This window comes from Schistocerca cancellata, chromosome 5 (assembly GCF_023864275.1).
Source record: "Schistocerca cancellata isolate TAMUIC-IGC-003103 chromosome 5, iqSchCanc2.1, whole genome shotgun sequence".
Lineage (NCBI taxonomy): Eukaryota > Metazoa > Arthropoda > Insecta > Orthoptera > Acrididae > Schistocerca > Schistocerca cancellata.
The window spans coordinates 189,690,824-189,762,912 of NC_064630.1; the positions used below are offsets into that span (position 1 = coordinate 189,690,824).

General features: G+C 42.8%; 1 protein-coding gene and 1 pseudogene across 2 annotated transcripts; one reads left to right on the forward strand and one right to left on the reverse strand.

Moving 5' to 3' along the window:
• Positions 1–22,441: 22,441 nt before the first annotated feature.
• On the reverse strand, positions 22,442–22,541 carry LOC126189835 (U6 spliceosomal RNA; annotated as a pseudogene).
• Positions 22,542–26,423: 3,882 nt separating this feature from the next.
• On the forward strand, positions 26,424–48,915 carry LOC126187763 (uncharacterized). Of its 2 annotated transcripts, none has more exons than XM_049929024.1 (2): positions 26,424–26,936; positions 48,674–48,915. In XM_049929024.1, the coding sequence occupies exons 1-2, from the start codon at positions 26,465–26,467 to the stop codon at positions 48,787–48,789; spliced, it is 588 nt and encodes a 195-aa protein (XP_049784981.1). In that variant the 5' UTR covers positions 26,424–26,464; the 3' UTR covers positions 48,790–48,915. The 2 variants fall into 2 exon arrangements, with proteins under 2 accessions (XP_049784981.1, XP_049784982.1); XM_049929025.1 differs by having other exon boundaries at positions 26,424–26,858; positions 48,620–48,915.
• Positions 48,916–72,089: the final 23,174 nt, after the last annotated feature.

A 72,089-nucleotide genomic window follows, 5' to 3' on the forward strand; every position in this document is an offset into this window, starting at 1 on the left:
CGCAAGCTGATGATCACTATCAATCACATCTAAACATTAAAAAATGGGGAAAAAATTTGAAAATTTCGGAGGTTTGAAACCACTTATTACAAGACTCTAAGTAGCATCCTGGCAGGGTAAGCCATATCCAAGATGCTACTCCTGGTGGGTGTAAAGTCATTGTACACAACAGAAAATACTGCATGCGAAAATAAAGATTTGGCCCTGTCTGACTAGCCCCCTGAAGCAGATCTTAGGATGTCTTAATGGCGAACCGGCCGCTGTGGCAGAGCGGTTCTAGGCGCTTCAGTCTGGAACCGCGCTACCGCTTCCGTCGCAAGTTCGAATCCTGCCTCGGGCATGGATGTGGGTGATGTCCCGAGGGGTTGAGATTGGGTTGTTTGGGGAAGGAGACCAGACAGCGAGGTCATCGGTCTCATCGGATTAGGAAAGGATGGGGAAGGAGGTCGGCTGTGCCCTTTCAAAGGAACCATCCCGGCATTTGCCTGGAGTGATTTAGGGAAATCACGGAAAACCTAAATCGGGATGGCCGGACGCGGGGTTGAACCGTCGTCCTCCCGAATGCGAGTCCAGTGTCTAACCACTGCGTCTCCTCGCTCGGTGGTGATGTCCTGAGGTTACTTAGGTTTAAGTAGTTCTAAGTTCTAGGGGTGCTCACAGCCATTTGAACCATTTTTTCTTATTGGCAAAATTATCTCCTCCTTCTTGACCTTCAACATATAAATCACAACATAAACATAAATGAATGATTGAGGGGACTAGTAACTACATAATAATAAATGCTATTTCTGCTTATACATTTATTGTAGATTGAAAGTCCTTTATATATCACAAATGATTATATATCGATGTCCAATGGAGATAAAGAGAAACAAATTAATTTCCTAGCTTATATTACTGATCAACTGCCCAAATCTGCCCCTTTTTATGACTGCACGATCTCAAACAAATAACGCGAGGTGACGGACATCATCTGCATACCAAACACTAGCAGACACTACTTTCAAAGATGATCTACAGTGGTGTGCAACCTTAGTGGAAATAAAAGTTACATGATCACAGCTGTTTAGCTTTCTAGTTCTGATAAGCCGAAGCAATTAGCAATATCACGGTATGTACTGCGTCCGGTGCGTCGGAGTGATGGTTCTCGTACACGTCTGCGACGACGGAAGAACTCCAGCTTTGCTTCTTTGCTTCTGAAATAATCATAGAGTTGCCTATTGAGTCAGTATCAGTTTATGGGTCCCCACCATATTCTTTTCATATTAGAAAGATATTTGGAATATAATCATTACTAAAGACATGGGAGTATAAAAGGTGTATATGTAGTATTATTTAATTTTATTTGTGGTATTTATATGTTAGTTAATTCAGAAATCTTTTCATACCCAACTTTGTTTCAGTGTTTCCCTTAGTAACGTCTCATTACTGAATGATGTAACGATAGTGATTGTAACTGTTATTATAAGAGTTGGGCAGTATCTAGCTTTCAATGATTACTAGTTGGTGCATTAATGGTAACTGCTGCTACCCACAACAAAGATCGCCCTGTTTTCATATGTGTCCAATGTGCTATTCAAAGGAAATCTTAATGAAAGTTACTTCAAGAACTCATATTCAATTTTCTTAAACATAATGTTTCAAATTAATATGCCTAATTAGCCTGGCTACCGTTTATTTCTTCGTTTGTATGAAGTTTCTACTTTCATTAACCCCAAAGTAAAGCCTGTTTAGTTTTCTTTTAATTGCAGTATATACAAAGTTACTGTCCGATACCCTTTATCCATTAGACAAACACGCGTTCAAAACTCAAAATCCTCCGTGAGGGTAACACTGTAGTGTGTGATAGTGTTATAAACAGTCAAACATCCGCTGTATCGAGGCAGGTCAGGACAACAGGGGAAAAGTGCGATCTTGCGTTCTGTTGTCGAAAACTAACGTCACAGGGACATCGAGGATAGGGAATAGCCACTGGTGCTAATGTCTCAGAAATTAACGACTGCTGTCCGTATCACCAGCTATGCAAGCCACAGGTGATCGTATTGCGTACTCTACACCATGATAATAACGAATGTAATCTGCCAACGTTCGTTCTCCTTAGTGTAGTCACGCAAAGGTACTTTCATCGCAGAAGTGGAACTCGTGTTCAAAGATGAACTGACAGCACTTGAAACAAATCCTCTCGAAGTTTCTTCCGAAAAGAACCAGACATTTCAACTGGACATGTACATTTCAGGCACACTTTAGGCACACTTCCAACCTACCTACCATTTTCTACACTTGTATCCTCTACGCAGAAGATATCACATGTTCGTTAGTCTGTTGACAGCACTGCAATGAAGGCGGTTACAAATGATTAACAAACTGATTGGCTATTGGTGATGAATATTCAAACATTTTAAGGACATTGAACACGAGAAATGACCTTATGGAATGTGCATCAGACATATTCACAGTCACTCTGAGAAACTTTCACTCATTTGAAGTCAAACACGATTTTGAAATAAGTACTATTCACAGCACATACCTACACCCTTCAAATATATTTCCACGATCGCTAATCGTCATTGTACTGATTATCTTGCCTAACTGAAACTACGAGCTCGTGTTATACACTTCTTTCACTAGACGCGACCACTATCAGACTGCTCTCGCAACGTCTGCCGTCAGACCGTCCTCGAGTCTATGTTTTCGAAAACTAGCCACTCAGAGGCATAGAACAGGAACACTTCCGTATGTGAGCATGCCCTGGACAGCAAATGAGCGACGGGAAACGTATTGTTAGTCGTTTCAAGTGTTAGTCTACGCACCCACTGCGTGTTCACGATGCGGCAGATGTCGCCCAGTTCAGTTTATCCCGTATTGCACAACATTACAGTTTTCATGTACTGTATTTTTCGCTGGAATGACTGTCTCCCAATAGAACAACACCATGTTTAAGGTTTGGCAGGTCTCAGCTCAGAGCCAGTTAACCGTAAATGTTACACACTCGTGTCCTCACTGTTCGCATTTGGCACACCACCATGTCATCCCCTTTCTACTACCGCGCCAAGAGAAGTTGTAAGGTCGATCGCAATATTGACAGTTTGTGCTGCTCCAAGCGTCGTTGTTCTGTCCGTGTGGATACTTGTCTTACTGTAACAATCCCATTTCGTGGCTTATTGTATGTGATGGGGCTTTACGGTACTGCACGGCAAGCGAACAATTTGGTTGTCTTCTCGGGCGCTCGTCACTTGTGGCAGTTGAGATCATGCATGGCGTTGTGTATGGCTGTCCTGAACCCATCGATACCATATTCACAGGACAATCGTAGTATCTCTACCAAAACGAGCAGCAATGTCGGGGAACAACATGCTGCAGCAGACAACTGTTTTGGGGCTCTAATGAAATGCTCTTCATCCGCATATTCAACAAGCATTTACGACATTTCAAACTAGTTTGTGATTTGTTTTATCCTGTCTTTATGGTGTTTCATATTTGATGGCCAGCAGTGCACTTACGTGTTTCCTTCAAAAAATTTGGAGAAGTAATGTTTTCAGATATGATTACTGCAATAACCATACACATATAATTACGTAAGGTCAAAGAACTTGACTAATACACTTCCACACCCTCCACTTTCTTTCTCAAAGAAACTTAAATAACCGTCCCTTAGCTGACCATGAAATCCATGCTGATATACTCCTACCTTACCAGATCTACGAGATTCCTACCACCTCCTCTTGTCAGAGCTTCCTTCCCCACCAATCCTCTCCGCCCGTTTCCTAAGTCTCGGTTTGGAAGCATATCCCCCTCCACCCTTCCCCCAACCTTCCTCCAAACTTCCTCCTGCGCAACCCCCCCCCCCCCCTCCATGCACTATCTTTAAATGCCACGTCCTATGACACATTTATCCCTGGCAGTCTACATCCACTCATCTCTTCACACATTCATGTATCTATTGTAATCAGTCAACACATCGGCCTTTCCATTTAACCTTCTGCAACTGTCTATCTATTTTTATATATTCGTGAATGACGCATGTTTCCATTCATCTGCGTCTGTATTTTAATTGATTACTAAAACAACCTTTTATGCTGTAACTTGTGCAACTGACGCTCTACCCTTTTATTGTACAAAACGTTTATTTCTGTCAGCACCATGTCCAGCTTTTATATTTTATTATTGAAACTTTACCCTCATATGGCTGAAGAGCGGCAAATTGTATCCGCTGATAGCCCACCCACTGCCCATACGAGGGAGGGAGAATAAAATAAGAACAAAAAAAACTTAACTAACTGGAGATATACAAGATAGACTATATGAAGTGATTGCTAATAAAATAATTGCTCAAACTGCGGAATGTTTACCAGTAATCACTAGCCAAGAAATTAGAATTTTTTCTACATGTGGTTTCTAAGTGTATAGATTTTCCTAGTTTCGGAGCACAGAATTCAGATGTGAAATCAGATTTCTCTTGCCTGTCAAATTTGTGTGAGACCAAATATTAATGAAATCTTATTCGTTTTATTTCCAGTATGTGTTGAACATAAATAAAACCAAAATATGATACACATAATCTGAAAATTATTTGAACACCTGCATGAAACATCAAAATACTCATCACGTTATATGCAAAGTCACATATACCATCCAAACAGTCATGGTAATTAGAAATATATTACAAAATCTAATGTCAATTTATTTCCAGAAATGGAATGAGGATGCTTTTCTTTTGGAAAGTGTCTCATCGGTCTCACTGGACAAAAGCTAATGTCCGTCACTGAGCGGCTTCTTGTTAGCAATGTCCCATTGTAAGAACACCTTGGTGCAAGACTTCACCCTATTCATTGCTAACAGCGGCGAAAATCTAAGTGCGAAAGTAAAAAGGGTATTTTTTTAACATTCTACGTCTCAGTTTTTGTAGTTTTCTTACAGCTGGATCACTAATAATTCTCTTCTACATGTTTCCCAAAATGTCATGAACAGTTAATTTGAAGGAAGTCCAAGCACGTAGCTCCACATTCGTGCATTTAGCAACGAAGTTTTCATCTTACATTAATTTTCTTAATTGTGATGCGATAAAAACTATTTCTTTTGATTTGACCTCACCGATCTTGGGAAAAACTCCTTTCAAATGTGTGAAAGCTTCATCTTGTTTATGAAGAGCCACTGCAAGATTCTTCATCGGGCCTAACGTAATACGAAGCAGAGGTAACATGAATTTACTTGTAACAATTAAAAGTTTGTTCTTAACATTTTCCTTTCCAGCAATATACATTTTTCTCATATACCACTCCCTCACATTACAGTGGTTTTTCATGTCTTGGATGTTCCACAGACACAGAAATCAACACTAGAAAAATTTTGAAAAATATATGTAACTGCATTGCGTCTGGCATTGCAAACAGCACAACAAAACTAAATATTACAGATAAAGCAAAATCCAATGTTACAGGAACTGTACCGCACAAAAAAACAAAATATACTTTAATTGCTTAACGAAGACATCCGGGGACGTAAGATCATCTTAATATAAAGCACCTTCATACAGACTAATATTACTAACTCAAAAGATTCTGGCAAATGATACTTACCTGCCTCTTTTTAAAACTGACACTGTATAACGCATTATGTTTCTTCGTAATGATACTTTTTATAATATGAACAAACAAAGAAATAAACTAGCAAAACTGATTGAAAATTGCGGTGTATTGATAATATTTACTTATGGACCGTCTGACAGCAACAGAATAAACACAATTTTAGTGCCATACGCGTTACGCCTTTATTTTCTGCAAGGCATCATTAGTGGCCTGGTATATGTACACATGTATGCTATTTAATTTACATTTTTGTCACTGCGTTTATAAACAACCTATAGGCACAGTGACAAAAATGTAAATTAAATAGCAAACATATGTACATACTCCAGGCCACTGATGATGCCTTGCAGAAAATAAAGGCGAAACGCGTATGGCACTAAAATTGTGTTTTATTCAGTTGCTGTCAGACGGTACATAAGTAAAAATTATCAATATACCGTAATATTACACGCAACTGAGGAATACAGGACTACAAAAGTTGCTGATTGAAAATGTCAAACAAAGTACATAATTATAAATATCTCGAAAACCGTATGTTGCACCACGTTTCTCAGGGTATATTGTGGTTTTACAACGAAAAATGCATGGGGATTGATACATCAAACACCAGATGCAAAATGGTTGTTCAACAGTGTAACTGGTAGTATTCAAGTCTTTTATGTACCACACACAACGTGTTTCGAGAGACAGTGCTACAATCATCAGAGTGTCAAACTCAGCTCATGAGGTTAAAAATCTAAAAACTCTACCAACACGTTTCCAGTATTGATAAAATAAACTAGAATAAAAACGCATTGGACTGTAGGTCTTTGTCTTGCATTAAAATCGTCGTCTTCTGCCCGTAGTCGCACCATCTCACACAGCACCCGCACACCAGGCCGCGTCCTCTTGATCAATTCTAGGCTCTAGTTTGGCAAGCTGACGCTTCTAAAGGTGTCCGGGAATTGTGATCTGAGACGTCCAAGACGGTACTGTGTGACAACAGCTACTGGGTCACCATATTGTTATTCTTTGGTCATCTGCTGCTCCTCGCTTCAAAGCTGCTACTTCCATGATCCCTTCTAAGATCCTGAGAGTAAGACTATTTCGGCAGTATTATAATTGTACATCTGCTTTAAAATAATTGGAAAAATCCGTTAAGAAATCTCGTTCCGTTGTTTTCACTTTCATCTTAAGAATATTGTTAAACTTCGTTTCATGGAGGGTAATCTCCAGTTCTTCTAGCACATTGAGGTTTTTCCTTTGTTTTCCATGTATCGGATTTCTAAGTCATCTTCTAGTCATCTACGGAGGTGTTCTGTTTCGTATATATGGTTCGCAACAGCTGAATCGTCGTAGTTACGATGTTCTTCCCGCCTGTCCAGTAAACGCTATAAGACAATAAAAACGACGCACCACGAAGAAATTATCTGAATGGAAGGGAAATCGGTAGATGTGATGTACATGATCAGTCAAGCAAGCGATTACAATTTCAGGAAAATTGGACAATTTTTTGGAAAGAGATTCGCAAAGCGAGCTAGTCAGTAAAGCGTTGGTCCACCTCTGGCCTTCATACAAGAAGTTTTTCGGCTTGGCATTGATTGTTAGACTTGTTGGATCTCCTCCCGAGGGATATCATGCTAAGTTCCGTCCAATTGACGCGTTAGGTAACCAAAATCTCGAGCTGGATCGAGGGACCTGCCCATAATGCTTCAAACATTATCAATTGCTGAGAGAACAGACGATCTTTCTGGCCAAGGCAGGGTTTGTCAATCATGAAGACAAGTGGTAGAAACTCTCGCTGTGCGCGGGCAGGCATTATCTTGCTGAAACGTAAGCCCAGGGCGACAAAACTGGGCACATAACATCGTCGACGTACCGCTATGTTTTAAGGTGCCTGCTACGAAATTAAATAGCTCCCCATACCGTCCCTACTGGTTGTCTTTCGCTGGTATCAGGGCTCATTTTGAAGCGGGACTCGTCACTGAAGACAATTCTACTGCAGTCAATATTCCAGGCCGAATGTTTCTGACACCTCTGCAGACTGGCCTGTTGGTGTACAGAGGTCAATGGTAGTCGGCCCAAGGGAACCTGTGAACTCGGCCCCGTCTCTGTGAGCCGCATATTAACGGTACTTTTGGTCACTGAAGCGCCAGTCGCACATGGGATCCATGATAATGATGAATCCGTGGCTCTGAGTGCTTCTCTGCCGATTACTCGGTCCTCACTTTTTGTCGTCTCTCTAGGTCGACCGCTTTCTTCTTCACGCTGTGTTCGGCCGCGGTTCGCCGACTACTCCATCCAACTTCTTTGCGCTCAACTACACGCCCTCTGGCAAATGCTTCACGCACCTATCTGCGAGGCATATTTACCGCACAACTGAGAATTCGAAAAGACTTTATGCGCTCGTATCGACATGTTCCCTGTTTACTATCCGTGCCAAGTTCACGGTGAAATGCGCTGCACCGTCACATACTCATCCATCGGCCGCCAAAGTTTCAGATTTTGTATTTCGTGTCGATGCCTTTATTTATATCACTTCGTGAGGAATTTGTGTGAATCCTTCCTCGTTGTACGTCCTTTTTTCTTTTTCTTGGAGTGTGCTTTGCATCACAGGACGCGCAGTGAATTTTATAGACTCCCAGTCAAATAAACAGGTTCATAAGATTCGTGTCTGACGAGCCATTGTGGCTCACAATTTTATTCACTTTATTAATTCTGACTGTTGCTGTGTTCAGCATCTGCAACCACTTTCAAATGACCTAGGTCGAAACTACAGTAGTGAATGCTGTTATAAACAGTACAGTCAATGAGGAATATGAAGCCATATTAAAAATTTTACAGAACTGTGATCCCACAGCAAATAAAGTTGTGTAGAGTACTGTCTCATTTAATTATGTTTCACACAAATTCATCTTTTATTTACTTTTTCATGCTAAAATGTTTCCTATCAGTAGATTTTATACCACTTTTGCAATTTCTATTCCTATTTTATGCCTCGATTTTTTTGCTGCATGTTGTACTTTATTTTACACTTTATTATTAGATACACACTTCAGTCGAGTGAAATCATTTTAATTAATGACTGTGAAAAGCCTATGTTAATCTGTTGAATTTGTGATGGTGGATACTATCTTACCACATGACTACCGCCACCTGACGGCTTAGCCCATGTTGACATGAGTATACGACGCCCTCGAGCCCTCGTTCGCACTTGTTCACGTGTCTGCGTGTGCAAATAATACACTCCTGGAAATTGAAATAAGAACACCGTGAATTCATCGTCCCAGGAAGGGGAAACTTTATTGACACATTCCTGGGGTCAGATACATCACATGATAACACTGACAGAACCACAGGCAAATAGACACAGGCAACAGAGCATGCACAATGTCGGCACTAGTACAGTGTATATCCACCTTTCGCAGCAATTCAGGCTGCTATTCTCCCATGGAGACGATCGTAGAGATGCTGGATGTAGTCCTGTGGAACGGCTTGCCATGCCATTTCCACCTGGCGCCTCAGTTGGACCAGCGTTCGTGCTGGACGTGCAGACAGCGTGAGACGACGCTTCATCCAGTCCCAAACATGCTCAATGGGGGACAGATCCGGAGATCTTGCTGGCCAGGGTAGTTGACTTACACCTTCTAGAGCACGTTGGGTGGCACGGGATACATGCGGACGTGCATTGTCCTGTTGGAACAGCAAGTTCCCTTGCCGGTCTAGGAATGGTAGAACGATGGGTTCGATGACGGTTTGGATGTACCGTGCACTATTCAGTGTCCCCTCGACGATCACCAGTGGTGTACGGCCAGTGTAGGAGATCGCTCCCCACACCATGATGCCGGGTGTTGGCCCAGTGTGCCTCGGTCGTATGCAGTCCTGATTGTGGCGCTCACCTGCACGGCGCCAAACACGCATACGACCATCATTGGCACCAAGGCAGAAGCGACTCTCATCGCTGAAGACGACACGTCTCCATTCGTCCCTCCATTCACGCCTGTCGCGACACCACTGGAGGCGGGCTGCACGATGTTGGGGCGTGAGCGGAAGACGGCCTAACGGTGTGCGGGACCGTAGCCCAGCTTCATGGAGACGGTTGCGAATGGTCCTCGCCGATACCCCAGGAGCAACAGTGTCCCTAATTTGCTGGGAAGTGGCGGTGCGGTCCCCTACGGCACTGCGTAGGATCCTACGGTCTTGGCGTGCATCCGTGCGTCGCTGCGGTCCGGTCCCAGGTCGACGGGCACGTGCACCTTCCGCCGACCACTGGCGACAACATCGATGTACTGTGGAGACCTCACGCCCCACGTGTTGAGCAATTCGGCGGTACGTCCACCCGGCCTCCCGCATGCCCACTATACGCCCTCGCTCAAAGTCCGTCAACTGCACATACGGTTCACGTCCACGCTGTCGCGGCATGCTACCAGTGTTAAAGACTGCGATGGAGCTCCGTATGCCACGGCAAACTGGCTGACACTGACGGCGGCGGTGCACAAATGCTGCGCAGCTAGCGCCATTCGACGGCCAACACCGCGGTTCCTGGTGTGTCCGCTGTGCCGTGCGTGTGATCATTGCTTGTACAGCCCTCTCGCAGTGTTCGGAGCAAGTATGGTGGGTCTGACACACCGGTGTCAATGTGTTCTTTTTTCCATTTCCAGGAGTGTATGACGTCGCCACTTGGATCAGAATACTCCTAATGGCTGTTAGCCACGTTGGCCTTTTTATTAATTCTTAGATTTTTTCTATAGACTTGGCCTTCAGCCAACTGAATCAATTTTGCTCTGGCAGAGTACTTTATTTTGTAACAGACCTGATGACGGCATTAAGATGAAACCGTTCATTATAAATTGTGCAGTAATGTGCCTTTAAGAAGGACATTTATGAATAAAGTATCAGCTAAGAAGTTAAACACTGATGATTACCGAAAATGTGTATTAATTAATGTTGACAAATAGATTATTCAGTACGTTATTTGACTCAAGTTACTTACAGTTTCCATTGCAAAGCAATGTAAGTCGATGTTATCGGTAACAGATTGTAACGCCGGAAATGCATAGCCTCCTATTTCCATCTATTGTACTATTTTTTTTTTCCTTGCTTTGTTACCTCAAGATATGACATTTCTGTCTCTTTGTATATTGTAATTGTTTTACTGTTTGTATATATATATTTATACATTTATGTCGATTTATAATTGGTTTGTTTCGTAAATATTATTTGTATTTTTACGCTGGGTCTTGCCTAGGGAAGACTGCTATCGAACGATTACGTCGATAGGTCGTGTGAAGAATCAAAATGTGTAGGATCTTTGGTAGTGTTAACTCTGCCGCGTGGAGCGCGGGCTGAGCAGAAGGAGTCTGGCTGGAGTGGCGAGTGGAGCAGGTGTGTTGTGTGACGCTCCCGCGAGTTGCCGCGCTTTCAGGGTTTGGCAGCATGTAATTGCGATCGACTTGCGATGATAGTTTCTGACATGGTGTCGCGGACGGGAAACATTAACTAGCGCACATCAAGAGCCCGTTTCGTCTGGTGACCGTGTCGAGAAGAAGGCGCGCCAACATCCAGCTTCTGCAACAGCGACGGCCGACAATGAGTGACTGTCGCCACCTCCTCGACCGACGGCTTCAAACCTTCAATCAACCGACGAGGAAGACTGGACGCACGTAAAGTTTTAGAACTGTATGGCAGACCTCAGCTTTTCAAACTGTTCCATTTTCGTCACTATAATTACAGCAACTTAGCTTGAACTTTTGTTGCTCATTGTCCCAATTGCATTACCAAGCAGAGTCCCTTCCTTTTCCGAAATGAACCCGAGTGTCGTTGAAATTCAAACGCCAGCATTAAAGTAATGTAGCTAACTCGTTTTCACTGCTTTAATTTCAAAGTTCAATTATGGCATTAATAGCTGGCTACAATATTCAGATTACACAAGCACAAATTAAGAGTGCGAGCTTTGTTACCGTATTTTAGCTTACCTGTGACTGCAGCTCAGCTTGGTACGTACTAAATTTTACTATTGTTAATTGTTCAGAATCATTTAATTCAAGTTCAAAGTTAAATCTCTTCTTTCTAAATTGCGTAGATTCAAGTAGCTTTTGAAATGATTGTTGAGGTAGTCCAAGACTAACCGTATTTTACTGAATTTCCATGTGCTTCAGAAAGAAAGCTCACTATTAACTTCAGTCACTAAATTAACTTTCGATTTTCCGGTTTTATTAATTCTTTTGCTAAATTAAGTCAGGGTGTAGCGAAATTTATTACTTCTGACAAACTTTCAGTTTTCACACTACGCGTGTCAACCTTCAGTTGCCACGCTTCTAGTGCTAAGTATATGTGTAATAACCTTTCTTTTTCAGTTGCTATAGTAATTGTCCTTAGGACTGGCGACCGTGATTTCCCCCAAATCTCAAATACCTAATTACCGCTAGTTAATTGTTAACGTAACGGCTGCACATTTACTTTCTTTATTAACTTTACCCCTTTTCAAAATTAATTTCCACCAGTTTCATTAGCACTTTTCCTTTCATTTAGATGTAACTCTTTCCTCCCTCTTTACCGACAGATTAACTTCGGTGACGATTGCTTTTCCAAAATTCCCATTAGGTACAAGCGGTTTCATTTTTTACGGTCATTAAGGTCGGTAAGTGAGGGGGAGGTTACACGTGGCGACCTGGTGACAGGACAATCTTCGGATTTGAGGTTGTTCTGGACACGAATTTTGCTGTGCAAATCTCGTAACAAAGTACTGGGTACGTACAGGCCGTTACGTCAGCGAGAATAAGTAGTGGGAGTAATCCTAATTATATTTGAGATTTGTCATTTATATTGAAAATTATTAAAATGAGTGAAGGCAACAATTACCAAAATTTGGTAGACTTGGATACGGAACAATCGGTCGAACAGTGGGAAACGCGCACGGCGGTTCCCATTGTTCAGGGGCAGGCGGCTAGCATGAAAGACGCGACCGCCGAAACGCAACAAAGAGCAGAAATGGAATTCCAAACTTTAGAAAATGTTTCGGAATCGGAAGCGAAAATCAAATCTGTACCCCTTGATGATGAATACAGGGGAACATATATAGAGGAACCAGCTACGGAAGTAAAACCGGTAGTCTCCGGGAATTTAACTGATTTATTGAATGTTTTGATTAATGAAATCAAGAGTCAATCGGCAGAAATTATAGCTCTGTCTGCCAAGCAAGAAGCTCAGTCTGCCAAGCAAGAAGCTCAGTCTGAATAAATTGAACGAAAGCTAGACAATCAGAACAAAGCTATTAATGTTGTTAACAACAATGTTGGAGTTGTTAATACAAAAGTTGATAAAATCAAAGAAGATATTGTTGTAATTAATACCGAAATCGGTAATCTTAAACAGGAAATGACAGGCGTTCAGGCGGAAATTGCGAGCATAAATACTCGTTTTGATTCCGAAATTAGCAGAATCGAGAAAAGTGTAGGAGAAGCAGTTGCTCCGATCATCGAGAATAAGGTGACGGAACAAATTCAATTAGTGAAAAAAGAGGATCAACAGAAGGTGGAAACTTTAAAGGCTTTAGTGTCCGAAGTAGACACTAAAGTGAGGGAGCAGGCTAATACCTGCGAAGAGAAAAAGAGGGAAGTGGAAACGCTTGCGACAACCACTTGCCAAGTAATTACGAGAGTGTCGGAATTAGAAAAGAAACTTGACGAAAAACAGAGCTATGTGCCAATCTGTGCACATAGTTCGGAATTGTTGACGAATGAGGAGCGGTTCGACCCCTTGAAAAAAGGCGGTATACACGCGACGGATTTCATTAAAAATTGTGAAAGAGTTTTACCCAGATCATGGACTAATGAGAGAAAAATTAATGCGGTTATTGATGTGCTGGCTGGTGATGCCAAGCGTTGGGGCTTAAACCTCAACATTACGAACCTGACTTTTGACGAGTTTAAAAATTTGTTTCTGGCTGAATACTGGTCAGAGCAAAAACAGCAAAGTGTCTGGCGCGAATTTGTCGTATCGAGGCCTTTCGATACGAATTCGTGCGGTTCGATGAGGGAGTTTTGTGAGGGCTGGATCCGCAAGTTGGAATATTTGCGTGATCGCCGCACGGAATCCGAAATAGTCTGGGAACTCTACAAGAAGCTTCCAGATGATACAAAATGCTACGTAGGAAGCAATTACAGGACAATCAATGATTTCCTGGAAAGAGTTGAGGACGAGGACAATTGGCGCAATAATCGCGACAGTGGTAGAGGCCGTGGTAACAACAACGGGTACCACCCCAACCATAACAACGATAACCATGGGAATAATGCATACCGCAGCAATAACAATAATGGTTCGGACCGTAATAACAATCGGTACAATGCAAATAATAACAGGAATGACAGAAACCAGTATCATACTAACGTGATACGGGCTTCACAGAATAGTAATAACGCCAGAGGGTGTGATCAGCCGCCTCAGCAGCATCCGGGGAGCGTATCTGCTGGGACGAGACAGGGAAACCATTAGCCGCGCCGGTGAGGGGCCGAGCGGGCGTGGAGAAATTTTGGCGGCCCAATAACAAGAGAAAACCGAGGTGTCGTTGTTATGAAAATTCCGTATGGAATAATCAACGGCGGGAGAGTGTGCCAGTGTTAAGAGAAAAGAGTGCGCCCACAAGTAGTAGATCAGCTGTATACACGGCAGTAGAAAATACATTCGCTGTCAGTGAGAACAATTTAAGTAGTGTTCCGGAAATCGATCATAAAGTGGCAGCTGTAATACCCACAGCGGAACTGGAGATTGAGTTTAAGAATGATTCGCAATTGTTGACAGAAGATCAGATGTCGGATAACACGTCCGTCATCGAGCGAGGGATGCAGGGAGGGATGAGGTCTGGTTAAGGCAGTTCGGTCGCTTATACGACGAACTAAGAGATTATAGGGGTCTGTATGGGAGAAGTGTTTATGGGGAGCGCGTGCAGGATTTGCCGCGTCTATTCCCGCAGGAAGATAGTGTTTGTGAAGTGATAGAAAGTTCTGGCCCTAACCGGCAGACTTTACCAGAAATAGTTGATGTTAATGGGGAGCACGAGCAAGATTCGTCGTGTTTCGTCCCGCAAGGGTTGGATGTTGAAGTAGTAACGGAAAGTTCTGGCCCTAACCGGCAGACCTTACCGAAAGTTGTAGTGGTAGAAGTAGCCAACCCATCCGACGCAAACCTCCAGTTTAAACATTGCGAAAGTATTAAGGAGAAAGATTACGAAAATTTTAGTGATAGCCGGACACGATTGGTAGAAAAGCACATAGATTACAGCGTGTATGAGGTTAGAGCTGACATTATACGGTCAGACGATAACAGTGTGGGTTGCGCAGATCTGGAGGAAGTAATTGCAGATACTACTGGGCACATTCCTCCAGGTAGATTGGCAGATGAGATCAATCTGACCAAAGAGGATGCAATGAAGGTGACAATTAATGAATTGATAGCAAAGCAACACTCACTAATTGACGAGTTGCAGGGAAAGGTTTCGGTATTGGAGGCGAAGCTACAGACTAAGCCTCAGGAAATTAAAACTGTATGTGAACAGAGGCTGAAAAGGCCGCCAGATAAGCCGGCTTTAGGATCAAAGCCGGATGGTTTTTTCTGGAATGACCTGGATATAGACGAGGATTTACTGTGGGAAAATAAAGAAACAGTCGAGGACAAGTGTAGACAGATAGTAGTGTCTGTTAATATGCACGACCTACAACTAAACGTGTTGATTGACACCGGTGCAGAACTGAGTGCTGTATCTGGGAAAATATTTGAGTTACTGAAAGACAGACCTGGCATCGTAGTTATGCCAGTAACAGGAGTGAAAATTATCGGTGCTACTGGGCAGGCCAGTAAACCGGTCACAAAACAGATTTTTGTCAACTTCGAGATACGTGGGGCACAATTTGAACAAGAGTTTGTCGTCGTGCCAGACTTGACTACGGAAGTAATTATCGGGTTAGATTGGCTATTAAAGTACCGTGCAGTGGTTAATTGCGAAAGCAAAATTTTGACATGTATGTCACTAGATAAAACGATAGTAGTTAGTTTTGACGAGGCAGGAGACGGTGTGCATAGGCAATACCAGCCTATACACATTGTTAACTGGCCGGATGACATTGATGTAGGAATGAATTTGAACTGCCGTAACGTGAGGAATCTCGGCATTGACAAAAGTGTAGAAAGTGAATTGGAAGAGATAATCAAATTCCCTCCACGAATTGACATTAGTATTGGTGTGAAAAAAGATCGTTTGCGAGAAGTAATGAAGCTAAAAGCCGATGCCCGCATACGTCGTCATGACGCTAAAGCGCGTTTTGCTAAGTTTGCAATCGGAGACTTAGTACTTGTAAAAGCTCATGAGAAATCGAGCGAGATAGACAAGGAAATCTCTAAATTTAAGTTTGTTTATAATGGACCATATAAAGTCATTGGTATACCTCACACAAATGCTTATTGCTTAGAGTATCCAAGCTCTGGAAAACGATTAGGTATACGGAATATTGAAGACTTGAAATTGTACCAACCTAGGATCGATTAATACCACACAATGGGTAATTTGTACAGTAAGTAAATATAGAGTGTAAGATTTAAGGATGTGCCATGTTACGATGCTTTTGCCTGACCTAGAGGTCATTAAAGAAGTTGTAAATAATAAGTAATTAATTTTGCTAAATGATTTAAGAGTAACTGATTAGTAATCATCTGAAAAATCCAAGCTGCTAGTTTAAGTTTTCAGCTGAGTCACAGTAGATTAAGGAATGTAAATATGATTTTGTAACTTGCTGTAATATTTCATGAATGTGTGTTTTTATTAGTCATTGCCGATGTACTTAGACGCTGTTTTAAGTTTCAGGCTAGTACATGCGTGTGATGATGGACAGTGTTGAGTTATCCACTGTGATAGTGTTTATGGACTCCTTGAGATTACTCGGGAGTGAGTTTTTCCGAAAGAATTCAGTGAAACGGACGTTCTGCAAATGCCGTTACACAGGCGAGTGAGATCAAGCGTGCCGCACAGCCGGGCGCAACAATATTGGCGAGGCGGAGCAGCTGTCGGCTCTTGGGTCGCTGTCGGCTTTTGTGCCGCTGTCGGCATTCTTTGTACTCGCGAGTACGGAATGTGGAGTTGCTTTTCTTACCCGGGCAGCTGATGTGAAAGAATTCTGCTGTCAATATTTATGTTTTTTTCGATCTGCTGTATATTATTTTCTTGTTTAGCGTTAATTGGACATGACGAGAAAATTAATTATGAAAAGGTTACATAAAAATGTGTATTCTATGTAATTAATCATTAGTTTGCGTATTTTGATATACCTGTTTTTTATGACCATGTACTCTGATTAATTTTGCAAATAGTATTCCATTTCTTATAGTGTTACGAATTTTAATGATTTTGGAATAGCTAAACCATTTTCTATGTTTTTTATGAATTTTGATATCTTGTCAACCTGTTTTACTTTGTGCAAGATGACAGAGTGGAATAAGATTAGGAGTATCTCCACGCAATTATTATTGTATAAAAATTGGTTTATGATTAATTAGACGAATGCTAAATTTTTTTGATGTTTTGAGCGTATGCATTTCCGCTGTTTCGTTTTTGGGACATTTTCTGAGTCTGTTTACGTTACACGAACATCCTCAGACAATGTGGGGCACGTGTAACGCCGGAAATGCATAGCCTACTATTTCCATCTATTGTACTATTTTTTTTTCCTTGCTTTGTTACCTCAAGATATGACATTTCTGTCTCTTTGTATATTGTAATTGTTTTACTGTTTGTATATATATATTTATACATTTATGTCGATGTATAATTGGTTTGTTTCGTAAATATTATTTGTATTTTTACGCTGGGTCTTGCCTAGGGAAGACTGCTATCGAACGATTACGTCGATAGGTCGTGTGAAGAATCAAAATGTGTAGGATCTTTGGTAGTGTTAACTCTGCCGCGTGGAGCGCGGGCTGAGCAGAAGGAGTCTGGCTGGAGTAGCGAGTGGAGCAGGTGTGTTGTGTGACGCTCCCGCGAGTTGCCGCGCTTTCGGGGTTTGGCAGCATGTAATTGCGATCGACTTGCGATGATAGTTTCTGACATGGTGTCGCGGACGGGAAACATTAACTAGCGCACATCAAGAGCCCGTTTCGTCTGGTGACCGTGTCGAGAAAAAGGCGCGCCAACATCCAGCTTCTGCAACAGCGACGGCCGACAATGAGTGACTGTCGCCACCTCCTCGACCGACGGCTTCAAACCTTCAATCGACCGACGAGGAAGACTGGACGCACGTAAAGTTTTAGAACTGTTTGGCAGACCTCAGCTTTTCAAACTGTTCCATTTTCGTCACTATAATTACAGCAACTTAGCATGAACTTTTGTTGCTCATTGTCCCAATTGCATTACCAAGCAGAGTCCCTTCCTTTTCCGAAATGAACCCGAGTGTCGTTGAAATTCAAACGCCAGCATTAAAGTAATGTAGCTAACTCGTTTTCACTGCTTTAATTTCAAAGTTCAATTATGGCATTAATAGCTGGCTACAATATTCAGATTACACAAGCACAAATTAAGAGTGCGAGCTTTGTTACCGTATTTTAGCTTACCTGTGACTGCAGCTCAGCTTGGTACGTACTAAATTTTACTATTGTTAATTGTTCAGAATCATTTAATTCAAGTTCAAAGTTAAATCTCTTCTTTCTAAATTGCGTAGATTCAAGTAGCTTTTGAAATGATTGTTGAGGTAGTCCAAGACTAACCGTATTTTACTGAATTTCCATGTGCTTCAGAAAGAAAGCTCACTATTAACTTCAGTCACTAAATTAACTTTCGATTTTCCGGTTTTATTAATTCTTTTGCTAAATTAAGTCAGGGTGTAGCGAAATTTATTACTTCTGACAAACTTTCAGTTTTCACACTACGCGTGTCAACCTTCAGTTGCCACGCTTCTAGTGCTAATTATATGTGTAATAACCTTTCTTTTTCAGTTACTATAGTAATTGTCCTTAGGACTGGCGACCGTGATTTCCCCCAAATCTCAAATACCTAATTACTGCTAGTTAATTGTTAACGTAACGGCTGCACATTTACTTTCTTTATTAACTTTACCCCTTTTCAAAATTAATTTCCACCAGTTTCATTAGCACTTTTCCTTTCATTTAGATGTAACTCTTTCCTCCCTCTTTACCGACAGATTAACTTCGGTGACGATTGCTTTTCCAAAATTCCCATTAGGTACACGCGGTTTCATTTTTTACGGTCATTAAGGTCGGTAAGTGAGGGGGAGGTTACAAGATGATAAACGAGTCATACTCGGTGATGATGTGAGCATAGTAGCGTGGCGTTATTTTCGAGAAGTCATGGCTAGCCAAAAGCTATGTGTACAGCAGGAGGCGATTTAAAGCTGATTTAATAATAAAAAGACTGGTTGTAAACGTAATGTACTGAAATTGTAGCCTACATGTTCTATATGTAGAAAAGATGCAAACTGAAACTGTAACTTACAAGTTGTAGATATAGAAGAGATGTAATCTGAAATTGTAACCCCCATGTTATAGATACAGGTAAGATTTAATCATAGTGGTAACTAAAATTGTAACCTATGTGTCATAGCTGTATTAAGATAAAAACGTAGCAGACAGGCTATAGATGTATTTATAAAAATGCATTTGAAACACACTGGTAATATTTGCGAAATAGGTGCAATTGATCTGTTACGAAACAATAACGAAAATTTTCCATTATATATTAATCTATGTATCTTCGTATTTTTCTTGCCGTCCATACCTGTCATGACTGTTTGAACTTGCGTGGCAAACAGACAAGTGAAGCATTTGCCTATTCCAACTTGCATGTCGGACACTTACGTAGCTGTCATCGCGACAGAGTGAAAATATTATGTACCCCTCGCTCCTACTTGTCGTAGGAGGCTGCTGATCGGCTTTTTCATTTTTACGGCGGTACAACACTGAGTTCTGAGTGGGAAATCGAAATATGTGTAGCACAGTTGGTTTATATGCTCTCTGTTCGTCTTATTTTCGAAAAAGTGTAGGTGAGTTGTTAAACAGTTGAAAAATGTAACTGAACGAAACTGATAAGAGAATAAATTACTGAGTTGTAAATTTCACAACTGGATAAGAATGGTGTCAACTCCTCTTCTCCATACTTGTGGGTACTTATCGGATTAGCTACTTCATTTTCATGGCAGCACAATACTGAGCAGTGAGTGGGACATCTAAATACACTACTGGCCATTAAAATTGTACACCACGAAGATGACGTGCTACAGACGCGAAATTTAACTGACAGGAAGAAGATGCTGTGATATGCAAATGATTAACTTTTCAGAGCATTCACACAAGGCTGGCGCCGGTGGCGACACCTACAACGTGCTGACATGAGGAAAGTTTCCAACCGATTTCTCAGACAAAATCAGCAGTTGACCGGCGTTGCCTGGTGAAACGTTGTTGTGATGCCTAGTGTAAGGAAGAGAAATGCGTACCATCACGTTTCCGACATTGATGAAGGTCGGATTGTAGCCTATCGCGATTGCGGTGTATCGTATCGGGACATTGCTGCTCGCGTTGGTCGAGATCCAATGACTGTTAGCAGAATATGGAATCGGTGGGTTCAGGAGGTTAATACAGAACGCCGTGCTGGATCGCAACGGCCTCGTATCACTAGCAGTCGAGATGATAGGCATCTTATCGGCATGGCTGTAACGGATCGTGCAGCCACGTCTAGATCGCTAAGTCAACAGATGGGGACGTTTTCAAGACAAAAACCATGTGCACGAACAGTTCGACGACGTTTGTAGCAGCATGGACTATCAGCTCGGAGACCATGGCTGCGATTACCCTTGACGCTGCATCACAGATAGGAGCGCCTACGATGGTGTACTCAACGACGAACCTGGGTGCATGAATGGCAAAACATTTTTTCGGATGAATCCAGGTTCTGTTTACAGCATCATGATGGTCGCATCCGTGTTTGGCGACATCGCGGTGAACGCACATTGGAAGCATGTATTCGTCATCGCCATACTGGCGTATAACCCGGCGTGATGGTATGGGGTGCCATTGGTTACACGTCTCGGTCACCTCTAGTTCGCATTGACGGCACTTTGAACAGTGGACGTTACATTTCAGATGTGTTACGACCCCGATCTCTGCGAAACCCTACATTTCAGCAGGATAATGCTCGACCGCGTGCTGCAGGTCCTGTACGGGCCTTTCTGGATACAGAAGATGTTCGACTGCTGCCATGACCAGCACATTCTCCAGATCTCTCACCAACTGAAAACGTCTGGTGAATGGCGGCGGAGCAACTGGCTCGTCTCAATACGCCAGTCACTAATCTTGTTGAACTGTGGTATCGTGTTGAAGCTGCATGGGCAGCTGTATGTCTACACGCCATCCAAGCTCCTCTGTTTGACTCAATGCCGAGGCGTATCAAGGCCGTTATTACGGCCAGAGGTGGTTGTTCTGGGTACTGATTTCTCAGGATCTATGTACCCAAATTGCGTGAAAATGTAATCACATGTCAGTTCTAGTATAATATATTTGTCCAGTGAATACCCGTTTATTATCTGCATTTCTTTTTGGTGTAGCAATTTTAATGGCCAGTAGTGTATGTGTAATAATTGGCACAGAAATTCTCTAAAAAGTCTATTTACATGAAACGGAAATGGCTTAAGGAGAGGTTGAAAAATATAATTTGATGAGCAGGTAAGGCGATAAGAAATTGAACTATGCTTGGGGGAGCTTCATATGTGCAACGCAATTGGTTTAGAAGCTCTCTAATTAGGCCATGTCCAAAATGAGGTGCGTCTTGGGAGGGGTAAGGGTTTAACTTCGTAATGCGATAGAAGGGGTGGAGAGGGGTGGGGGAAGGGTGGGCTGGGGACGGGACGTGAAGGGAGAGAGAAGATCAAGGTCAGAACTCAACTTTGGTGCGAAATGCCCACTGCATTCTTGCTTGTAAACTCAAGCAGAACTTTACAATTTTAACATAAAAAATAATGACTGTCGATAAAAAAATCCCTTAGGAGATGGAGTACCAACACGTGAAATGATAATTTATTTCCTTAACCAGCAGTATTTCTGTAACACGTTTCATAAGGAATATATTATTCGTAATAGTCTACGTACCCCGCCGGCATCTTACCTGCGGTCAGTCGGCCGGCCCTATCACATGGTCAACACACTGAAAAGTACCCTGTTTCAATGATGGCTTACAATTTTATACGATTCCTTGCCATTTTCGAAACTGTCATTTTTGATGCTAGTGTGTTCTCTGAGCATCAGTTGTCTGTCCTTGTAACTGCGCATGGTAGTCCTATGCCAAAGGTCTATCTCCATAGTCATTTAAAACTGTGTGAGTGTGTGTGTTTTGAATTCGCCTCAACTGCAATTTTATGCTTCTTCCAAAAATAATATGCTTCGTAGAGGCAAAAGACACTCAGTTAATTGTGTATTCGCCTTATCAAGATTAAAAGAAGTATTGTGGAATCAAAGTCTGTAAGAATCAGGGTTATTGAAGTTTATTAGAGTTATGATTCTCATAGAATATTTAGTGTCATAGCGCTATAACTCTGTAAATATTTTCTGATCTACAATAATACTAGTAAAGAAGAATTAGCTGACAGTGTCCTAACTTATGGAGAACCCAAAGAGAGCAGCAGGACTCATATAGAATTACTGTTGAAACAAAAATAAATTCCGTACCTGCATCTCGGTAGTTAGTAAGGTTACTACATTTTATCAGCCATTAGTTACTATTCGTAAGAATTAAAATAGATCATCGATGTCTTTAGCGTGTCAAGAAATATCTAAAGTGAAACAGATGCTTTACGTTACAGACGGGATCCAAGAAAACGACACTATCCAAACCATATTTTTTCTTCATTTTGACTTCCTTTCGCAGGGGCAATGGTAATGTTCACTGTATTGATCCAGTTTGAATATGTATACTGTCGATGCGAGTACGCACTGCGAATTTTCCCTCTCTGGTTATTCAACCTTAGCATCTAAGGCTCTGACTGAAATGGCGTGAAGCAGTGGTCCCGAAAAAGTCTCTCCTCTACCAGCGCTAGAGAAAATCGTGACATTGTCGACGAAGAATACATGTACCTGTAACCAATGTAGTGTTTCGAATCTAGCTGAAAATCAAGCGGTTACTACTTACGTGTAAGGAAGAAAAAGACTGATTTCTTTGAAATCTAAATCGCGTCTATTTCACCATCCCAAATGAAGTAAAACATAATTACAGAGTAAGCAGATGTAAGATTTCTGTTCTTTGGTAGTCATATGAGTTGATGTGGTTTCTTTTTAAACCATCTCATAAGTCTCTCTTGTGACACAACTCTCCCATGAACTTGCAAAGACTGAAGAGCATTGGAAGCTCAAAAAAGACTCACGAACAAATAAATTAAAAATGTGGAAGTTTGATGAGTTTCAACGAGTAATGACGACGTTGTCAGAGTCTTAATGACGTGCTGGATCGATTTTATGTTAAAATTTAAATCTGAATGGGAGGATGAGAATTTTAACCAAAGCTCTCCAAAATGAGATGGCAGTATCTCAATCACTATCGCAGACAGATTCTGCTAACCGGAATAGAACATACAGAAATTAGGCAGATTCTGCAAGCAGAACCACTTACAGAGTTTACAAGAGATGTAAAATTGGTTAAATCATGTGCAATACGTTGCAGACAGATGAGAGTGTTTAACAAGTTTGTCTGTGTGGCCTACCTCAGCAGCAAGCACAGAAATACTTGTCACGCAAGTAAAACCACCTTTTCTTGCTGCAACATAATTTATTTTTCCCAGACGCGTTTCACTTTTTTCTTGCTGTAAATTTTCTTCAGTGGGATCTATAACGATACGGTTTTGTTATTTTTAGATTATCTAACAGTTCACGTCGCGATTTTTTATGTAAATAAGTAATTATTTACAGTCCGCACTACCAATTTATGTCCGACACATAATTGTGCATATGTGTCGGAAATAAAGTGGTAGTGCGACCACCAGACCAGATGAGAGGAAACACAGATCACAGCAAACTGTAAGTAATTACTTATTTACATAAAAAATCGTGACGTGAACTGTTTGATAATCTAAAAATAACAAAACTGTACCGTTATAGATCCCACAGAAGATGCTTTAGAGTAAGAAAAAAGCGAAACGCGACTGGGAAAAGTAAATTAAGTTGCAGCAAGAAAGGGCGGTTTTATTTACAAAACAAGTAGGTATAAGAGTGTTTAAGTGCGTGGACCGTAATATCCGTCATTTTCTGTGATAGTGAACTGACTGAATTCCTATAGTTGCATATGATACCGCTTGTTCACTGTCGTGGAGAGTTGAAAAACGGCGGAAAATGTACTGACGGCAAACACATAATAACGGCGAGAGGTATACATGGACTTCGCACAAAACTCGGACAATGCCGAAAAAGGCAACTATGTATGATCTGATTGAGTATAATGAATATATGGATTCCACAATTTCACTGTATCGAACAAGCATTGTGAATTCAATTTTTCAGCACGATCGGATCAGCTGATACTGTTCAGTCGAAACAATGGCTTATTGCCTACCTGTTCCTCAGACTGACTCACAGTGACCGAGAACGGCCCACTCGAAAGTTCAAATTAACATCTTCATAAATGTTTTATACGAGAATTCCTTAAACTGCAGATTTACACACAAAAGCGCAGACTCTGAATCAACGTACCCAGTAGATTCGACATAAGACCAACAAATTCGACGCTCGGGACTTTGAGAGAGTCTGATTAAATTCGTATATATAGTGAATGTACCGTTGCGTTTCAGCTGTTACTGGCTCAGGTCACAACTATCAACCACAGTATTGCGCATTTACCTTATATAAGCTGAAGTTCCTGTTTAATCTAGGGATGTTTTCCCAGTTTCATGCCTACTGGTGGTGCTTACTGACTAAATTCTGGTGTATGGTACTATGTAACTTATATATTACTCTGTCACAGTGTAACAGACCGTATTAAAGCGTACGCCCGACAAGACGGTTTATGTCAAATTTACGTAGTGGCAACACTTGGCCTACAATTGAACCTCAAACAGACCCATTTCTGATGCTGACGTTGCACTAGTTCTGACGTTTTAATTTCTGACAGTATTGCAGTCTCAGATTAATATAAGTGTGATATAGTAGCTCATACAAATTGTAAAATTATAAAGAAAGTATTAAGTCTTAAAATATGTACAGTACAGTATATTATACGATTTCAATATTCGAATAATCATTGTCTCTGCAGTCAAATTAGCATTCTTTGTCTATTCAGAATAAAATCAATATTTCAGGTATCATATTGCATTTCTCTGTTTTTTTATATTGATAAAGAATAGTATTATGTACTATGCCCGAGTCTTGGAGTCACTACGGAGCCCGTGCAAAATTCTGTATTGTCTGCTACAACTTGCACTATTCCACATGCAAAATTTAAAATCTGTTTAAACTGTGACATGAGAAATAACATTTTTTCTACATGCGGCTGAGCAAATGCCGCAACAGACCATAGTTCCTAATTCTCAACCGTCAAAAAACCGCCTTTTCGTAATTATGACCACCCGTACGTTTAGCTGCTTGTCAAATTTGCCTTCGCTTTTTTGCTTAGTAGTATAATTTCCTGTCCGTCAGTCAAGAATAGTTACGTCACAGAAAGAGACGGAATACCTGTTTTCAGTAACAATGACGTTCAATTGAACATCCGTCAACATTAATTTAGGCTACCCGTGGTTTACAGGGATGCTTCTTTGAATAAACTAATACCGATTCTTTCCTCCATCCTACTATAAATTAGCTAGTGAGAACTGTAATAAGCTCCAAGTGTAGAAACAGTTATTTGGTTTGTAACACTAAAATATTTGTTGATCAAGCTTGTTATTGATAGCATTAAGTATTTTGATGTAGACTCGTGAGACAAACAAGGGAAAGTATACTCGTAGATTTAAAGTATTTATTAATGATTGATGAAATCTTCGTATGAAGATGACGACTACGGAAATCGCTGAAACGTTACTGTCCATCTGATGCTATTACCAGAGACAACCTACATTTAAACTCAGCACATCTCCATGGGGAGGGGAAGCAACCAAGTCTAAAGTGCCCCCAACATTGACCTCCTTGATGATGTGGAGTAGGAAATTCGTTGAAACGTTGCTTCAAGTCGACCCTGTCACTTGGCTGCCATCACGAGCAAGATTTCACGAGTGAGATTATCTGAGAAAGCCTACACTCCCATTCAGTAATGATGTTTGCCGAAGAAGAACGTTTACTTCAAAGCGCCACTGAATTCTCTAGCAGAAACTATTGTTGTTGACTATTCATAAACGTTCTTCTTTAAATTGGTTGGTTGGTTATAAAACAACTACTGAAACCATTTAATAAATCTGGAATGTACTGTTTTCTTAAATATTTTTTGACATTCCTTTAAATACGCAATCAAAACAAAAGATTATATCGGAAGCATACACAGAGCACCGAAGTGAACTAGTGGCAAACTACCGTAGCAGTGGGGGGCCAGAGCTTAACGTTCGACCGACAACGAGATTATTCCAGAGTAAATAACTGAGGAAGAAAAAAAATATTTATTTACTTTTATGATCAACTTTTGGAAAAAAAGGCGGTTTAATCTTGAGAGAAATCATACAGTGTATTACCTTATACCAAGACGTGCTTTCTGGTTACGAGTAAGAAGATTGCGAGAATGAAACCGCGACGGATCGGCAAGCCGAGGAAGTCAACCGAGACGCCGAGATGCGGAGAAACCGTCCGTGACGCGAGTATAAATACGTGTGGGAGCGCTGGACGAGGCAGCACAGTCGTCCTGTGACGACTGATCCCACAAGTGTCCAGTAACTCCGGCAGCAATGGCGAGATCGCGGGCTTCTAGCAGGCGGCTGCTTCTGGCGCTGTGCCTGGGCGCCGCGCTCGTGGCGACTGTGGCCGCGGGAGGCTACGGAGGCGGAGGGCACGGGGGCGGCGGGGGCGGAGGACACGGCGGCTACGGAGGTGGCGGCCACGGAGGCGGTGGTGGCGGCCACGGGGGCGGTGGCGGTGGTCACGGGGGTGGTGGAGGTGGCCACGGAGGCGGCGGTCATGGGGGCGGCGGCCACGGAGGCGGCGGCGGCGGCCACGGAGGCTACGGAGGCGGCGGTCACGGAGGTGGCGGCGGCGGTCACGGAGGCTACGGAGGCGGCGGTCACGGGGGCGGCGGCGGCGGTCACGGAGGTTATGGAGGCGGTGGCCACGGAGGCGGCGGCGGTGGTCACGGAGGCGGCGGTGGTGGACATGGAGGCTACGGAGGCGGTGGTCACGGAGGCGGTGGTGGTGGACATGGAGGTCACGGAGGCGGCGGCGGTGGCCATGGAGGCGGCGGCGGTGGTGGTCATGGCGGTCACTATGGCCGCTAAGTGTCACTCTTCCTCTCTACTAAGAAATCTCTTACTTTCGGACACTAAAAATTCCCACTTCTGTACTGTCTGGACATTGATTGAGTCAAAAATTTTTATTTTTCTTCAATAAAATGTCGCTTAAACTGTACATTAATTGTTTTCCGTACTCTTTCTTCCCTTCTTCTTGTGTTACTCACTTTTATGTCGTGTCACTCGTTTCTGAACACGAAAACATTTGTGAGTTTCATCACAGTAGTTGCTTTATTACGAAGGTTCTACTGCATCTTACCTTGTTATGTGGTAACCAACGTATTAGATTCTCCATTGTTATATGTATGCTTTTAAAGCAACTGGTAAATTAACTTATTCTATAAGTGCTACAATTCCAAAATGGATCTAAAAGAGAATTTCCTTTCTATCATGATTCCGAAGTACTATGAAGTAAATTTAAATCTTTCACTTACGCTGGATAAAGTCTACAATAGCGTATATTTAAATCTCTGTTCATGTCGTATACTTTATATTATCACATTGCCGAAGATTCTTGGTCAATATTTGTGCAATTCAAAGTACATCCATTAGAAAAGCGAAAATATTGCGAAAAATAGTTCCATTGACCAGTTCATCTAACTACCGCAGTGTTAAGATGTACACGATCAAGATACAGTATACTTCACATCCCGAGTGACTGAAGAAAGGCACAGAGGCTACAACACTAAGTGGGGTGTACCAACTCATACACAAACTGAAAACGTTTCAAAGTGAAATCAAGCCGATATTAAGCCGTAGTCTGTGAGATCACATACTACTGAGTCCGTCAGAAAAATTTACACACTCTTTAAGGAACGAAAAGCATTAGTTATATGTTTATTTTACATTTAATAATTGAACGCTCATGTTGTACAACCTTAAATTTAGCACATGGTTACTTCAAATGTTCAGAATGTTCACCGTTGGCGGCTAAACACATAACAGAACGACGAGCGGTCTCCGAAACTACGTCAGCCAGTGTTGCAGTGGAGATCGCTGCATATGTAATCCCCTGGCGAAATTCCTCCACCGTGCGTGCCTTTCGTCGATAGACGTTATCTTTCACATTTCCCCACAAGTAGAAGTCCACATGTGTTAGTTTTGGCGACCGTGGAGGGAACTCAATTGGCCCTCTTCGTCCAATGCAGTGCCATGGAAAATTGTCATCCAGGAATGTTCGTACGGCTAGGTGGTAGTGTGGTGGCGCCCCTTCCTTTTGGTACAAGACCTCTTCATCAGGTCCATAAAGGGCACGTATACCTGGCAAAATTGATATGCATATCATTTCCAGGCAAACTTCTCCAGAGGCAGTCGCATCGAAGAAAAAGGGTCCTACCATGCCCCTAGATGATAGTCCGCACCACGCATGAACCCCTAGTAGAGTTACAGTTGGTCACTTGTCGTTCATGAGCTAGCCTCACGAGTTGCAGTTCACACCATGAGAGTCTCTGCTGTCAGCCACGCCTGCCCCACACCTTTTACAAGCTTACTACTTGCTGCACTTTTAAATGATTCACTTAAAAATAAAAAAGTGATCTTTCATACAATTCAGAGGTTTACAACTACAACGAAAATTTCGTTACTTCCCATTCTACCTACATAAATATGGTATGCTGCGGCCTATGCTTCAACCACATGGTCTACAAAAGTCAACTGTGTCGAGATCGATATTCTTGTTTTGTTCTCACGCCTCAACTCGGGAGTGGGCGAGGGACAGTCTATTCTATCTTAGGACGAGACGGTATAAGTACATCATTTGCCATCAAGGTTTTTTCGTCTTTTTCGTTCGCGGCTCTTCTTTGATTGTCTCTGCCAGAAGGGTCATTCTCGTTAAAAGTTTTTCCTGCCATATGTTCTCGGAAGAGAGGCTGCTGCCTTCTGGCAAACTTCCACCATCTGTTTCTATTACCTGTGTAACGTCTCTTAGGAAAAGACACATTATGTAATAAAGAGAAAGCATTATGTGTCATGTTTTGTTCTTGTATAGAATTATGTACTGTTTTTTTTATTTAGATAATATCTGTGTCGGCGAGTACTGAAACCGCCACAGACGATACTTATTAAATATCAAACAAAGATGAGAATATGTGACTACTATAAATAGTACAGAACGAACATTAATTTCTCTGTTGTCTTCTTGGAGTTACGTGAGTGGGAAGAGCCTGTGACGTTATATGGTACGCTTGCGTAGCATTCTTTTGTCAAGATTGTGAGAGGGACGCCATTAGACAGACATAGCTTGTGAAAGGTGTGTAATAACTTGATTTGTTTAAATGTTTTGAATAGAGTTACTTAGTGAAACCTTGCATTATGATTTGTAATAAGCTTGCCTGGTATTTTATCCCATCCCTTTAAGAAATTTTCAGTTATTTAAATATTATTCGTGGTGCAGAGCTGCGCTACGAACGAACGAGCCGCTGCCGCGGCGCATTCAAACTGCATTAAATGAAATCAATCATACCGCAAAGAAGGGGGCAGATAATAGTGAAGTAAAATTATTTCTTTCAGCTTTCTGAACTGCAGAGCAGAGCAGCAGATTTTATGATGTGTTTTACAGGTTGACGCAGGCTGCTGATAATATATTATTAACAGTGTAAAAAGGTAATTTACCTTCATAACATAAAAGAAACCTTGCTGTGCGGAGTTCTGGTCTGGCCAACCTTATAGTAAAAACATCTTTTTCTATGACAATAGTCTCATGTTCTCGTGTTAGTCGCGGTACTTATTGGTGTTTTACTGTTAACAAAAATCCACTGCAAAATTTTGATGTTGAACAATCATTGCGTACTGTAACATCAGTATTGATAACGAAGTAATTTTCATTAACCTTTTCAATAACTATAAAGTAAGGAAGATATGTTCAACTTTATGGCGAGTTACAGTAACGGAAAAATGTTCCTTTAATAGAAAGCCAGATTAATGATCAAAAGAAAGTCATAGCACAGCATCACTAAAAGGTATTTTGGGGCTCTTTTCGTAGCAACATATTTTATCTCATATGTGTATGTATGTGTCTCACGATTAATGCCATGTATTAATGAATGTACAAAAATTCTTTCGTGAAAATACGCACCACTGCAAGCGAGTCAGAGGAAAAGATCCTGATAGTACTGAGAAACTGTAAGGACTACATAATCCGGGGGCAGCCGAACCCCGAAATCAGATAAACTAAAGATAAGACTACTGTGTAGTTGTCCTCTTTGTAGAAGCTTAACTCCAGTGAAGTGATCTCATATCGCTAGTGGTGTGCGTAGTTTGACGTTAGTATTTATGACAGGGCAAAGTTGACTGTAGATAGTAATTTTTAGTGTGCAGTGTATTGTAGATAAATTACCATATTCTTTGTACATGTGGTAAAACTGTCAGATCCTGTGTTCGAGTAGGTAATTTATGAATATGGTTAAGTTGCGTAGTCAACGTCCGAGCAATATGGATACTGAGGAACAGCCATTAGTTAATGCAGGAAATGTAGAAACGGGTGCATTAAGCAGTACAAGTACTCTTTTTGAGGATATACCGTGCGAAAATGTGGGGGCAGAGGGACAGGAAGTGGTGCCACCGCCCACCAGTGCACAAGGAGATGTAGATAAAGAAATTGTACCACCCTCAGAAAAGCAGGAACCAGAGAGCGGTAATCTGCCTGGTGGGTATTCACTTCAGGCAATATTATAGCGCGTGCTGGATTACCATTCAAAATTTGCGCAACAACAAGCTGTAAAGGACGAAAAAATTGAGATCTTTCTCGCACAGCAAGCTGAGCGATATCGCCAGCTAGAGGAAAAGTTTCTTGCCCAGCAGGCTGAGCGGGATCGCCAGCAAGCTGAGCGGGATCAGCAACTTGCGCAATCGTTAGAAATTATGAAAAAAGAGATTGCCTGTATGAAACGGAATTATGAGTCGATACCTAAGGCCGTGCAGGAGTTCACTGTACAGGTCAACAACCTGCAAATAGCAAACACTAACATTGTAGACAAGTTAGGTGTCTTGGCCAACCGATTAGAAAAGCTAGAAATAGATTCCACACAGCTTGTAGAGCAGAAGTGGAACGAACAAGCGACTAAACTTGAAACCGAATTCAACTCTTGGCTAGAAGCAAAGGAGAGCGAGATGGACAAAAATATTAACTCTAAGGTACAAGCAGCCATGGCAGATAGAGATTCCGAATCGTTCAGTACAGCAGTAAATAGTCAAGTACAGATCGACGTGCAAACCATCAAACAAATACTCAGTGAGGATATTCCGCAGTGGCAAGTGAATATTATCAAACGGATATCCGACCTGGAAAAGGATTTAGCACAGAGCAGCAAACATCTTGAACATGAAACTATGTCGCCAACAGCCAATGTTTTTGGCAACGCACAAACTTATACGCGACGCAACAATGGTGAATCTTTAGGCGATAATGCGAAGAGCTGTAGTTTCGGTTCGGAGCACACAGCCTATGTCCCAGGAGCCAACCAGTATAGTCCAAAAATATTGGTGGAAGAAAGTTTGATTAAAAATAGGCAGTTTCAAACGTTTACTACTGAACGGAAGTGAGTACACCCATTAGTATTCATAAAAAGCTTTAAAAATATCTTGCCTAGTGTGTGGAACGAAGCACAGAAAATTCAATACGTAATGTCATGCATTCAGGGTGACGCAGCGTTGTGGGCTACGGAAGTAGCAGACAGCTGCATGACGTATGAACAGTTCGAAAGGGCGTTTTTGTTGAAATACTGGTCACCTTGTATACAAGAGCGGCTAAGAAAAGAAGTATACAATCCCGAACCGTGGTATTTCGAGAAGTATATAAACAAGACGCGCTACTGGGATGAGCCTATCTCACCAAGAGACATAATAAGACTCCTAAAATCACATTTACCCATTCATATCAAAGAGAAATTAATACACGATCCAGAGAGCGACATGGAACATTTCCTGTCTGTTCTAGATTCAATAGACTTAATCCAGGAAGACGGAAAAGCAGCGTCTAATCACTCACGGAACAATGGATCAGGGTGTGAACATGACAGAAATAATAGTGCACAAAACCACAACCATGGAAATGGTGGGGGCATTAACAAGCGGCAAGAGCACTCGCAAAATGGTAATAATGGTAAAGTCAGAACGGGTATGGGCAGCCGTCCCATAATAAAAAGCGTCGATTTGACGGCTGGTACGATTCCGGACTGCCAGGGACCAACCGCTGGAAAAATGCGCGAGGTCAGTGGCATAGCAATTACAGCGACAGTAATCGCAATTGGAATCAGAATCACCGACCAAGCCCAGAACGGCAAAGTAATGACCGGTACGATAACAAAAGACCACCACTGCAAAACGCGCCTATTGCGCAGTTGTGGCGGCCTACAAATCAAAACGTACACATAGTAGAGGTCGCGGACAATAGCTGTCCAAGTACCTCCCAAGTAAGCCATCCAACAAACTAGAATCGGCCACGATATGCTCTCCGTCGCTGGCCAAGGGGTGGAGTGAGAGCAACACGAATGACAATAATATGCCTGGAATACATATGCTGCGATACAACGACGGAATCAGTATGGATAAAGATCTACTGACCGAACCGCATGAATGTAATAAAGATAGCAACGAAAATGTGAAAGCCGTAATAGAAGCGAAAATCAATGATGTTGCAGTGAATATAATCATCGACACAGGTGCCTCAGTGAGTGTAATGAGCACAGAATTGTTTAAAGCGCTGGGGAAGGGACGTGGCATACCGACTTTCCCGGTTAATAATTGCAAGGTGTCTGGAGCTATAAGTGCACAGAGCCAATTAGTTAAGCACCAGATGCAGGTGGAGATTTGTAAGGAGGGCGAAGCCATAGTGAGGTCGTTCCTCATTGTTAAAGGGTTAAAGGTGGCCTGCATTCTGGGAGTAGATTTTCTCCGTGAGAGGGACGCAGTGATCGACCTCTTCTAGGGAAAACTAAGCATAGTTAATAAAGGTAGGAGGATTGAGTTGTCTATGATGAAATCGAAGGAGGTACTTGTGCCATGCTGCAACCGAATTAATATCAAATGTAGGAACCCCTGGGTACTACACCTCGATGATTATTCGCATGTGGCAGATCTCTATTATCCTAGAATGGAAGATAGAAATTTTGAAACAAATATTGATGCATTTCAAACCAAAGTACAGGAATCTGAAAGTTTAAGCAACATACAAAAGCAACAGTTGACGCAGCTGCTATCGGAATATACCATGGTATTTACCGACCGACCAGGAATAATCAAGGGGTACCACTATCACATAGAGGTGATGGTCCACAAAACGTCTTGTCGCGCATCTTACTCCATCCCTTGGTCGAGGAGGGAAGTAGTGGCTAAAGAGATTCGAAAGATGTTAGAATGGAATAGTAAAATTATTTATTCAACGACCTGTCAGATGTAAATAATAGCAATAAGAAGATTTCAATTGTGTTTCAGAGTATAAGGATGTTAACTTTAAGAAAGAATTCGTGTGTATTAGAAATTTTGAGAAAGAAAAACATTTAATAGATAAGCATAGCATGAAAGTAGAATCAATAGACTGAGCAATAGCAGGCAAACGGAAGATTTTGTTTACAGACAATTAGTGCCATTAAAAATACTATATGCTCATCAAGCAATGAACAATCTTTTTGTTGACAAAGTAATGAATAATTTCTTGAATCATTTTTCATTTGTAGTAAGTAAGTACAATTAATGATGAGATTTCATCTACACTCCTGGAAATTGAAATAAGAACACCGTGAATCCATTGTCCCAGGAAGGGGAAACTTTATTGACACATTCCTGGGGTCAGATACATCACATGATCACACTGACAGAACCACAGGCACATAGACACAGGCAACAGAGCATGCACAATGTCGGCACTAGTACAGTGTATGTCCACCTTTCGCAGCAATGCAGGCTGCCATTCTCCCATGGAGACGATCGTAGAGATGCTGGATGTAGTCCTGTGGAACGGCTTGCCATGCCATTTCCACCTGGCGCCTCAGTTGGACCAGCGTTCGTGCTGGACGTGCAGACCGCGTGAGACGACGCTTCATCCAGTCCCAAACATGCTCAATGGGGGACAGATCCGGAGATCTTGCTGGCCAGGGTAGTTGACTTACACCTTCTAGAGCACGTTGGGTGGCACGGGATACATTCGGACGTGCATTGTCCTGTTGGAACAGCAAGTTCCCTTGCCGGTCTAGGAATGGTAGAACGATGGGTTCGATGACGGTTTGGATGTACCGTGCACTATTCAGTGTCCCCTCGTCGATCACCAGTGGTATACGGCCAGTGCAGGAGATCGCTCCCCACACCATGATGCCGGGTGTTGGCCCTGTATGCCTCGGTCGTATGCAGTCCTGATTGTGGCGCTCACCTGCACGGCGCCAAACACGCATACGACCATCATTGGCACCAAGACAGAAGCGACTCTCATCGCTGAAGACGACACGTCTCCATTCGTCCCTCCATTCACGCCTGTCGCGACACCACTGGAGGCGGGCTGCACGATGTTGGGGCGTGAGCGGAAGACGGCCTAACGGTGTGCGGGACCGTAGCCCAGCTTCATGGAGACGGTTGCGAATGGTCCTCGCCGATACCCCAGGAGCAACAGTGTCCCTAATTTGCTGGGAAGTGGCGGTGCGGTCCCCTACGGCACTGCGTAGGATCCTACGGTCTTGGCGTGCATCCGTGCGTCGCTGCGGTCCGGTCCCAGGTCGACGGGCACGTGCACCTTCCGCCGACCACTGGCGACAACATCGATGTACTGTGGAGACCTCACGCCCCACGTGTTGAGCAATTCGGAGGTACGTCCACCCGGCCTCCCGCATGCCCACTATACGCCCTCGCTCTAAGTCCGTCAACTGCACATACGGTTCACGTCCACGCTGTCGCGGCATGCTACCAGTGTTAAAGACTGCGATGGAGCTCCGTATGCCACGGCAAACTGGCGGACACTGACGGCGGCGGTGCACAAATGCTGCGCAGCTAGCGCCATTCGACGGCCAACACCGCGGTTCCTGGTGTGTCCGCTGTGCCGTGCGTGTGATCATTGCTTGTGCAGCCCTCTCGCAGTGTCCGGAGCAAGTATGGTGGGTCTGACACACCGGTGTCAATGTGTTCTTTTTTCCATTTCCAGGAGTGTAGTAATGTAACAGGTGTAATTGTGTTAGAATTAAGGAACCCTGAGAGAGAGTCTCTACTGGACAAAAAATGACTTTGTAGTACGAAACAATTATGTGATGTAACGTTACTGCCAATAGTGATCTGAGAACGACACTGGAGCAGAATTCAATCAAAGACAAACCCGTTCCGTGTAACCTACGCTTTGTATGTATCGATGCTTCAAATGAAGCCTGTGTACTTGGTACACGTCCTTGTGTATTAATTACGCGGCACGCGAATCAAGTCAATCAACGCGGAAACTACACTGTAGTCCTGTAGGACAGATCCTTAAAAATAAATACTAATACTAAATGAAGTATTTATTGAGCATTATGCCCAAGTCCAGCTGTCATGCACATGGTAAAATCTGTTTGCTAGATGGGTGATAACCTGGCAAGCTACACCGAAAAGAAAAGAAAACTATGTACCAAAAATCACACACCTTTAAATAATTACAAAAAAAAGCCATATATGTCTAGTAAAAATACTAAAAGTGTGTAATGACATGGTAAACACAATGGACTCAATGTAGATGAGAGTTATTATGCTAAGAACAGTTGATATGCATTAAAAATAAACTGTGTGCATAAACAATCTAGGAAAGGACGGAATATTGTGTGTAGCAGGGACAGAAAATGACTGTTGTATCTGCACTAATATATACGTCGGAATAAGTCAAGTGTTGAGTGACTAACTGTCATAGTGCAGCGCTCAACGAACAATAAATTTACTGTGTGTAAAAACGGTAGTTAGTGATCCTTTCGGAGTCGATTCAAACAAACATCGCTCGACGGAAACATTTAGTGTGTGTGAACCGAAACATTTTCGCGTGTTGAGAGACGCTCTGGCAGCGTATCGACCGTGAGAACAAATGAAAGTGTGTAGTACAACGTGCGTGTGACGAACCCTAAATACCAGTTTCACAACGCGATTCACTTGTGAAGCCACAAGAAACCCGTTATCAAGCCGAAACATCCTGTGCATACCAGCGAAACGACGGCTTACTGGACAATAAACGCTTTTAACCAAGTAGCATTTTCTCCCACAGCTAACAATCTGTATCCTTAAAGACAGTACACCGTTGTGGAATATTTGTTTCATGCGTTGTGATGGGGAGCCATGCGGAGAAGCAGAGATGGGTGCCGTGCCGCCAGCCAGCCAGTCGCGGGAAACAACTGCAACACGCCGACATTGGTGAATGGTTCGGCGCGGTTCGCGACTGCACGGGCGCCACCCCAATACTCCGTCGCTGTTACGGCGAGCAGGTCGTCGACCCCAGCGGTCGTTGGCACGCCGCGTTCCCGACGACGCTACGCAACAATTGCTTCGCGCCGCCCGCTCCGTACGACATTGTCGACATTCAACTGAACATTACCAACTACGCTGTTAATGTACTAACATGAAAATGATTTATTGGACACGAAATTACGTGAAAAACATTTTTTCTTTAGTTTACTGTGTATAAACTCAAAATATTATTTTGTTAGTTGTTGTATGTTTTCGTCATATTAGCGAAGCAAGCTGACACGAATGCCATACCATGGTAGAACATTTGTCGTGAGTAAGTGTAGAGACAATTCATTACACCACTGTAAAACTATTTAATGATTGACATTCAGTGTGACACAGAACACAAATATTACCACGAATGTGAAAGAGTGTAGAAGGTACATTTTTAACAAGGGGACAAACAGTTTAACATTTTATCATAAATAACCGTCGTTATCTGTGGACATTTGATAAATGCCGACTGTTCTTGATGAACAATCGGACTGCGTATTACGACAAACCAGGCGAGATGACCATGGCTCCAGCGCAGTTTTCCCAGGTTTTCTGACCGCACATAGCCCGAATGGGGGAGCCAGAAAACTGTAATGACCCTGGGACTAGGTTTACGGACACCTCACAAAGTGTGAGAAAACCATAAAGAGTGTAATTAAAATTATAGTGCAAAAGAGCAAACAAGTGAGTAGTGAATATTCCAAATAAGGTGACAAACAATGACAAAACGTACGTTAGTGGCAGCATATTGCCGAACATTCCTAACGTTGAAACTTCCTGGCAGATTAAAACTGTGTGCCCGACCGAGACTCGAACTCGGGACCTTTGCCTTTCGCGGGCAAGTGCTCTACCAACTGAGCTACCGAAGCACGACTCACGGCCGGTACTCACAGCTTTACTTCTGCCAGTACCTCGTCTCCTACCTTCCAAACTTTACAGAAGCTCTCCTGCGAAACTTGCAGAACTAGCACTCCTGAAAGAAAGGATATTGCGGAGACATGGCTTAGCCACAGCCTGGGGGATGTTTCCAGAATGAGATTTTCACTCTGCAGCGGAGTGTGCGCTGATATGAAACTTCCTGGCAGATTAAAACTGTGTGCCCGACCGAGACTCGAACTCGGGACCTTTGCCTTTCGCGGGCAAGTGCTCTACCAACTGAGCTACCGAAGCACGACTCACGCCCGGTACTCACAGCTCACAGTAAAGCTGTGAGTACCGGGCGTGAGTCGTGCTTCGGTAGCTCAGTTGGTAGAGCACTTGCCCGCGAAAGGCAAAGGTCCCGAGTTCGAGTCTCGGTCGGGCACACAGTTTTAATCTGCCAGGAAGTTTCATATCAGCGCACACTCCGCTGCAGAGTGAAAATCTCATTCTGGAAACATCCCCCAGGCTGTGGCTAAGCCATGTCTCCGCAATATCCTTTCTTTCAGGAGTGCTAGTTCTGCAAGTTTCGCAGGAGAGCTTCTGTAAAGTTTGGAAGGTAGGAGACGAGGTACTGGCAGAAGTAAAGCTGTGAGTACCGGGCGTGAGTCGTGCTTCGGTAGCTCAGTTGGTAGAGCACTTGCCCGCGAAAGGCAAAGGTCCCGAGTTCGAGTCTCGGTCGGGCACACAGTTTTAATCTGCCAGGAAGTTTCATATCAGCGCACACTCCGCTGCAGAGTAAAAATCTCATTCTGGAAACATCCCCCAGGCTGTGGCTAAGCCATGTCTCCGCAATATCCTTTCTTTCAGGAGTGCTAGTTCTGCAAGTTTCGCAGGAGAGCTTCTGTAAAGTTTGGAAGGTAGGAGACGAGGTACTGGCAGAAGTAAAGCTGTGAGTACCGGGCGTGAGTCGTGCTTCGGTAGCTCAGTTGGTAGAGCACTTGCCCGCGAAAGGCAAAGGTCCCGAGTTCGAGTCTCGGTCGGGCACACAGTTTTAATCTGCCAGGAAGTTTCATATCAGCGCACACTCCGCTGCAGAGTGAAAATCTCATTCTGGATTCTTAACGTTAGTCAATTGCTGCCAGGGGGCTTTGTAACGTCTCTTAGCAAAAGACACATTATGTAATAAAGAGAAAGCATTATGTGTCATGTTTTGTTCTTGTATAGAATTATGTACTGTTTTTTTTATTTAGATAATATCTGTGTCGGCGAGTACTGAAACCGCCACAGACGATACTTATTAAATATCAAACAAAGATGAGAATATGTGACTACTATTAATAGTACAGAACGAACATTAATTTCTCTGTCGTCTTCTTGGAGTTACGTGAGTAGGAAGAGCCTGTGACGTTATATTGTACGCTTGGGAAAGGTGTGTAATAACTTGATTTGTTTAAATGTTTTGAATAGGGTTACTTAGTGAAACCTTGCATTATGATTTGTAATAAGCTTGCCTGGTATTTTATCCCATCCCTTTAAGAAATTTTCAGTTATTTAAATATTATTCGTGGTGCAGAGCTGCGCTACGAACGAACGAGCCGCTGCCGCGGCGCATTCAAACTGCATTAAATAAAATCAATCATACCGCAAAGAAGGAGGCAGGTAATAGTGAAGTAAAATTATTTCTTTCAGCTTTCGGAACTGCAGAGCAGAGCAGCAGATTTTATGATGTGTTTTACAGGTTGAAGTGGGCTGCTGATAATATATTATTAACAGTGCAAAAAGATAATTTACCTTCATAACATAAAAGAAACCTTGCTGTGCGTAGTTCTGGTCTGGCCAACCTTATAGTAGAAACATCTTTTTCTATGACAATAGTCTCATGTTCTCGTGTTAGTCGTTGTACTTATTGGTGTTTTACTGTTAACAAAAATCCACTGCAAAATTTTGATGTTGAACAATCATTGCGTTCTGTAACATCAGTATTGATAACGAAGTAATTTTCATTAACCTTTTCAATAACTATAAAGTAAGAAAGATATGTTCAATTTTATGGCGAGTTACAGTAACGGAAAAATGTTCCTTTAATAGAAAGCCAGATCCAGAATAATAAGAACATAATATATTTTGTTTTGTTGAAAATTAATGATCCAAAGAATGTCATAGCACAGCATCACTAAAAGGTATTTCGGGGCTCTTTTCGTAGCAACATATTTTATCTCATATATTAGTTGTTATGCGAGTAATAGTAAAACAAAGCAAATAGTAACGATATTTTTGTTTTGTTCTCACGCCTCAACTCGCGAGTGGGCGAGGGACAGGACGAGACAGTATAAGTACATCATTTGCCATCAAGGTTTTTTCGTCTTTTGCGTTCGCGGCTCTTCTTTGATTGTCTCTACCAGAAAGGTCATTCTCGTTAAAGGTTTTTCCTGCCATATGTTCTCGGAAGAGTGGCTACTGCCTTCTGGCAAACTTCCACTATCTGTTTTTATTATCTGTCATCGCATTTTTATTACAATTTCCTCATCTTTCACTGTATCTGATTTACTTTCCTTTTTTGTAACTTTTCTACATTCATGGACAACCTGTTCATGTAAAGAAGTAGCACTGGAAAGACAGAGTCTTGAAACGATCAACCAAATCTCAAAATTATTACTCTGCTATTGCCAGACGAATTCAACGCATCTGCAGATCCTGATTTGGAACGTCACTAACGAAGAACAACATACCACTTTACCGAAATACCGAAATGCTTTGTGAACGAAGGGAAAAGTCACGGTGCTCCTTGCAGGGGCGGGTATGAGAACAATAACGACATACAATCTTACCTCTCAGATCACTAAAGACAGATTTCAGAGCTCTTAGGGAAAGTACGGTGCAATTTATAAGGCAAAACTTGAAATTAAGAAAAACATGTAATGTATTAACGGGTTAACAGCTTTCAGAACAACGAAATTGACTAGAAAGAGAGGAAGAGGGTTGCAACTTGTGTCAGCGAAGCGGATAAGTTGACCGAGTTATACGTGTGACATTTTCCTTGACTTCCGGAAGGCGTTCGATACAGTTCCGCACTGTCGTCTGATAAACAAAGTAAGAGCCTACGGAATATCAGACCAGCTGTGTGGCTGGATTGAAGAGTTTTTAGCAAACAGAACACAGCATGTTGTTCTCAATGGAGAGACATCTACAGACGTTAAAGTAACCTCTGGCGTGCCACAGGGGAGTGTTATGGGACCATTGCTTTTCACAATATATATAAATGACCTAGTTGATAGTGTCGGAAGTTCCATGCGGCTTTTCGCGGATGATGCTGTAGTATACAGAGAAGTTGCAGCATTAGAAAATTGTAGCGAAATGCAGGAAGATCTGCAGCGGATAGGCACTTGGTGCAGGGAGTGGCAACTGACCCTTAACATAGACAAATGTAATGTATTGCGAATACATAGAAAGAAGGATCCTTTATTGTATGATTATATGATAGCGGAACAAACACTGGTAGCAGTTACTTCTGTAAAATATCTGGGAGTATGCGTGCGGAACGATTTGAAGTGGAATGATCATATAAAATTAATTGTTGGTAAGGCGGGTACCAGGTTGAGATTCATTGGGAGAGTCCTTAGAAAATGTAGTCCATCAACAAAGGAGGTGGCTTACAAAACACTCGTTCGACCTATACTTGAGTATTGCTCATCAGTGTGGGATCCGTACCAGATCGGGTTGACGGAGGAGATAGAGAAGATCCAAAGAAGAGCGGCGCGTTTCGTCACAGGGTTATTTGGTAACCGTGATAGCGTTACGGAGATGTTTAACAAACTCAAGTGGCAGACTCTGCAAGAGAGGCGCTCTGCATCGCGGTGTAGCTTGCTCGCCAGGTTTCGAGAGGGTGCGTTTCTGGATGAGGTATCGAATATATTGCTTCCCCCTACTTATACCTCCCGAGGAGATCACGAATGTAAAATTAGAGAGATTAGAGCGCGCACAGAGGCTTTCAGACAGTCGTTCTTCCCGCGAACCATACGCGACTGGAACAGGAAAGGGAGATAATGACAGTGGCACGTAAAGTGCCCTCCGCCACACACCGTTGGGTGGCTTACGGAGTATAAATGTAGATGTAGATGTAGATGTATTATCTCAACCGATATTGACAGCAGGAAAAAATCTGAGGCACTAGTGTTTAGCGCGCCCTTGTAGTCACACATTTACGTCTCAAATTTTCAGACGTTTTCTTCTCAACGGTTGTATTTTTCTAAATTGCAGTTTCTTGGGCACTGTGATAAAAACAAAGTAGTACCTAAGTAAACGAATTGTTGTTATTATTATTATTATTACACACATGAAAAAACGTTTTGCATCACCTCGGAGCCAAGAGTCCCGGAACCTGTACAGAAAATTGGAATAGAGATCAACATAAACATCATTTCTGCCCGTTGTATTGCTCATGAAAACCACACATTGCATGTTGTAACCACCATACGGCGAGACTATCAGAGATGGTGGTACAGTTTACTGTACACACTGGTGGTACCTGTAATACCCAGTAGGACGTCCTCTTGCACTGATGCATGCCTGTACTCGTCGTGGCATACTATCCACAAGTTCATCAAGTCACTGTTGGTCCAGATTGTCCCATTCCTCAACGGCGATTCGGCGTAGACCCCTCGGAGTGGTTGGTGGGTCACGACGTCCATAAACGACCCTTTTCAATCTATCCCAGGCATGTTCGATAGCGTTCATGTCTGGAGAACACGCTGGCCACTCTAGTCGAGCGATGTCGTTATCCTGAAGGAAGTCATTCACAAGATGTGCTCGATGGGAGTGCGAATTGTCGTCCATGAAGACGAATGCCTCGCCAATATGCTGCCGATTGGTTGAACTAACGGTCGGAGGATGGCATTCACATCGTACAGCCGTTACGGCGTCTTCCAAGACCACCAGCGGCGTACGTCGGCCACACATAATGCCACCCTAAAATATCAGGGAACCTCTGCCTTGCTGCAATCGCTGGACAGTGTGACTAAGGCGTTCAGCCTGACCCGATTGCCTCCAAACACGTCTCCGACGGTTGTCTAGTTGAAGGCATATGCGACACTCATCGGTGAAGAGAACGTGATGCCAATCCTGAGCGATCCATTCGGAATGTTGTTGGGCCCATCTGTACCGCGCTTCATGGTATTGTGGTTGCAAAGATGGATCTCGCCATGGACGTCGGGAGTGAAGCTGCGCATCATGCAGCCTATTGCGCACAGTTTTAGTCGTAACATAACGTGCAGTGGCTGCACAAAAAGCATTACTCAACGTTGTGGCGTTGCTGTAAAGGTTCCTCCGTAGGTAGCGGTTATCCACTGTAGTAGTAGCCCTTGGGCAGCCTGAGCAAGGCATGTCATCAACAATTCCTGTCTCTCTGTATCTCCTCCACGTCCGAACAACATCGCTTTGGTCCACTCCGAAACGCCTGGACACTTCTTTGTTGAGAGCCCTTCAATGCGGACGCGTCGAACCGCGGTATTGACCGTCTAGGCATGGCTGAACTACAGACAACACGAGCCGTGTGCCTCCATCCTGGTGGAATGACTGGAAGTGACCGGCTGTAGGACTCCCTCCGTCTAATAGGCGCTGCTGATACATGGTTGTTTACATCTTTTGGAGCGGGGGGGGGGGGGGGGGGGGGGTAGTGACATCCCTGAACAGTTAAAGGAACTGTGTCTGCGATACAACATCCAAAGTCAACGTCTATTTTCAGGAATTCTGGGAACTGGGGTAATGCAAAACTTTTTATGTGTTTATTATTATTACTTTAAAATATCGTATCATTACCATTATTATCAAAAGCGTACAGAGCTGTAGCACTTAAGGAGTGGGGTTAATGGTAAGAACCAAGAGAGTAATAAAACCGAAAGGGATGCTTGCTTTTCTTGGTAGGACCTAGTATCAGGTACAATCTCGAAATAGGCAGACAATAAAGTCGCTACCACACAGTTTAAACCGAACTGGGAATAGGAAATGAGCCACTAACTTCGTTCCTACTTCGTCACAGTCTAGCGAGTGCACTACGCATAATTTTATCATCAGGAAGAGGAATCGCTATAAACTGTAACGGCCGCCATGCAGTAAACTTGTGTACATCAATTGGTTCTGGTTCACCGGTGGCCAGGCACGATTTTATCGTCTTGAGACAATTGCCTTTTTCCCGAATTTAAACGCATGCATTGCTTTATGTCTCCAATTAAATTGTATATTTACTACAATTTCAACTAATTTATGAGTTTACGTTTGAGACAAACTTCAACCAGGAAAACGTCTTTCTCACACTTGGGTAAGCAGGTAGCATACCAGACAGGATGAATGGTCAATCAAATCACGTCATAAAAATAGTAAGTACCGAATTTTGACTATTACCAATTTCCGATCAAGCTGCTTGTCATATTTATTTAACCCAGCACCCGTAAAATGTTTCAGCAGCTGAGGATCATGGAAATTAAGTTTCCATCTTTTGCCAGACGGACTTTTAGATATACACTTCCAACTACTTTGTGAAGCTCACAAACGAATTTACAATACTATGGCCATGTCTGGGAACCACTATCGAGCTCATGCAGAATTCCGTGACGTCTGCTATAACTTGCATTCTTCAGCATACAAAATTTAAAATAAACTGCGACGTGAGGAAAATCATTCTTTCCGTATGTCACTGGGCAAATGTCACGATCGACCATAGTTCACAGTTCTCAGTCGTCAGAACACCGCTTTTCTCTAATTATCATCACCCGTAAATTTAGTTGCTCGTCAAATTTGCCTTGGCTTTTCTGACTGATGGTGAAAAATCCTGCAGGGCAGTCAAGGTTTGTCATGTCGCCAAGTGAGACAGCTCAGGTGTTTTCAGTAACAATAATGTTCAATTGGACATCCGTCAACATAATTCAGGTAACCCTTGGTTTACAGGGATGCTTCTTTGAATAAACTAATACCGATCCTTTACCTCATCCTACTGTAAATGAGCTAGTGTGAACTGTAGTAAACTCGAAGTATAAAAACAATTATTTGGTTTTTAACGTTAAAATATTTGTTGGATAATTTTGCTATTGGCAGCAGCGAATGTTTTGATAGAGGAAAAGGTGTAAAAATAGGCAGAGGTGCAATTATAGGCACACCTCACGACGAGGGTATGGGAAGTGCTGCAGTCTCGGGACTGAAAACGGTGTCTGTTGTTAATAGACGGTAGCAGTGAACAGTTGGAAGCATTGTTTCAAGCAATGTAGTTACAGCGTCGGTTATTGTCTGAATTGGTGTTTGTTCAGGACTGCAAACGTTTGGCAGGTATGTGAAATCGTTTTCTTTTTACATCCTTCTCATTATTTTAAAAAAGTTTCTCAGTGATATCCAGAATAATGTAATTCTAAGCTACTTTTAGAAACACGTTTTACGTTACACACGCTTTTACGTTAGACGTGATAGTCGCCATGTTGCTTAAGGATGGTTGGTGTGAACGGGATATGGTTAGTCGAATTTTGTTTAACGTTCGTATGTACAACTTACACAGCAACAAACAAACAAACAGAATTTTCAGATTGCGGTAATAGACCTTAGCGCTTTTTTTCGTCCTTGCACAATGCCGAGAACGAAGAAGCGCTATGAATGTAGGAACCAGACGTATCAGTGGAGTAAATCTCAGATGGTGCGTGCCATAGCAGCTGTGAAAACAAAAGGGGCTTCTGTGAAAGGTACTGCAAGAGCACTCGGAGTGCATGGTACCACTTTGCAGAGATTTCTTAAATTTGATAAAATCCCTGAACAAGCGGTTCAAGAGACAAAGCTTGGAAGGAAACCGATTTTAAATGCAGACCTCGAAAAACAGCTAGTTTCTTATTTCCTTGAGATAGGGCAAAAATTCTTCGTGTGGACTTTGGCGGATCTGAGAAGAATGGCATTTTTATTCGCCCAGACAAATAGTTTGACAACCCCTTTCAAAGGAGAAGAAATAGGACGTACTTGGGCTGGCCTTCTTCTTGAGAGAAGGATCAGCTGTCAATTCTCAAACCTTGTGGAACATATGCCAGAACCTTAAGCTTCAATAAAGATAATGTGATGGTTTTCTTTGATTTATTAGCAGACACTTTCAACAGACACTCATAACCAGCAGACCGAGTGTGTAACGTGGACGAGACAGGCCTGTCTATTATCCAAAGCAAAATTCCGAAAGTGATAGGTATGAAAGGGAAGAAACAAATTGCAGCTCTGACGTCTGCAGAAAGAGGAGCTACAATCACATTTATCGGATGCATGAGCGCTGCGGAACATTATTTCCCGCCAATGAAAATTTTCCCTAGAGCCAACAAGTCCCAAACTCTAATGCGGAGCTGCCCCCCTGGTGCAATTGGTAGAGCCCATCCTTCAGGATGGGTTCAAAACAATTTGTTCACCGAATGGTTCATTCACTTCACTGAGAAAACATGTCCGACTGAATAAAGTCTTGTTCTCCTCATCTTGGATGGTCATTATAGCCACGTTCGAAATCCAGATGTAATTGACTTGGCGAAAGGACACCACGTGACTGTCATCTAACTTCCTCCACACAAGACCCACAAACTGCAGCCTCTAGATAAAACGTGAATGGGACCTCTGAAAACGTACTTCACCGAGGTAGTGAGTGTATGGTTGCATCACAATGGGCGTCCTCTCACACCTTACGACGTTACAGAGGCTTTTATTCAAGCCTACCTTCGTACCTAATCAGCTGAGAGAGCAATAAACGGATTCAAAGTAACTGGGTTATACCCTATGAACCGTTACATCTTTACCGACGGTGATTTCACAGCTTCTGAGTTGGTTTCAGGAAAACTTGTTCCACAGCGGAAGATAGACCTAATGTTTCTGAATCACATGCTCCTCTACTTGCTATCTCTGGACCATCGACATCATCTGCTTCTTCTTCGAGATGTCCTGATGTGCAGTCACATCAAGCTTTAGCTATGGCAGTTGATCAAGCCACTGAAACACTGGGAAGTTCTCCAGGGATATCAGCAAATGCAGTTTCACCATTCGACAAATCTTCTGCCCCAACCTTAAGAAGAGAACCACAACGCGGGGATGAAAAGCAGCAACCACCTACCACATCACTGGAACGCCCTCTGCGGACAGAGGTGCAAAATCCAAAGGCCATAAAAAAAAAACAGAAAATTTGTTTCACAAAACTATCTGATTCATCATCGGACTCTTCAGGATCCTGCAGCCCTCACCTTGTGGACAGCGATAATGAACTTGATGTGAACGATGGGGATACACCAGACTCAAAGGATGAAAGTTGCATATTTTGTGATGAAAAGTTCTCCCAAGACAGGAGACGAGAGGTGTGGATTAAGTGTGTTATGTGCCAAATGTGGGAATACTTATATTGTGCCGGTGCTGAAGGAGCTACTTACATTTGCGATCACTGTAAATAATTTCAAATTTCAAGCATATATGTACGAATGTTGCTTTTTGTAGGCTGGTCTACAATTTTGTTTCGTTTTAACCCATTTCATTAAAATATTTCAAAAGGTTTCCTGCACCATTTTGTGGATGCCCGTATATGCACCGCCTTTTCTTAAGTTCTATTTTACAAGCTTTTGTAAACCTTTGTTTTCGAATAGAAATAATGGATACTAATCATTGTTTCGACCCTCATCATTTCTTAAACTTGTTGTACTTGTTAGTTGAGGTATAAAATCTAGAATTTTTACAAAAGAAGGTACTTTAAGTGAAAACCAAAAGAAGGTGCCAATATATACAACTTTTCCTCTAGTAAAAACGTAACACAGAAAAGGAAAGTATGCTCGTAGGTTTAAAGTATTTTTAATGATTGATGAAATCTTTGGCTGAAGATGACGAGTATGGAAGTCGCTGAATGATGCTGCACCTCTGATTGTATTACTGGATACAGGATACAACCTCCATTTAAACTCAGCACATCTCCATGGGGAGGAGAAACAACCAAGCTTCAGGTGCTTCAACATTGACCTCCTTGATGATAAAGAGTAGGAAATTCGTTAAAACGTTGCTTCAATTCGACGCTGTCACTCGGCTGCTATCACGAGCAAGATTTCACGAGTCAGATTATCTGAGAAAGCCTACACTCCCATTTATTAATGATGTTTGCCGAAGAGAAACGTTTACTCCAAAGTGCCACTGAATTCTCTAGCAGAAAATTGACTAGCAAGTATTCTTGTTGACTATTCATAAACGTTCTTCTTCGAATTGGAAGGAATGTTATAAAACAACTACTGAAACCATTTAATAAATCTGGAATGTACTGTTTCCTAAATATTATTTGACATTCCATTAAATGATGCAATCAAAACAAAAGATTATATCGGAAGCATACACAGAGCACCGAAGTGAACTAGTGGCAAATTACCTTAGCAGTTGGGGCTGACAGCTTAACGTTCGGCCGACAGCGAGATTATTCCAGAGTAAAAAATTGAAATGATCGGATGGCCTTATTGGCCGGGACGACCCCATTCGGTGGAGTTCGGCCGCCGTATTGCAAGTCCTTTTTAGTTGACGCCACTTCGGCGACTTGCGAGTCAGTGATGAAAATGACGGTGAAAGACACACAACACCCAACCCCCTGCCGGGAATCGAACCCGGGCCCCCTGCCCGGTAAGCGGTAACGCTACAGCTAAGCTACAGCGGCGGACATTCGAGAGTAGATAACTGAGGAAGAAAAAATTATACTGTGCTTTTATGATCCTCTTTTGGAAAGAAAACAAAAGGCGGTTAATCTTGAGAGAAATCATACAGTGTATTTCATTATACCAAGACGTGCTTTCTGGTTACGAGTAAGAAGATTGCGAGAACGAAACCGCGACGGATCTGCAAGCCGAGGAAGTCAAGCGAGACGCCGAGATGTGGAGAAACCGGCCGTGACGCGAGTATAAATACGTGTGGGAGCGCTGGACGAGGCAGCACAGTCGTCCTGTGACGACTGATCCAACAAGTGTCCAGTCACTCCGGCAGCAATGGCGAGATCGCGGGCTTCTAGCAGACGGCTGCTTCTGGCGCTGTGCCTGGGCGCCGCGCTCGTGGCGACTGTGGCCGCGGGAGGCTACGGAGGCGGAGGGCACGGGGGCGGCGGGGGCGGAGGACACGGCGGCTACGGAGGCGGCGGACACGGAGGCGGTGGTGGCGGCCATGGAGGCGGTGGCGGTGGTCACGGGGGTGGTGGAGGTGGCCACGGAGGCGGCGGTCACGGGGGCGGCGGCGGCGGCGGTCACGGAGGTTATGGAGGCGGTGGTCACGGAGGCGGCGGTGGTGGACACGGAGGTTATGGAGGAGGTGGTCACGGAGGCGGCGGCGGTGGGCACGGAGGCGGCGGTGGTGGACATGGAGGTTACGGAGGCGGTGGTCACGGAGGCGGTGGTGGTGGACACGGAGGTCACGGAGGCGGCGGCGGCGGCCATGGAGGCGGCGGCGGTGGTGGTCATGGTGGTCACTATGGCCGCTAAGTATCACTCTTCCTATCTACTAAGCCATCTCTTACTTTCGGACACTAAAAATTCCCACTTCTGTACTGTCTGAACATTGAGTCAAAATTTTTATTTCTTCTTCAATAAAATGTCGCTTAAACTGTACATTAATTGTTTTCCGTTATCTTTCTTCCCTTGTTTTTATGTCACTCACTTTTATGCCGTGTCACTCGTTTCTGAACTCGAAAACGTTTGTGAGTTTCAACCCAGTAGTTGCCTTATTACGAAGGTTCTACTGCATCTTTCTTGTTATGTGGTAACCAACGTATTAGATTCTCCATTGTTATATGTATGCTTTTAAAGCAACTGGTAAATTAACTTACTCTATAAAAGTGCTACACTTCCAAAACGGATCTAAAAGAGAATTTCCTTTCTATCATGATTCCGAAGTACTATGGAATAAATTTACATCTTTCAGTTACGCTAGATAAAGTCTACAATAGTGTATATTGAAATCGCTATTCAGGTCGTATACTTTATGTTATCACATTGTCGAAGGTTCTTGGTCGATATTTGTGCAAGTCAAGGTACATCGATTAGAACAGAGAAAATATCGTGAAAATTAGTTCTATTCACCAGTTCATCTAACAACTGCAGTGTTAAGATGCACACGATCAAGATACAGTACACTCCAAATCCTGAGTGATTGTCACAGGATACAACATTAAGTGTGGTGTACAAACTCAAACACAAACTGACAAAGTGAAATTGAGCTTACATTAAACCGTAGTCTGTGAGATGTCATACTATATATAACTCTCGACAAATCCCCAGTCAGAGATCAATGTCATAATAATAATGCGTATGATTCAATGCGCCTTTTATCACTTACTTAAACGATTTATGGTTCCTTCAAATTTCGTTTCAGGTAGACTACCTGGAAAAAATAGATTATTATTCTTGGTCTGAATCGGCGTTCTGCATCACCTTCAGAGATGTTCCTCTCAGTGATCAATATTACATTATTAAAGTGACATCCCAGTCCTGGATTCCTAAGAAAATAATAAAAAAAGCTTCACTTTACTAGTAAGCACCCAAGCACTGCAGGACAGCCCTCCTGTATATTTTCCTAATGTTCCAGGATAAATGCTCTTCCAGTACATTTATAACGAATCACATACCATGAACATGAACAGTCACCGATCTGCCCCATATTCAGTCTCTTGAGAGCTGAGGGAAATGAAGGAATCTCATATTATTGTACTGAACAATTTACTAATTGCTGTACCTTAATTATTGTTTTTGTGTTGTGCTTGTATTGTTCCTAAATGTTGCATGTCGATGGTTTCAGTTGAGCCTCTGAAGGCATGCTGCTGACTGTCCCCATGATTTACGGTTCCCACTATCCGCATTTTAAAAAAAAATTTATTTTTGCTGTACCCAGCCCCATTACAAATTTACTACCTGCAGTGCGTTTAAATTATATGGCTACTCAAATCAACCTACGAAAATACGGTATGGTGCAAGTTCAATGGTAGTGTCTTGCGACGGACTGCTATAAGAGCATTTTCTATGTAGTTGTTTTCGCCTCTTGTGTTGGCGTCTCTCCTTCGCCTGTCTTTGCGAGAAGAGTCGCTCTCTTCATTGCTTTTTTCTATCACACATTCTCCGAATAGAGGCTACTGCCTTCTGCAAAATTTCCGCTACGGGTTTTAATGTAACTGTCGCTGCATTTTTATTAATTTTCCCTCGTCTTTTACAATCTAATACAATTTATGTTTTTATGGCTCTTCTTGATTCATGGGCAACCTATTCATGTACAGAACATGCACTGAGGAGAGACCAGCTTTAAAGGATCAACGAAAGTGAAAATTATATTACATTGTTACTGAGAAACTAGTTTTAGGCACAGATAATCACCTGCGAAACATCATTTGGAACATCTGTATTGAAGAGTGACGTAGCGCTTTCGCCAAAACCCGCTATGAATGTATGGGAAAGTCTCGGTTTCCGATGATGGGATGGGCATGAAAACAGTAACAACATACTCGTATAATCTCTCTTTGAAAACTCTAACAAAGTTTTCAGTACCCATCGCAAAGATACAGAACAATTTTTAGTGTGCAGCTTGATATTTGGCAGAATTCATGGGTTGGATAATAAGCAGTGACAACATGATTACAATTCGGGGTGACGTTACTGACAGACGTTCATCATTTTTCATGCCCTCAGTATAATCTCCCCGCATCTCGAGCACCTTGTCCCACAGGGATGGAAGGCATCCAACACGGTCAGCGCATCCATCTCTGTCGACCACTCGATGGCAAGAACGGTGTCTTCTCTTGTTTTATACCCGTAGGCTCCTTCATTTGGTGAACAGTTCGTAACCGCACGGCCTCACAACGGTTGAATGCGCTGGATTTCTAGTATCTAGCATCGTGCATTGTCATGAAGGATGGTTGGATGCATCACTGTGCTAATCGACAACGAGCCACTCCAGTCTTGATAATCCAATCTCGATCCACGAACGTTCTTCGTGCTAGCTAAACATACTGTTAAGACGTTTGAACTGACCTTTCGCATTTTCAGCCAGTACGCACAGCAACAGACCCACAGACTCAAAACCGGCCGCCGCCGCTCACGACACTACTTCAGCTGCCCTTCTGCTATCAGCTACAGGTAGCGGGCGAGCCATTTGAAGCGCATTCTTCGTGTTCCGATGGTGTTGCCGCTACGTATTATGTACGTCACATATTAATACGCTAAACATTTTCTGGATAATAAAATCGACATGAAGCAGCATAATAAAATCTATGACGGTCCACTAAGATCGTCTACGTTATACTATAGGGCGGCAGGAGAGGGTCAAAGGGATGAGGTGGTGGTGGCGAGGGGGAACGGGATGGAGGGAGTTGGGGTCCATTTTTTTATAATTATTTTTACGTATTGATATCCAAATCTCACATTACATGTTTATGATAATAAAATGGCATGGAATGTAATAGTCTGTAGCTTCTAGAAACGCTCAGGTGGATGTACTTGCAATCTCACCAGGTAATGGCGACCAGTCAGAGGCTGATTGACAATCAGAAACCCGACAGGGTTCGCGAATACACAGATAGGAATGGTTAACTGCGGGAAACTGAGTAAGCCAAGAACTGAGTAAACAAAGACAGGAAAGGAAATGCCATCCACTGAGAAAAACAAAAGAAAACAGAAAACCGACGACCTCTAAGTAGGTGGGAAGGCCTGAAGGAAACAACATTTAACGCCCCTATAGCCATGCTTTGGAGAGTTGTAATCGTAATCGCATTGCTTGATGAAATACTTATGACTACGAGTGTGTTCTTGGATTTCTTGTTGCTGAAATTACAACGTAATCACAACTGTGAGGGTTTCGTAGCTATTATATACGGAGGTGATGTAAGTCATGGGATAGCGGTATGTACGTATATAGACAGAAGTAGTACAACGTACCCGAAACATAAAAGGGCAGTGCACTGGCGAAATTGTCATTTGGACTCAGTTGATTCAAGTAAAAATGTTACCGACGTGTTTAAGGCGAACGACGGGAATTAACAGAATTTGAACGCGGAGTGGTAGTTGAAGCTAAACGCATGGGACATTCCATTTCGAGAATCGTTAGGGAAGGCAGTATTCCTCAGTCTGTAGTGTCAAGAGTGTGCCTAGAATATCACATTGGAGGCATTGTCTCTCACCACGGTTAACGCAGCGAGCGCAGCGGCACTTGCGTAGAGGTGTCAGTGCTAACACACAAGCAACACTGCGTGAAACAACAACAAAAATCAATGTGGGACGTACGACGAACGTATTTGTTACGTCAGTGCGGCGAAATCTGGCGTTAATGTGGTATGGCAGCAGACGACCAAGATCGCCTGCAGCGCCTCTACTGGGCTCGTGACCGTATCGATTGGACCCTAGATAACTGGAAAACCGTGGCCTGGTCAGATGAGTATCTATTTCATTTGGTAAAAGCTACTGGTATTGTTCGAGTGTGGTGTAGACCCCACGAACCCATGAACCCAAGCTGTCAACAAGGCACCGTGTAAGCTTGAGGTGGCTCCGTAATGGTTTTGCTCTCTCTTTACATAGAATGGACTGGGTTCTCTGGATGTTCAGCTACTTGCAGACTATTTGCAGCCATTCATGGACTTCATGTTCCCAAACAGAGATGAAATTATCATGGATTAAAATACGCCATATCACTGGCCCACAACTATTCGTGATCGGTTAGAAGAACATTCTGGACAGTTTGAGCATATGGTTTGGCCACCCAGATCGTCCAACGTGAATCCCACCGAACGTTCTTGGAACATAGTCGAGAGGCCAGTTCATCCAAAAAATTCTGCGCCAGCAACACTTTCACAATTACGGACATAGAGGCACACGGCTCAGTATTTCTTCGGGGGAATCCAACGAGTTGTTGGGTCTATGCCACCACGAGTTCCTGCACTTGGCCGGGAAAAGGAGTTCCGACACAATATTAGCAGAGTTCCCATGACGTTTGACATCACTGTGTACAAGGGCATCCTGAAAAGTAATGCCTTCGACTTTTTTTTTTTTTACTTTAAAACACTTAAAGCTTTTTCAATATGTCTTTATTAACATTCTACATCTTTATTCTTCATATCTACGTATTTACTTCTCAACATAGTCGCCCTGACGATGAACATATTTTTCACGACGAGAGACCTGTCTGTTGATACCGTCACTGTAAGACGTTTGACTATGTTAACGGAGCCACAATCTCACCCTTCTTGCACCGCTTGAATACTATCAAAGTGAGGTCCTTGACGGTGTTCGTTAAGTTTTGGGAACAGGTGCTCTCCTGTTCTTAGGTCAAAATGGTGAACTCAGGTTTCATCACTTGTGACAGTGTTGTTACGGAACCTTTCAATCTACCACTCAGAACTCAAATTAAATTATCAACGGTGTCCAATTCCTCTGTTTCTGGCCGTAGTGAGTATCTGAGGCACACACAGTTTCTTCCTGTACCGTACATCCGCAATGATGCCTCTACAAGCTCTTGTGATGTGCCACATTACCTGAGAGGTGTTTCTGTGTTATCCGATGATTGTAACTGATGAGTTCGTGAACCCGATTCCGATGAGTCTCGTTGGTTGCCGTATGCGGTAGTTCACACCGAGCTCTGTCACGCAAGTTCAGGTTAACACCACCGTCTCCTTCGTTACGAGTACAAACAAATCAACATCGCACATTACTGACATCGATACAATCGTCGCAGCACACGGCTCTCATCCTTGTATGTATTTCAATTGCAAACGCTTTTTCTGCGGTGAGAAGCCCGATTACAACACGCTGTTTGTCATGCATCGACGTAGTTACGTTACACACTGTCGTAGTACAAGCTACAGTCGGAGCTCTCGAGCAGTAGGGGGTTGCAACGTGTGTCATCGAGGCGGGAAAGTCAGAGTTACATGCAGGACATGTAATACCTCAACCGATATTGATAGCAGAATAAAACTTTGAGGCATTAGTTTTCAGCGCACCCCTGTAGTTCTTAAGTTACACTCTGCGATCAAAAGTATCCGGACACCTGGCTAAAATAACTTACAAGTTCGTGGCGTCCTCCATCGGTAATGCTGGAATTCAATATGCCGATGGCCCTCCCATAGCCTCGATGACAGCTTCCAGTCTCGCAGGCGTACGTTCAGGTGCTGGATGGTTTCATGGGGAATGACAGCCATTCTTCACGGAGTGCTGCACTGAGGAGAGGTATAGATGTCGGTCAGTGAGGCCTGGCACGAAGTCGGCGTTCCAAAACATCCCAAAGACGCTCTATAGGATTCAGGTCAGGACTCTGTGCAGGACAGTGCTTTACAGGGATGTTGTTGTCGTGTAAGCACTCCGCAACAGGCCATACTTTATGAACAGGTGCTCGATCGTGTTGAAAGATGCAGTCGCCATCCCCGAATTGCTCTTCAACAGTGGGAAGCAAGAAGGTGCTTAAAACATCAATGTAAGGCTGCGCTGTAATGGTGTCACACAAAAGAACAAGGAGTGCAAGCCCCCTCCATGAAAAACACGAGCGCACCATCACACCACCGCCTCCGAAGTTTACTGTTGGCACTACACACCGTAGCAGATAACGTTCACTGGGAATTCGTCATACCCACACCCTGCCATCGGATCGCCATCTTGTGTACCGTGATTCATCACTACTCACAACGTTTTACCACTGTTCAATCGTCCAATGTTTAAGTTCCTTACACTAAGCGAGGCGTCGTTTGGCATTTACCGGCGTGATGTGTGGTTTATGAGCAGCCGCTCGATCATGGAATCCACGTTTTCTCACCTCTCGCCTAAATGTCCAAGTACTTACAGTGGATCCCATATGCAATTTGGAATTACTGTGTGATGGTCTGGATAGATGTCTATCAGTCAACACTCGAGATCGGCTGTAACCTTTTGTGCTGTACGTGTCCCTTAACGCAACGGAAACAGTGAACCTAGGTATGTTTAGGAGTGTGGAAATCTCGCGTACAGACGTATGACACAAGTGACACCCAACCACGTTCGAAGTCCCTGAGTACGGCGGAGCGCCGCATTCTGCTCTCTCACGTTGTCTAATGACTGCTGAGATCGCTGATATGGAGTACCTGACAGTAGGTGGCAACATAATGCACCTAATATAAAAAACGTATATTTTTGGTGGTATTCGATACTCATGATCACATGGTGTATGTTTAGGGCGCTCAACGAGGTGATTAGCAACGTCCGTACTCAACTGATATGAGACGAATTCGGTTTTGTTTAGTGAAAAGTATGCAAACTATGATAAAATATAATCTGTAGCCGGCCGGAGTGGCCGTGCGGTTCTAGGCGCTACAGTCTGGAGCCGAGCGACCGCTACGGTCACAGGTTCGAATCCTGCCTCGAGCATGGATGTGTGTGATGTCCTTAGGTTAGTTAGGTTTAATTAGTTCTAAGTTCGAGGCGACTGATGACCTCAGAAGTTAAGTCGCATAGTGCTTAGAGCCATTTGAACCATTTTTTATAAACTGTAATGTTTAGCAACCATGGGACCCTCTCATTCACTCGCATTCAAACTTTCACACAGAACACCAAAAGATGGGTGTCTGAAGTCCTGGTTAAGCAATTGGAAAGTAAGAGGTGAAGCAACCACCAAAGATACTACTGAGAAGACAAGATATCGCACAGAATCTTAAAACACGGTCAACATTCAATACATCGTCTCCTGAAGTAGAGGGCTTTGTCCGGAGATGCATTAAGGGTACTTCCTTCCCCTGCAGCGGCCGGAGGCAGGAACGCCACGGCCGTGTCGTTGGTTTCACCGGCCGCAGCGTATTATTACTCAACCCTAACGATCCCTCCTCCCCTGGACGCGTGACCCTCTGTCTCAACACTGACTTAACTGCATGTACGTGGATAGCATATTCAGATATCGTATTTTCCAAGTAGGCATTCTTAGCGAATGATATTGAGATCTGGTGACCGTGGTGGCCAGAGAAGATGTGACAGTTCCCCCTCATTATCACAAAACCAGTTCTCGACGATGTGATCTGTGTGAGCAGGGGCCCTGCCGTCTTGGAACACAACATCACCTTTGGGGAGCAAATATCGCACCATGGGATGGACCTGATCAGCCAAAGTGGTCACATAACCCTTGGCAGTAACGCGACATTGTAGAATACCCATGGGGACCATGGAGTACCACGATATGGATACCCAAATCGTTACCGAATCTCACTATTGGGACGTAAGCTCGGCTATAAACTGGAAACAGTCAGAAACAAAACTCATCCTACCAAATGAATTTCTTATATTGCTTATATCCAGGTTTTACAGCTTCGGCACCACATTTCCCTGTTAAGGGCATTTGATTCACTGATGAATGGCTTTCGAGCTTCAGCTCGCCCAGCAGTTCCTGTTTGTTGAGCTCCTTTCATGTTGTTTTGCTGTTGACAGCTCTCGCTACTCTGATATTTATTTCTACAGAGACATTTTTTACAGTCCTCTTCTTTGACCGTCCGTCACTATCAACACCCACTTTCGTCTGCGTTGTGACCTAGGAGATGTGCCTCATGAAACACAAAATACTTTGAGTTGGTTACGGAATCATCCACCATATAAGCACCAATGATTTGACAGTATGCCCCCGTTTGCATTCATTTAGCTCCTACATAACGCACTCACAACTACACAGAACTCTGTTCTGACCATTACGAACACTTGAAACGCCTTAGAGTTGCAGAAGTGAATTTCGTGGTCAAATACAATAGCACAACCTGCATACTTATCTAGCGCCTTTATTTATGTTGAACCATGCATGTTCCCATATTTTCGTCGAACCCTACAATTTCATTAATACGTGAGAAATCATAATCTACGGAACATGTGAGAGGCACTGAATGAATGGGGGATGTGTAAATACCATTTTAAAATTGATAAAAAAAATTGTAGAGAGGGAACTACATTTATAAGTTAGTCATGTTGCAGTGTCAATTTTATCTTGGGTCAACAGTAAACAGTTTCAAAATTCTTCGCTTTGTCTGCAGGATTCCGAGATAGTGTCGCGAAATGACTAGCGATGCTAGTATTTGGCGTTTCTGCGCTGAAATTAATGTCTCCAAATCCACTACATATGATAAGACTCCTGTACTGTCGTAGCTGTCTTAGTGAGCTCGATGTCGTGCGACTGCAGTTTGTAACGTGGCATTCTCCTCTTGCATTACTTTTCTTCAGAAGTAGTTGTCGATAGCAGTATTATTTTTCGAATTTTGGACAGGGCAGTATTATGTCAGCTGCATTTTCTGAAAAATTTCATATAATTTTATACACGGTATATTTCAAGCTAAAATTTATGAAAAGGATTTACTTTATTTTCGATGCTACAATCGATAAGTACTAGTTCTGATTGTACAGTTAATTTTTTTTAGAACATTTGAAATTAGGAATTATTTGACAGACTTAAAATTTCTGTTATTAATTACGCAATCTAGTGCTGTTTACTATGTTTATTTCTGAATTCATTTATGAAATAATGATCGAAATTAACAGAAATCCGTTTGTCAAGAAAAATTTTAAGCCCTTTGGAATACGGTTATTACCGCAGAGTGAAGTAGTAGTAAGCATGCCTCTGATGTGATCGAACGTATTTTTGCGTTTTGGGCGAAAAAAGTAATTTCGGTTTTGTTAATATGATAATTCAAAAGACTGTATGATGTACTAAAATGTGACAAAATATACTAACGTAAAAACAAAAATTCTGCAACAACAATCTTAAAAATTAACTAGATCAATTGAACCATGAGGACCTAAAATGTCATAATTTCAGCTTCAACAATCAGACCCCTAGACGAGAAGAAATGGAGCCAACTCTACAAGAAAGGCTAAGTAAACTAATAAGTTTATCGTAATCTTACTCCTCTTATATCTTCAGAAAAGACTTTGCTTACTGTGGACAATATCAGTAATTGGGAAGGAGGGGGAGATCACAAGTTTCAGGGTCTGCGTTTTACATCAAGATATGAGGGCTACAAACGGCCTGTCACCTCTCTTTTCAGGACACAATAAACTGAATGAGGTTCGTGTTTCAAGATACAGTCTGACGTCCAACCTCCTAAATAATCATAAATACATAAAATTGCTACTGGTAACCTTGTAGTTTATGCCTTTAACCTGCAAACCAACCAACCAAACAACCATCTATAAAACTGGACCCAGTCACTTTTTTGAAATAAACTTAAACATGGTCCGTAGTAGGCTGTAATGTGATTTTTATTTAATCATGCAATTAGCTAATTTCGACTACTTGTCATTGTCAAGCAACTAAGACTCCAACACTTGAAAAGTTACCACCCCATCATCAACTCTCCAAGCACTGACCTCCTGGCCTGAAGGGTGACGGTTACAATTGGAGTACAGAACTGGGCCTTTTGACACCTGCCACTGTCCCAGCTGGTGGTCAGAAACGGTCTTCACGACACCCAACATAATCACAGTTCTCATCAACTTGGCATCGCTGCAGTCAGCCTCACTCATCTCGCAGTTTGTAGTTCACAATGAAGAGCTGTGAGTGAAAGTTGTTTTGTTACCTTGTAGATGGCATTTTTGTTTCATTGTATAATTGTTGGCATTGGTAAATCACAGACACAATCATTTCAATCTGAAACTAGCTCTAGTACAGCACTGTGAAAATCTTGACCTGTCCAAGTTCAGGGACGGTTGTCGTGAAATGTATATGTGAGGTGTGAATTTTGAGCTAATCTTTCTGGGCACGGGTTGCCGTGCACCAAGACCTGATGTTTTACTTGCCGACATTGAGGTCGTTTGGGACAGGATTGTATGAATGTATATGGCTATGATACACCGTAAGAATTAGAGTAACTCCTTTTGTTTTTTGTACCTAATAATCTGAACATGGTTTTCACGTCTCATGTATTGTATATTTCTTTGGCAGGTATAGGTAGTATGCTGAAGGAAACATGTTCTGCTAATACGAGTGTTTCTCTTGCCACTATGTCCCAACATATTGTTAGATTACAAGCTGCGCTTGAGCTGAAAGGTGGGGAATTAGACCATTAAGAATCACTGCACGCTGAAAAGCTGGGAGGTTGATCTGAATAATCATGCCTTCGTACGGCCAATTTGCGACAGACCTAGCAGGAGACACAAACATTTGAACAATTAGCTGAAGGGTTACAGCAGAGGTACTGGAAACAGAATAGTACGCCCATATTTAGGGAAATATTAAACACATTGACTCAAAAGCATAACGAGTTGGGCAAGTCATTTTCGGATGTGATCAGGAAACTAAAGTTTCAGACATATGTGCTGATATGAATGAAGAAGTCAATATAATGTTACACCAAAAGCTGGAAATAAGATTCATGATGCGTTTTTGAGTGGCACTGCTGCTGAAATGTCGAATCTGTTTGTGGTTACGCACTTAGAGGAGACAGCTATAGCGACCAAAGACCGTGGTTTGTTTCGACAGTAAAGTATCCCACGCGAGGGCGTGACGAGCATCTCCAGAAACAGTGTCATCAGCCAAAGTGTTAATCAATGGGGACATTTGGGTCACAAACACAGGTACGCAGGGCTAAGAAACGAAAGAATTGGTCTCGGGAGAAGCGTTCGCTAAACGCAAACTGGAAGGTATCAGTCGTCGGAAGACAGTCCCAATAAAATGTGGTACTGCACGGTTAAATGCAGAGATGTAATGTTGCTTGTGAGATTTTGTCGATGGTAGGCAACGTAGATTTTTAATAGAACTCTTCGGTAGGAAAAGATTAGAACCCCCTCATTACAGATTACATGGAGTGGGTAAGAGTGATATGTATTCAACGGAGCAACACAGCTCAAGTTCAGCGTTAGAGCTAAGAGTTTTTCTGAGCATTTCGAGGTGTTGTCACAAATGGGGCAAGGGTATTGTAGAACTTCATTTCCATGCTAACCATGATGCCAAAATCAAGCTTTCACAGCATACATCTGAACGTGGAGGAACTTGGTTTCCACTGGGTGATACTGCTACAAGTGAGGCAATGTCACAATGCATACCATTATAGAGGAGTTACCGACTACATTGCATACACGCACGCTGAAAATGAGTTCTCATAAAAATGTGCCATCAGGCACAGGTGAATTAATTCAGGTATCCATAGGTACAGACTTAAAACAGGAAATGCTACACGTGGTTGAACCACTGAAGAATAACGAGCATTTGGGTACGATGCGCTGTTCTGTACACAGAAGCATAGCATGCATAAGTAGCGTACATGGGGAATATATGGTTCTGATAATAATTTTAGTATGGGCGACATGAATTAACCAAAGGGCTTAATGATCGCCACATTGGATATTTTGGTGGAAGAGGATACAGACGTCATATTCTGGTCACAAGCACACCGTCTGGGATCCTGCGTAAAGCAGGTCACCTACAAGGCTGTGAACAAGAAGTTACGGAAGAATGTTGCCATTTAAGAATTTGTTTAATGAACAGGATCCATTACATGTGACTCTTATTTCCCAACATCGCATACCAACAGTGAGTAGTGATCCAGTTCATAAGGAGCCATATCGCATACCAAAGTGTTTACAAAACCTCAAGCAAGAATTTATCGACCTACAAATGGCACAAAGTATTTTTGAAACCAGTGATAGGCCGTGGGGAAAACCTGTGACCGTGCCCCCAAAAAAGTCGACTGATGGCATTAGGAAATATCACTTCTGTTGAGACGAAAGATGTCAGAGTGCGTGAACTACCACCGAAGAGTATACGATAGTAAGTACCATGGATGCTTAACAGTTTAGAAAGATGCAGGTTCTTCTCTACAACGGATTTATCTAGTGAGTAGCATCAGATGGAGGTAGTACCGAAGGATGGATCTAAAACAGCTATTTCGGTCCCATGGGGCATTTTAAATACCGCCAAATGACATTCTGACTTAAAAACGTGCAGCCACATTCCATAGATTGTTAGATGGAGTTTTTCATGGCCTGAAACCTAGGAAGTGCATGGTGTATCTCTGTGACGTTACAGTTTTTTCGCAAGATGTTGACGAACATGTGAAACGGTTGGAGGAAGCATTCGACACAGTAAGAGCAGTGCATCTTTCGCTTAGTCTTGACAGATGTAATTTTGCACAGACTCAAGTCAAGTACTACAGCCACGTCATTACGGAGGAGGGTGTGCAAACCAATCCCCATTTAGTATCAGCAGTTTATGAATTTTCAACTACACAATTCTGCACAGACTCAAGTCAAGTACTACAGCCATGTCATTACGGAGGAGGGTGTACAAACCAATCCCCATTTAATATCAGCAGTTTATGAATTTTCAACTGCACAAAAAACGAAACGATTACAATCCGTTCTTAGCGCTGCTTCCTCACTTTGATGTACTGAAACCAAAGTTAAGATCTGACGTTGAATCAGCGAATAAATATGGAAAGAGATATGTGAGGTGTGGCAACGAGTTTGACAAGCCAGTACAAAAGCACTGGAAAGGCGAGAAAGTGTGGGACAGCGAGGAAGTCAACATCCACGTTTCAGTGTCGGTCAATGGGTGTTGGTTACCAACTCATTCATGTCAAAAGGGAAAACCAAGAAATTTTTAACGAAATGTAATTGTCCATATCAGGTTATAGAGCTTACCTCCCTGGTCAATGTTAAGACCCAATTACCTAAAAAATTGTCATTGTACATGTAAGTAGAGTGTAGCAAATCGATGTTGCGATAGATGCTTTACCCCAAGTTCTGGTAACAGTACCACAGCAAACCTAAAAACCCAAGGAAGGTTAAGGAGAATGTGCTACCAGATACTCAAGCTATGCACAGGGTACAATATGAATTTAGCTATTTCCTCAAGATGGCGAAGAAGCAGGGGACAACTATCGTTCAGCAAAAACAATTACCGGTACAAACATGATTAAGTTATCAACACCAATGTTGTACTGACAAGACAGACCTTTAAGTATCATATCTACCCAGAATATAACGTTTCTGAACGACATCCTGACTACAGAACTCTTACATTCGATTAATGAGCTAATCAAAGAAGGAAAAGAATGTATTTCTACTGAACAGATGTTCAGGAATATTCAGAATTTTCGGGAACAGCATCGTCGAAAAGGTATTACTGTTTTCAATTAGCAGCATAAAGGTGTTTCTTATAGCAGCCTGCATGCTCTACTTCCACTTTAAGCAAACAGTTGCCAGTCATTCAGACTGCATAGAATCTCCATAGAATGGCTTGACATCATACATAAGCAATAAAAACTAGAATTACCTGTTGCACTGTTTATTGCCAGGTTATAGCAAATAGAGATTAAAACTAGATTTTAAGGAAGAGAGTGGTAATGAGCATAAAACCGAGTCTCGTGAGTGAGTTGTTAAACAATTATTATTAAATATCAACCTTTGTAAATCAAAGCTGTGTACGCGAAGTTGTTCTAGAGTTTCCTTGTAGCAACTAGTACGCCTACGGTTGACGTGCACAGTTGCCAATCCTTCAGACCTACCAGAGCATCAGATCACCATATAATGGCTTGACACTACATATAAACTATACGAACTAGATCTAACCTCTCGTGATACTTGTTATCAGAGTACAGTAAGCAGAGATTAAAATTAGTTTTTAAGGAATGGAGTGGTAATGAGCAGTGAAAACGACTCTCGTGAGTTGTTAAACAATAATTCCTAACAGTAAACCATTCTAAATATAACCTACGTATATGAAGTTGTTCGAGGGTGACACCAACACAAAATTCATAACGAATCTTTTGAAGACCTGAGGACTGTTGCACAAAAACCTTAATCCTGGAGGTACCAATAAGTTTTTGAAGTTACTGCTCGACACCCACGGTAAAAGAACCACATCCGAGAACCACATCCGACTCAGCCCATGTGTTACAATCATAATTTAGAACACGCAAAGAGAGTCAATATTGCAAACACAGTGTAACACTCGTAAATCATTGCCACACACAAGGAGAGCCATAGCAAGGAACGCTAACGGTGCAGTATGACAGCAGCCAGGAAGTCATTCTGCATATGCAGAGGAAGGGAAAAATGTCTGAGACACCACAGTGCGGATAGGACTGCTGACACCTCTGCTTGAAAGAGGGAAAACGCCCACCTAACCTGCTACAGTGTCGTGAGTCTGGCTTTAAATGCTTCTGTTTCTGACATGACGTCCCCAGTGTCTCGTAATTCAGTCTGCTTCACTGCTACAGACAGTATGATAGTCTCACTATTTACACATGAACTCCGCTGGCGAATTGTAACGTCCAGCTTGCAGTCTGTTTGAAGGTTTCAGCTACGAGACTGCAGCCTGATGCTTCGGTTGGACTTTATGGCTCCACACTGCTCCTACTGGCACGTGTCATTAAAGATGCGGACCTACTGTGAAGGACCACCGCCTAGAGGGCCAAACGATTGAATATAAACTGCCATCTTCTGCTTGCTGGTAGGGCACTTGAGGGAGGGCTCCCAGACAGTATGTGTATCGCCTTTGTGGCTATATGCTGTGTGTCATCACTGAGTCCTGGGCTTCTGTCTTCACGACAACGGCCATCAAGGCCCGCCTCTCTGGCTCCCGCTACTGCATCCCACGCTGTCTCGTTGCCAGGCAGTGTGCTTGACGTGCCGCAAGCTGCATGAGCTGCCTTGGTGCTGTGTCTACATCTACATCTACATCTACATCCATACTCCGCAAGCCACCTGACGGTGTTTGGCGGAGGGTACCTTGAGTACCTCTATCGGTTCTCCCTTCTATTCCAGTCTCGTATTGTTCGTGGAAAGAAGGATTGTCGGTATGCCTCTGTGTGGGCTCTAATCTCTCTGACTTTATCCTCATGGTCTCTTCGCGAGATATACGTAGGAGGGAGCAATATACTGCTTGACTCTTCGGTGAAGGTATGTTCTCGAAACTTTGACAAAAGCCCGTACCGAGCTACTAAACGTCTCTCCTGCAGAGTCTTCCACTGGAGTTTATCTATCATCTCCGTAACGCTTTCGCGATTACTAAATGATCCTGTAACGAAGCGCGCTGCTCTCCGTTGGATCTTCTCTATATCTTCTATCAACCATATCTGGTACGGACCCCACACTGCTGAGCAGTATTCAAGCAGTGGGCGAACAAGCGTACTGTAATCTACTTCCTTTGTTTTCGGATTGCATTTCCTTAGGATTCTTCCAATGAATCTCAGTCTGGCATCTGCTTTACCGACGATCAACATTATATGATCATTCCATTTTAAATCACTCCTAATGCGTACTCCCAGATAATTTATGGTATTAACTGCTTCCAGTTGCTGACCTGCTATTTAGTAGCTAAATGATAAAGGATCTATCTTTCTGTGTATTCGCAGCACATTACACTTGTCACATTGAGATTCAATTGCCATTCCCTGCACCATGCGTCAATTCGCTGCAGATCCTCCTGCATTTCAGTACAATTTTCCATTGTTACAACCTCTCTATACACCACAGCATCATCTGCAAAAAGTCTCAGTGAACTTCCGATGTCATCCACCAGGTCATTTATGTACATTGTGAATAGCAACGGTCCTATGACACTCCCCTGCGGCACACCCGAAATCACTCTCACTTCGGAAGACTTCTCTCCATTGAGAACGACATGCTGCGTCCTGTTATCTAGGAACTCCTCAATCCAATCACACAATTGGTCTGATAGTCCATATGCTCTTACTTTGTTCATTAAACGACTGTGGGGAACTGTATCGAACGCCTTGCGGAAGTCAAGAAACACGGCATCTAGCTGGGAACCCGTGTCTATGGCCCTCTGAGTCTCATGGACGAATAGCGCGAGCTGGGTTTCACATGACCGTCTTTTTCGAAACCCATGCTGATTCCTACAGAGTAGATTTCTAGTCTCCAGAAAAGTCATTATACTCGAACACAATACGTGTTCCAAAATTCTACCATTCCTCGCTGACACCTTAGCGAGCAGCCGACCCATATTCTGTACACTAGAGAACGCAATATTCATTTTAGCAATCACGTTAACATTATGTTATTGCAGATACCGCTGGAGCACTGATACCGTCGGACACAAGCTTGAAACGCTCACTAGCCCTCGGAGCTCGGCCTCTGACACTTGTAAAGTCACTGCCTCACCTGTTCACTCTCGATGCCCACTGATTTAGGCTTACTTGCAGATTGTATCTTTACGCTTAGCAGATCTATGCCAGATTCTTTGCCAATCGCAGTCCCCCTCCCCAACTAGTAAAATCTCATTAGAAACTTTGGTGTCATTAGTATTAACTTGCAACCAATAACTTGTCTCCCACGGCGCCACTTCTGATATGTGTGACTAACACGTTCTTGGTCATACGACACTGACTGATCAAGAAGACTACTTGCAGAAGACAAGAGTAGGTAATTGGAATCTTTGTCTCTTGACGGTGTATGAGTTGAGCTATGTCCCATCCGTTAGGTTCGTGTCATCGGATTCAATAATCGTGCTACATACCTGGGTTCAAATACAGTAGTGAATCCAAACTAAAGACATAAAACCAAACAGTGATTAGTATCTTTGAATTATAACCTGTCAAGGCAGATTTCAGACTGCTGCACTGATATACTCATTTCATCGACTACGAGGAGAGTCTGTGGATGTCACATAGCAACCAAAGTCCATGGTAAGAGCACGATATTAAAATGTAGGAGGAAGGCAATAACGAAATCATAGCTCACAACGTGATATATCATTCGGAGTGTCTATGGTCCGTGAATCGAGCCAGAAATTTTTTCCTCACTTCACGACTTTCCAGGAACATGTTTTCTGTGTTTTACTCTATGTGGTGAGACAATTGAGATTAATTTGTTTGTAACACCGTGATGGACTTCGAAGGCTGATTTTTATGTAGTGCAGTACGTTGGACTGTACGGGACAGATGGCAGATAAAGGCGTGGTAAGTATAATGTCAACTTCACACTGTCAACGATTAATTAGGAATATCCTGTACTCGCAGATAGCTGTATTTATCGAAAAGGGCGGAACACATTCAATCCTTAATAGTTCTCATCCGTCGCCTTATAATCGCTACCAGAAATGATTATTCTACCGTTTTGCAAAGAACTCCAGCAGTTTTTAACTACCATTGCAATGGCCTGGGTTTTTCCTATTTTTTTAGTCCTTCCTTATGTTGTGGCATATCTTGGGCATTAACTTATACATAAATTTCTAACCTGACCTAATGTTAAACTCAACACGCATTTATACTACGAAGTTAACAGTAAAGAATAAGTGGACTGAAGCTGTAATTCACACTTTGTCATCTAACACTAGACACTAAAATTCATTGCTGTTGCCTCCGAAATGTTAATACTAAACAGTGTTTTCTTTAATTAACAGTTTTAACTAAATAACTGTGGCCTAATGAACTGTATTTGTCACTTTCAAGGCTATCGAGATACTGAATAACCTAAAACACTGCTACGTAGTAGTTTCTGAAGCACATTAAACCTAATGATTTTATTTTCTGCCTGTGTAATGCTCAAATGGATACTTTTTCTTTTCAGAACCACAGTACCAATATTTAGAACCGAGTCAGGAACCAGTCAAAGTCATCTGCAAAAAGTTCCATTGTGATACATTATATTTTAAATCTGCCGCCGGTCCAGGAGGGCAGTTAATTGTTTTCTTCTTCAGCCAGCTAGTTAGCTTTAATCATTAAGGGGCTAGGTCCTATTTGAAAATTTCAAAAATATTCTGTGGGCTGTCAGCTTTGTTGTAATGATCATCCAAGTTCCCCAGAAACTCCGTGATCGAGGTACAGGGCGATTTGTGAAAAAGTGTCTCCGAAAAACATCCACAGAGGGAAAAAGAAGCCGACAGTGAGGTCACTGAGGCAGCATACAGTTTCAACGACCCTATGACAGGTATTAAGGAAAGTATAAACGGACTAGAACTTTAAATCGGACCCGCCTGTTACGACTCCTGCACAAAAAAGAAAGAAAAGCGTATCGATCAAGCAGGGCAGCGGATGACAGAAGGTGCGAAAGTAGCAAGCAGGATCACCAAGGCCACGAAGAAGAGGGAGGAGGATCTTACTTTTGATCTGGAATGGACGCTGTATGTTCAGCGATCGTTGGCTAGAGGTTTGTCTAACTTACATCAAAAAATGATGCAACCCATAATTTTAAACGCGGCTTTGTTGAAACTGTATTTTTCAAACTGGCGGGAAACGTAACTTGAGAATGACACATACGATTTTGACCGTATTTTGATGCCAGCATTCTAAATTTAATTGCCTGTCAACGTAAGTAGCCGTTTTCCGATATCTTTAAACATTTCTTTTTGGTGCACTGTTTTGCATCGATTTTTTGGATGACGTCTATGACATTTGTTTTAACACGTCACCATTTTGTTAGAGCTTAATATTTTTCGATTATCCTATGTTCGCTGATATAAAATACATTGAAAATTACTTACACAAAATTATTTTGTTGCGGGTGCAATAGGAGGGCTTCGGGAATTCCCGCCGATGACCAGATGACCAACGTTTCGGCTGCAAGGGATCCTTCCACCTGGTGCAGCAGTAGTAGTTGAAGGTAGCGTTCTATATGGACAAAAAAAAATGATTTCTTAACGACAAAAGTGTAAGGAATAAAACTATATTATTAGATTTAGCATTACTTTTTCTTTTACTTGAAAAAGAAATCACGAAAGTCACCTATATTTCATGCGTTCGAAGAGGAATAGCTGGTTTAGTGCGTGTTAGTAGCTTCTGTACCTTAGACTAAAATTAAACAAGCCGCACCGTGACATTACGAGCAGTTTGTCTGCTTGTGTGGCTGGCAGGTTGCCATGGTGCGGCCGGCCATTTAAGTCAGACTTGGCACTGGGCAGAGCACCCAGGGTGTGCAATGAGCTGCGAAGGGCCGGGGATGGCGGCTCGATAGGCAGCCACTAAAAAATCCCGAGGTGGTATGGGGAGAGTATGTCGTCACGAGCTAGAGCAAGCGAAGCAAGATGGCCCAGGAACCGAGTAAAAGCTGAAATCTAACACGCTGCCAGAAGAGATTTAGTATACCATTTTAGAGACTTCATTCACTCAAGATTTATTGTTGCAACAGTGCATATGAGTACATGAAACGATTACATTTACAGATCAATAGCACAAGTGGTTCTGAGGTATCACATATCGGCCCCTACTGAACACCCATATTAATACTTGGTATAGCCTCCACGGACGGCAATGCAGGCGCTGTCCCTGGCACCCAGCCGATCATACAGGCGGCAAATGCTGTCTTGGGATACTTTACGCCACCTGTTCACGTAGTTTTATAAGAGTAGTTGGTTGACGAATCACACGAGTCACTTCTCATCCCATCGCATCCCACATGTGCTCGACTGGAGACACGTCTGGAGATCGTGCTGTCCAGCTGTCGATCTTTGAGATTTCGCTGAAGTTTTAGTGATTTTACTGTCCGGCTCCAAGCCTTTCGTTCGCATTCAGTACTCGGCTGCAAACACTCTTTTTGCACTGCGAATCTTATCTGTATCGTGTTCGGTAACAAGCTATATGAGTCCACCATTCGAGTAGATTTGTGTATCATTTGAATAAAGAAATATTTAAAGATTTATCCACATGTTGTAGCCCATATTATTATCCTACGGGCTCTTTCCTTAATTTTTTCTTTTAATGTTCACAATCCATATTAATGTGTTTAATTATGTCTCTATTTGTCATTTTTAATTAATGTTACTCATGCTTATATATCAACAGTACGTAGGCGAGCCGCTTTTGATCAGCTAAGCCATATTAAAATGTACCGTCATATGCTCGTCCTGTTGTGGTAGGTAGTAATGAACTGCATGTTGACTGGCGATTCATTTCACCCGAGTTACAGTGAAGTTGCAGTACCTCACTATACGGGTATTAACATGTCTTTATGGGTCGTTTTCTTGGCTGTTTGTTCGGTATATGTTTTGCTATTGATTTTAAACTATGTTCCCGATGAGCTAGAGACTTGAAACTTTTAACATAGTTCAGAACTAGATCACAGTGCAGCATTTACCACATACCTCTGTTGTAATCTCATAGAAATGCTATAAATCGATTGAAAAATTTGACATGCACAAGACTAAAAACAGAAAATAATTATTTAAATAAAATTGTTTATAATATAATACGTTTTTAAAACGGACTATAAGGTATAAAATAATTTCTCATAGCCTGATACAAACTGCTAACCCCATACAGGTAGTTCTAAAAATTTGTGCTCGTCAATTTTTAATAGCTATGAAACGTGCTTGTCGCGGCCTTCGTCAGTGCAGTTGAGCAAGTGGTCAACACGCTACCTTCCCGTGTGGCCGAAGAGATCCGAAGAGAGCCCTACAGGGCGCTCACCAAGTCCAAGCCACCCAAATCCAACATTTCAGGTGATGAAAGGGTGGCACTGAGGCGACTCCGGGAGGATGACAGCATTGCCGTGATGCCCGCAGACAAGGGGAACTCCACAGTCATCCTAAAGAAGACAGAATATGACAGAAAGGTGCAACAACTTCTGGAGTATCCTGTATACAGGTCAATAGGAAGCGACCCTACAGAGGAAGTGGACAAAAAGACCAGGGCTCTGTTGAAGGAGACGGGCCTGCCTGAACAAGTCGTCAAGAAGCTGCGTCCCAAAGCGCCAGCACCACCTAGACGGTATGAACTTCCCAAGGTTCACAAGGATGGAGTTCCTCGGCGACCTTTTGCCAGCAATATTGGCGCAGCAACCTACCCTACTGCGAAATACCTGAAGAAGATGTTGACACCACATGTGGGTAAATGTGCACATCACATCCGGAACTCAGAGGATTTCCTGCAACGGCTGAACCAGCAACACATCACAGACACAGACATCATAGTTAGTTTCGATGTGGTATCTCTCTTCACATGGGTTCCACTGAAGGAGTCACTTGAGCTTATTGGAGATAAGTTCGATGGGGCTCTCATTGACTTATTCAGGCATGTACTGACCTCGACATACTTCCTATATGGGGGTCAATTTTACGAACAAACAGAAGGGGTGGCGATGGGCAGCCATCTATCACCAGTGGTGGCCAACCTATTTATGGAAAGGTTTGAAGAGGAGGCACTCTCTTCAGCCACATATCAACCCAAGTGCTTTTTTAGGTAGGTAGATGATACCTTTGTCATGTGGTCCCATGGTAGGGAGAAGTTAGATGAATTCCTGCCTCATCTGAACTCTTGCCATCCGAATATTCAATTCACAATGAAAATGGAGAAGGATGGACTACTTCCATTCTTGCGTGTTCTAGTGAAGAGAAAGGCAGCTGGCACATTTGGACACAGTGTGTTCCGCAAACCTATGCACACTGACTTATACCTACAAGCCAGCAGTTGCCACCATTCGGCACAGAAGAATGGAGTGCTCTGGAGTGCTCTGGTCCACAGAGCACAAACTCTGTCAGATCCTGATAGTTTGGCCACAGCAAAAGAATACTTACGATCAGTGTTCAGCAGGAATGGGTACTCCTCTAGAGATATCCAGAAGGCACTTCAACCTGCCAATCAGACAAAGGATCCAGAAGAAGAACCAGAAGAGGCAAAGAAGATGGCATACCTGCCATATACCGGACCTATCTCTGCCAAAATAAGCAGGATTCTCCAGAAACATGATATCAAGAGCATATTTTGCCCACCCGCCAAAATTGGGGCTATGCTGGGGAATGTAAAAGATGACCTGGGGCCACGCAAGCCAGGTATTTACAACATACCATGCCAGTGTGGGATGTTATACATTGGCCAGACATTGTGAAACCTCAACGCAGGACACCCCAGGATTCTACAAGAAATAGAAGTGGAGACCGTGAGAACAACAGTGAGACAAGGGGTAGGACATTATAGATCAGATTTGACACACCCCAGATCATGAACTCGACCTCAGAAGACGGCCAGGCTGGGCGCGGACGGCGGTCGGAACACCGGCGACCAGAGAGGGACAATGTAGCCGCGTCTGGCGGGTGCGGACTGCAGACGGAACACACGACGCGGCGCGGACCGATTATAGAGCGCCCAGCATGAAACAGAAGTGGAAATCATAGTAACAGTCATGAGACCGAATACACAACATCTCATGTCGGGTCTGACACACCTCAGATGACGACCACAACCGTTGAGGACGGCCAAAACGGGCTCGGACGGCAGTCGGAACTTCCGCAACTGGAGGGGTCCGTTGAAGTCGAGTCTGGCGGGCGCCGACCACAGACGGAACTCGACTCGGCGCGGGCCAATTACGGAACGCCCAGCTTCTTCCAGGCATAAATACTGGACTCGATCGACCCAAGGACCAATCCCAGGTAGCACCTGAAGAAGACGGCGAGGCACGCTGTTGAAATATCGTGCGAGAACAACGCGAACATCCGGCTGGATTCCCGAGATGTCAGCTATGAAAATAGTTGTAGAATTTAAGAAGAAAATCGTGGGGCGCATGCAATACATAATTGATACGCGAATAGTTCATTTCCTTACTATTATCTCTTGCATGGCCCCACCTTTTTCGTTTTAAATTCTTTAACTACTTTCATTGTTATTAAAAATTCACAAGCACAAATTTTCAGTGCTATTTGTGTGGGGTTAGGAATCTGCATGGGGCTAGGAGAAATTTTTTGTGCTTTGTAGTTCGCTTTAAAAAGTGTTATGTTAAAAGATTTTTATTGAAATAATTATTTGCAATAGTATTAGATATCATTCCTAATCACAAACCTTAGTTAAACAATAGTATAGCACTAGACGGACTGAATCTGTTCAACGTTTCTAGTCGCAACAGGCAGGAGCGTTCCTTCCAGTACG

Coding starts and splice junctions, on each gene's coding strand:
- LOC126187763 (XM_049929024.1), top strand. CDS start 26,465: ATGGCGAGATCGCGGGCTTCTAGCAGGCGGCTGCTTCTGGCGCTGTGC. Junction 26,937..48,673: donor CGGTGGTGGTGGACATGGAG/GTCACGGAGGCG, acceptor GTGGACATGGAG/GTTACGGAGGCGGTGGTCAC.